Source organism: Netta rufina (assembly GCF_964035555.1).
Source record: "Netta rufina genome assembly, chromosome: Z".
NCBI classification, from domain to species: Eukaryota; Metazoa; Chordata; class Aves; order Anseriformes; family Anatidae; genus Netta; species Netta rufina.
Window position 1 is genome coordinate 29670161 of NC_140126.1, and position 72089 is coordinate 29742249.

A 72089-nucleotide genomic window follows, 5' to 3' on the forward strand; every position below is an offset into this window, starting at 1 on the left:
ATTCCCCCTCGCCCTGTCACCAGGCACGTGGGAGAACAGACCAACCCCCACCTCGCTACAGCCTCCTTTAAGGTACCTGTAGAGAGCAATAAGGTTGCCCCTGAGCCTCCTTTTCTCCAGGCTGAACAAGCCCATCTCCCTCAGCCGCTCCTCGTAGGACTTGTTCTCCAGACCCCTCACCAGCTTTGTCGCCCTTCTCTGGACCCGCTCAAGCACCTCGATGTGCTTCTGGTAGCGAGGGGCCCAAAACTGAACACAGTACTCAAGGTGCGGCCTCACCAGAGCCGAATACAGGGGGACGATCACCTCCCTAGCCCTGTTGGTCACACTGTTTCTTATGCAAGAAACATATGATGATGTCAGTTGCTCTTCCCTTGTCAGCTGATGCAGTCATTCTAGCATAGAAGGCCACCAGGTTGGTCAGGAACAATTTTCCCTTGGTGAAGCCTTGCTGTCTGTCTCACATCACCTTCTTGTCTTGCATGTGTCTTGGCATTGCTTCCAGGAGGATCTGTTCCATGATCTTGCCAAGCCCAGAGTTGAGGGTCGCCAGGCTGTAGTTCCCTTGGTTCTCCTTTCTACCCCTTTTAAATGTGGGAGTGATGTTTCCCTTTTTCCAGTCACCAGAGACTTCACTTGACTGCCAGAGTTTTTCATTAGGTGGTGTTGAACCTGCTCTTCAGGTTCTGAACTTTGCTCCCCCAACCCTTACCTAGAGGTTCGGGGATTCAAAAGATGTGGAAGCCTGATTGGCAGTGAAGACTGAGGCAAAGAAATTGTTTAGAACAGTCTTCTCCATGTCTGACATTACCAGTTCACACTTCTCATTCATCAGAGCAGGGTTCACTCTCCTTGGCCTTTCTTTTCAAAGTGCCTATAGAATCTACTGCTTGATCTACTGCAAACAAGCTGGTGAACAGGGCTTTAAACTAGGAAAGGTGGTGGAAGAGGAGAGTTACAGAGACCACCCAGGACACTAAGGAAGACTTAACTGGGGATACCTCCAGCAAGTCAAGGAAGTGCCTACAAAATATGTGTATGGGGTGTCCTCTTGCACACCAAACATGACTATGGGGTGTCTTCTTGCAACTCTCCTGTTGGAGACACCCCATATTTGGCACACCTGAATCTTTCTGAAGTGACTGTACACCAGTATATGTAACATGATGAATAAACAGGAAGAATTAGAGATCTGTGCATGGCTGCAGGGCTTTGATTTCATTGCAGTTACAGAAACACAGTGAGATAGCTCACATGACTGGAATGCTGTCATGGAAGGCTATGTGCTTTTTAGGGATGACAGGCCAGGAAGACTAAGTGGTGAAGTTGTTCTTTATGTGAGAGATCAGCTGAAATGCATCAAGCCCTGTCTTGCAGTGAGTTGAGAATTATGGATAAGAATAAAAGGGTGACAGTGTTGTGGCTGTTTAGTATGGGCCACCTGATTAGGAAAAGGAAGTAACCAAGACCTTCTACAGCCTCATAATCACAGACACTGGTTCTCATGTATTTCAACTTTCCTGACATCTGCTGGAAAGACAACACAACTAGGCACAAGCAGTCCAGGAAGCTCCTGGAAAGCATTGACAACAGCTTTTTGATGCTGGTAGTGGTGAAGTGTGCTGCTGGACCTTGTACTAACAAACAAAGAAGTACTGGTTAAAATGTAAAGGTTGGTATCAACCTAGGCTGCAGTGACCATGAGATTGTGACCATGCCGTGGTTGAGTTTGTGATCTCAGGGAGTATGGCCTGGCAAAGAGCAAAGTCTGGACCCTGAACTTCCAAAGAGCAATCTTCAAGCTATTTAAAGACCTGGTAAATGAGATCCCCAGGAACACTGTCCTTAGGGACAAAGGAGATGAGGAGAGCTGGAGACTCTTTAAGCATGTTTTCTTTAGAGCACGAGAACTCTCCATCCCCCTGCATAAAAAGTGGGTAGGGATGGCAGACAACTGGGATGGCTGAGCAAAGATCTGCTGATCAAACTGAGGCACAAGAGGGAAATGCACAGGCAGTGGAAGCAGAGACATGTGGCCTGGGAAGAGTACAAGGATGCTGTTTAGATGTGCACGGATAGCATAAGGAAAGCCAAGTCATGGATGGAACTGAGCTTGGCAAGGGGTGCAAAGAACAGGAAGGGATTCTATAGATACATTGCTTAGAAAAAAAGAAAAAAAAAAGAGTGTACTCTTTCTGATAAATGAGAAGGGAGAACTGGTAATGACAGATATGGAGAAAGCTGTTAGGTGTGAGGTACTCAACAATATCTTTGCCTCAGTCTTCACTGCTAGTCAGCCTTCTCAAGTCTTTTGTTTCCCTGAACCCATAAAGGGAGGCTGGGGGAGCAAAGTTCCTCCCACTCTAAACAAAGAGCAAATTCAAAACTACCTGATGAAACTAAACAAGCACAAGTCTCTAGGGCCTGAAGGCATACATTCCAGGGTCCAGATGGAGTTGGCTGATGTAGTTGCCAAACCTCTCTCCATCATATTTGAAAAGTTCTGGCAGTCAGGTGAAGTCCCTGGTGACTGGGAAAAGGGAAATATCATTCCTACATAGATTCTATGATTCCATGATTCTGTGATTTAAAATGCCTTTGAATTTAGTCAATATTTGAGGAGAAGATAGACAACTTCAAATAAAACAGTACAAAATGTTGACAAAAATGTCAGCATCTTCAGTGAGACCAGAACAAAAATTTCAAAACAGATACTCTGTATGCATTGGTAGCTCTTATTCTAATTCACAATTACATTATGAACCATTGTGAGAATCTGCTTCTTTTTAAAGGAGAAACATATTAAAAATAATGTCCTTTTAATTAATAATAATAATAATAATAATAATAATAATAATGTTACTTGGTAAAACATCAACAGCACTAGCAACATCCAGGCAAAGTGGGGCAAGAGCACTTATCCGGTGTCAGGCCAGTGGAAGAGTGAGGTTGCAAACCACAGTCAAGTGAATACATAACCTGTGGTATCAGGTGGAAAGGAAAGCATATGAGGCAATGGTAACATGAGAAACCTCAGGAATGAAAAAACAGGGTGAAAGGGGCCCAACCTCAAGTTGTTCACAAGTTTATGCAGCCTGGGAAACAAGCAGGAGGGAGTAGTGTTCCAGCCACCCAGCTGGTATGAAAAAATGAGACAACTAGTATAAGAGCAATGACAATGGAGAGGCACAATGGAGGACACACATCATGATCTGGGGTGACACACGGATCTTCTGTTAACAAGCAAGGGAAAATGGATTGTGGATAGCTTGACTGAAGCGAGAATGATATAGCAGAATGTTTATGAAACATGATCTAAGCCAATTTGATCTTCCAAAGAACTATGCCCGTGTTAGAAAAATATAGCGCAAAGGTATGTGCTAGTCTATGAAGGCAGATGACTTTTTACTCCAAAATTTTTCCAAATGATCACATAAAATGATACTCTAAGGTCATGGTTTCTCCTAGGAGCCACATAGTATTTAGAAGATTAAAGCAACAAAATGGATTCATCTTGGAAGAAGTATTTATTTACCTGTAACAGTCACATGAAAAGTCTGGCATCTATAAGGTACTGAAACAGCAGGTCTCCTTTCTTGATCTGCATATGTATATGTGTGTGTTACGTTTTTAATAATTGTTATCTTAATAGTGAGGATTACTCCCTTGAGATCACATTAGAAGCACATGATATGGATTTTCATTTTCTTTTAGTGCATTTAAAGTTTTATCTAAATGAAATGAACTGTGATGACTGTTAAGTATGAGATGCAAACAATCTGTCTTCTTTTGTTTGTAACAGAAATAGGACATTGGAAGAATATTTTTGAACAGACAGTAAGGAAATGCATGTAGAGGATTTTAAGGGATAAAATATACATAGTGAAAATAAAAGCATACTAAAGTATGAAGTTAATATTAATCCATGATCACTAAACAAATTATTTAGTAACCACATCAAATCTAAAGCTACTTAATAATTCTTTACACAGGTTAACAGGGTACTTGCCCATGAATAATATACTATGTATTGTAACTACTTAAGAATGGCCACATAATTACAGTGGTTTAGAAATAAGAATTATTAAAATAACAATTCAGGAGACATAAAATAGTAAAAAATTGAAAATATGATTATTATATTTTTGACTAATTAATATTTACTTATTTTTCTAACTAAGTGTGTTTCCCTCAGGTAAATAAAATAATGCTAACGCAATACCTTATTTAGAAAGGTTTAAGCCTAAAGCAAATATGAAAATCTGAGGAGCAGAATAGTAAATTTTATTACAGTTGATTAATGTGAAGTCTGTCTCAAAAACTGGAGATAAGGAAATATAAAGACAAATTGGAAGTAATACATTTATTATTCAAACTCTTTGATATGCTTAGAAGTACTCATACAATGGGAAAATGGGAGGTAATCACAAAAACATAAACATTTCAGAAACTGTTTGACAGTTTAAGTTTTTTAAATATCTAGATCTAATTATTAAATGAAAGCTATCTGTATTTATACATTATATGTTACTGTGATAATTTTGGTTGGTGTTCAGAGTATGCAGTTAAAATAAAAAATCAGAAAATTGCTATATTTTTACTTATATATAGCTCAAAAAAGGAGAGGGAGGGGAAAGTAGGTCAAGAAAAATGTTTAATAAAAATATTACATTTCTAAATCTTTATCTCAAGAAACTATAAAAAATTCACTCGTTTGAAACGTTATACTTAAAATTCATACAGCAGATTCACAAATTACAAACGTTATACTTATTTATGTAACATTTCACTGTGCAGTGATACAGCTTGTATCACTGTATCCCTATATGACATATGAGACTACTTGCAGTGAAGTCCAAAAATTGTTAAAAAATCTGAAGACCAGGAAGATTATTTTCACTTGTAAAGGCTAAATACTTTACATGTATTTACATGTTGACACCCAAACATATATTCAGAATATATACCACATATATTCAGAATAATACCACTCAGTGGTATTCTCCATGTTCATTAAGGTAGTACGTTTTTCTTCACTAGGATGTAGGAAGAGTTAGAGTAAGAAATTGATGAAAATATAAATAGTGATGTAATATAAACTATGTTATGTTCACTGATAATGCAACTAAAACTGTTTTAGCAAAATCTTACCTTTACAGTTCAACTAAATAAGTTCAGGAATGCAAAAATATTGTCTCCTTTTACAACAATTTTTACTGGAAGTAGGAAAAAAATCCATAGTATTCATAATCTCCATAAGCATACCTGTCTACTTCAATCATATTATAATTCTAAAAATCTATTTTTAAGCCTGATTTAGAAAATGTTTCCTGGGTATATTGATTTGTTTAAAAAGCAAACAAACAAACAAACAAAAACTTTTGACGATGCTGAAAATTATAAGGTTCATAGGCACACAAGTATTTTTGTTCATAGAACAAATATATGAACATACAAGAAATGTTACTTGCCTGTGCAATAATTGTTGTTTTGCATAAATGTATTGGGCTTGGTCCCTTCTAAAATCTTTTTGTTTCTGACCACTGTCAGATTGACTTTTGTCTTTGTATTTCACAGTCCCATAAGAAATTAAATGTACTTTTACTTTTGGTATTCTTGACAAGAAATCTGTTTGTTTGCTTCTATGAGAGATAATGTCCTTAGGTAGAATGAGCACAGTCCATCATTCTGTTCCCTATTGAACTCATGATCTTGAAGTATTCTTGGGCACAATGACAAATCCTCCATGGTAAGATTAGAAGAATAATATATTGATAGTAATCAAGTGCTCAGTTTTCCAGTTTTCTTGTTGAAAAATATTCAAACCCTGGCTGAAAATTAAACTTCTATGATTGTTATTTTTTGTAATTTTATTGTTTTCTATGTTGTGTTTTTTTTTTTTTTTTTCTGTGTGATTAATACATCAGAAACAAAAATTGAATTGTTTTCATTTTTCTTATTTTTTGAGGGATGAATACATTTGAAAGCCGATCATGTCATTCATACATTTGACATCTTCTAATGGTTGAAGATGTCTGATTACTGAACACAGTATAAAGTAGACCCCAACAGCATTATTTCAAATGAATCATTTTAAATAAAATCTGAGAGTTTAACTAGATGTCTACTGGGAATATTTGCATCCATTACATAGATTCTTATTTAATGTACACCTTTTTTGTCAATAATACACTGTAATATGCATTACAGTTTTATTTAAATGCTGCTTAAAAAAGACATGGGAAACCAAACTGTTAACTGAAAAAATCTTGAGTTCTGAGTGCTCAGTGTCTCTAAAAATCAGGCCCCCATTTTCTTTCATTCAAAGAAACAGAGTAGTATAACATGGACTAAAATAAAATAGCTCCTGTTAAAAAGCAACCTGTAATTATAGTTTAGCCAGGTTCAATTTTATCAATTGGAAATCAGTGCGTGTGTTCTACCCATGAGATGACCTTAGTGTTGATGATGATTACCACAGATGCCTTTTTCATGAAAATTTAAGTTCTTATCATAGGGCATAAATTTATGTTTCAAATGCCATTTCATAAAATAAAATAAAATAAAATAAAATAAAATAAAATAAAATAAAATAAAATAAAATAAAATAAAATAAAATAAAATAAAATAAAATAAAATCATAATTTTTTAATTGTAATCTTTAACTTACTTTTAAATACAAAAGTCTATTTCACATGTTTCTTGTTTGGTGTTCTGCAATAAACCTCCTCCATGAGATAAACTCATGACTAGTGTCAATGCCTGCCCATATTTTTCTTAATACCTGTAAGAATTCCAATCTCCTACTACAAGAATCACATGACCTAAAAACCCTCTAACATTTCATTTCTACAGTGAAAACATACCATTTCTGCCAGAATTCAGGAGTTTAAAATCTAGTGTGATATTTACACCCCAAAACAATGAAAATAAAAATGTAATGGGGTGATCAGAAGTTGTAATTTTAAAACTCTTTTAAACTTTTCACAATGGAAAATGAGACAGAGTTTAACACCAGTGTCCAAAGCTTTAATTGCCTTTTGCCAAAACAAATATATTGTAAAGGCTTTCAAACGAGATGTATTGTCTTCACCAACAATTTTATCTTGTGTTGGTTTCTTCTAGCATTATTCTGAATCAGAATACAAAATGTATACATATTAAAGATAAAAAAAAAAAAAAAAAAAAAAAAAAAAAAAACTTGTCTTACTTTAAATCAGTGAAAACTCTGCCCTAGTTGCAAAGCTTGTTCTGATCACACTTTGTGGAAATAGTCACCAGCTTCTTCTACGTTCTTTATTCTTACTCCTTGCAGTTTAATAGCAAGGTATTTCAATGTATATTAATTCCAGTGGTTTTTCTATATAACTTCCCCTTTTTCAGGCATCACTGCTGGGAGGTAGCTAAGAGAAAATATCATGTGCATAGTGGATGGGAAAGCTGAATGCAGAGAAGCCTGTGCTGCTGTTAGCACCTAAGCTGACACCTTTTTAACATCCAGCACAGAGCCAGCTTGGTTTTCTGCTTACACTTGGATTTGAACATAGATTCAGTTAATTGTGTGCTTACTTAGATAATGGAGAAAGGCTCCTCCTAGTTTGTTTCCAAAATTGTAAAAGAAGGTCTGCATACGTTTAATTATTATTCAGATTTGTTTTCCTACTGCACAGGCCTAGTGCAATACATTTGCTGAATGAAACAGCACAGGACATCAGGACATTACATGGGTGATTAAACAGGCATACTTATTTTTCTCTTCTTTCTTATGCCAGGACAAGCAGAGAATCTCTCAAATTAGATTTGCCTCAAGTGTCTCAGATCATGCCAGCATTAACATCCCAGTGTCGACTTTATCATTGTGTTTTTTCACACAGTACAGATTATCCCACCACACTTTATAAACTTTTTAAAATTATAAGATTTTGCTTCACTAACAGCAGTCATTTTCTTTGTTTTCAAATTTTATATCAAACGTTGTCTTTTTTTTTAAAGAATATAAATATTCAGTCTATTGTTAAATTCTATCTACTTATTCTTTCTAATCTTTCAACTATTACAAAGTGTTTTAGGTGAAAGTCACTAAATGATACATATTTCCCTTTTTAAGATGCATGGTCATAACGTCTGATGCTTAATTATTGAGAATTAAGTAAATTGTTCACAATAATAATGAATTATATTAGTAAAAGCAATCCATGTTTGATCTATGCATTACAATGTGACTGCTTTGGTCAGGGACATATGAATCTAATCTACTTCATCATGTATGAAACAGAAATAACTTTCTTACATTTTCCCAGCCGTGTAAAGTGCGAACTTGCCATATCATTGCTGCCCAGAGAAACTTAGACATGCAGAAAAGAACAGTTTGATAAATTGTTTAATGAAACAAGTCCAATGAATGACACTGTTTTTTCCTAGACATTACTTTTATATTATGAGTAGGAGACGATAAAAGTGTCGCTTGTGTCAAAAGTGTGGGAAAAAGACCAGAGCAGTTTTTTTTTTCTTTTAACTCAAACGTTCCCAATTTTTAATATGTTTCATGTGACTTGGTACAAGACTGACAAATGTTCAAAGGAATTTCTTCACAGTTTGAAGTACATATACTTTATCTTTTTTTAAGTAAAGCAGCTCTATCTTTATTAAAGTTTCTGCCATAATACATGAATTTCACTTAGAAAAATGTGTCTCTTCCTCATCAGGGAAACTTCCTGCATTGGACCAGTCCCAGAAAAAGGTCCATTCCCTTTGGAGAGACACACATGGAAGACAACAGACCTCAGTGTAGGAGCTGAAATGCTGTGACACTGATGGCACATCCTGGACACCCGACTGCTCTTTGAAAGCTCTTGTACCATTTTCTCCATTAGTGATTGCTTGTTATCCTCTAACATACAGACAGAGAGCTTTTCTGGGCCTTGCAATTCATAGTGTAGCTCCATTACAAATTATTACCAATGTCTACTACTTAGTAACACTTGTGAGAGCCAAGGAAGTTTATATTCAGTATCTGTAAAGATACTAACCTAATTTGGAGTTCATGAGTTGATACAACAGTATACCTTCTACCAATATACCTCAGTCTTTACCAGCAAGGGCTCTAGCCACATAGACCAAGTCACAGAAGGCAAAGGCAGAGACTGTAGCAGAAGATCAGATTCAAGATCATCTAAGGAACTTAAAAGTATGCAGGCCCATGGGACCTGATGAGATGCATCTGTGGGTCCTGTGGTAATTCATGGATGAAGTTTTTAAGTCCATCATCTCTCAGAACCTGTGAAAGTCCAGTGGAGTCCCCACTGACAGGAAGAGGGGATTATAACCCCCATTTTAAAAAAGGGAAAAAAGGAAGACACAGGGAACAACAGGCCTGTCAGTCTCACCTCTATGCCCTGCAAGATTATGGAGCATATGCTCCTGGAAACTGTGTTAAGGTACATGGAGAAAAAAGAAGTCATTGATAACAGTCAACGTGGTTTCAGTAAGGGCAGATCATGCCATAGTTGCCCACAAATCGGGTGGCCTTCTGCAATGGGGTTGCAGCATTAGTGGACAGGGGAAAAACAACTGACATCATTTACCTGGATTTGTGCAAAGGATTTGATACTGTTCAGTTCATGTCAGATAACCTTAGTCTTCTACATCCAATTTACCTGCATGTGCGACTCTTTGTAGGAGATAGAAGGAAATAGGTGTTGTTAGAACAAGATTCATCTGATCCATTTTATAACTTTATTTTAGAATACATTGCTTCTGAAAGAATCTTTCTTTTTGTTGATTGTGAAGTGAGCCTACAGTGACTAGTTCAACATCTGCAGATAGACATTATAAATCTAAGCCCTGGTGCCTGATCTATATTGGTCATCAAGTTGAGTCTTAGCAGGTATTTTTGTTCTCTTATGTACAGTAAATCATTCATTTTCATTCAATCCTTAAAAGCAAAAACAATCTGAAGAAATAGATACTCTCAGTGAAGCACACAAAATCAAAAGTCTTGGATGCTTTCAAATGGAAAATTGCCTTTATTTCTTTCTAACCCATAATACAGAGACTCCAAAATTCAAACAAGTTAGTAGCTCTCAATTGTTAGAGTCCTCTTTGCAGAAATTGTTGATCACAGATACACAGCTATAGTTGCCTTTTAGTATCAGCTGAGCTGATACTGAAATACAGCCATAAGAGTGCATTGCAATTTAGAGGATTTAAGGCAATGAGGCAGCAGTGCTCCAAATGAAATCGTTATCACTTCAGCAATCCTGTTTCCATGACATCTCACTGAAGAGGATTTCATGAAGTGCAGAAGAAAAGCATCCATACTTCTAAAGTTGTTTCACATTTTTTTTCTTACTCCCTAGGTTTTCAATAGCCAATTTTCAAACAGGTTTATAACAGGCCTTGTTCTCTGTCACATTGATTGAATTCTTTCTGATAACTTCTCTAAAGACCTATTCTTCCAAAAATCATATTTTCTGAAAGGTGATACATAATATGGTTATCAATCTTCTTTCTCTCTCTTGAGTAACAGTAAAAAGTACATATACATATATAACATTCAGTTTTCTGACCATGTTGCTTTATACAAGCAGATGGTATGTGAAAATGATCACATTTAGCTTTATCTTTTAGCTAACAATATAAATTCATGACAATATTATCGAATGTGAGCAGTCTAAGGACCCTTGCTGACAAAATTATTTCATTGTATTCAGAGCATCATACAGCCAAAGCCCAATACAACTTGATTCTTTGGAATTGTCTGGGTGCAAACCATGTCATTCTTATTCTGAAAAGATAGAGGTGGATTTTTTGTTTGTTTTGTTGTGTGTGATTTTGTTGTTGTTGTGTTGTAATTTTTTTTTTTTTTTTTGGGGGGGGGGAATTATATCTTCACATAACAAGTGTTAATTATAAATATATACAAAATTGTTAGAATGGAATTTTATTCTTCTCTTTTATATCTAGAAATATCTTCTTTATTTACTAAATTAAATTCTGGGTGAGGTTGCCTTACATTTCCTACATTTGACAATATTTTGTTTAGACGAACATGGTTGTTACCTCTACGTTCAACCTGATTCCTAGAAGGATAGGAAATATTCTTTATATACAGTGAAAAGTTGTTGAAAATGCAGATAGGTAGCTAAATTCATTGAAAAAGCATTTTGCTGGTGCTAAAAAACTTGCAAGACTCAACAGCAAATAAATATCAGTATTTAAAACAAGTCTGAAAATTCTGCAAGGGATCTTTTCTTCTTTTTCTTGGGGAAAAAAAAAAAAAAAAAAAAGAGAGAGAGAGAAAGAATGACTAGTGACTAGGCTGGTCAACTTCATATAAATCCAAGAAAACTATATATGGAAAACTTAAATTTTCTAGTTAAAAGAAGGTTTTAGAATTTAGAAAGAATTAATAGAAGTATCAATATAATGATATTAAGAGAAGGATTTTTTTTTCTTCCAAAATTTATTAAAAGGTTCATCTAAAAAATACAGTAACATATAAGCAACTACCTATGGCTAAATACCCTCTCATTTGTGTCTGACACAAATCTGTGTAAAGTCGAATTTATGACCTACAAATACCAAATTTGAAAATCTGAAAGTGCATTCATAGTAATTACCCTGAGGAATACATGGTTCAGCAAATATTTCAAGATTGTTTAAAGTCACATATGTCTGCCCTTATTAGACACATATTTGCCCTACACACTTTTTAATTCTCTTGAGTTCTCTTCTTAGTTACTTTCTTCAAAGTAACCTTCTGGTCAACAGATAATATTATGAAGTTTTAAAGTGTGTACCAATAATACATTCTGTATATCGTAGCCATTATTGCTTATGGCATTTAAAAGTAGTTTGTGATCCTTGACTGAAATTCACATATACACAGTTTTGACCATTAGTAGTGGAATCAGATTTCATTGTTGCAGCTTTCTGAAGATTTTCGAAGAGAACTGATGTCAGTTTCACCATTAAAAATGTTTTATCATGTTGTCTTTTATTAACTCTACACAAAATGAGTCAGCATTTCTTTCTGTTTTGCTCAGGGAGATTTTCTTTCAAAATTCAACCAAAGTAGAATGGTAAATCATCTACCCAACACTAAGAAATGGAGCAAGTGTATAGAGAAGTTAAATCTGCAATAATCCTAGCCTCTTAGATTTCAAAGCACAGAGAGTCTAGTAAGTTATAGTGGATATCATGGTTTTTTGGTTGTTTGGGTTGTGTTATTTTTCTTTGTGTGTGTGTTTGTTTGTTTGTTTGTTTTGTTTTGCTTGGGGAAAAAAAATGGGTGAAGAGGAGGGTGTGGTGTCATAAAGTTAATAATATGCAGTATGAGATAGCATGAATACTCTCCAAATACTGTTATCTCCCATGAGAGATAAAAATTTGGTTCACTTTGCACTGAAACATATGCACCCACTTAGGCCATAGAAGTTAAGTGTTTTTTTCTAGAGCTACTAAGCACACTTGTAAAGCCTGGCAGGGAGGGATGTAATATTCTTTTCCATAGAGCATATCTTTTGCAGCTGTGTATTAAGAATTTCTGTCAGTCATTGTGGACCCAGTCAGCAAAGTCAAACAAAAGACTGCTGTAAATTTCAGTGGGTTCTGTGAAAAGCATTGACCCTGGAGTCAGTAGCTATTAATTAGCTACTCCTCTATGTCCTCTACAAATAGATAAGTAGCTATCCAAGAACCGAGCTTGTTCTCCACTTTGTACATATGTCAATGAGAATTCTTTGAAGATAAATTACAAAGTAATATCACATTAGCTTACTACAATAATTCTCCACAAAGTATTTTAATCTGTGAAGCATATATTGATTGTTAATGATCAGCTGTGGTTCGCTATCAATGGAATAATACAAATCTATAATAAAAAAAAAATAATAATCTTCTGCAAATACCTTTTACATTCTCAAGGCCTGAAACAAAATGCCAAATGGTTATAAGAGGTCTTTCCAGCAGGGTTATCCAGCAGGTCTTTCACCTCCTAACATTGTAAGATTATTTTTCAGTTTCTTGAAGTACAGAGGACTAGATTCTCACTAAATATAAATCACTGAAGCTTTTTGGACATCAATGGACACATCCTGAACAAAGTAATTTGTTGGAGCTATGACAGTTTCCTCCAGACAATGATCTGGCCTCTTGTGCCTTCAATTTCATGGTACTTTATAAGTGATAAAATGTGATAGACAAACGCTACCTTTGTCCTTGAAGATGATTTGATCTGGAAGGGCAGGAAAGAGGACAATATAAATCAGTAGAATCAGCTACCTTGTTTGGGGGTTGTTTTATTTTAGGATTGTTTGGATTATGTTTTTTGCTGTTGTTTTAAATCAAAACTTCTCATTTACTTCAGTAGCTCAGGATCTTGTGAAAAAGACATCTACAATAAAAACAAAACATATAGTGCTAACACCTTTGACAAACAGCTCCTCACAGTTCAGGCAGAGAAGAAATTTGCTGAACACTGTGTTGGCAGGTGGGTGGAGGTGACACCACAAAAGGTGACAGGTACATGTCACTGATGGAGATGGACTCTTGAATTGCTTTAGGCTCAATCACTTTGTGAAGAGACACCAAGGGCCTCATTGGCAGCCATTCTGATTTCAATGACACAGAGAAAGTATGTTAGACAGTTTATGATATTAAAGTTCAGAGGTTTACTTTGCCAAGCTGCCATTGCTTTATGCCAGTCAAAAATCTATATTCGCTGCATATATTCACAACACAAAGCCAGTTTTATCGGGTTTCTCCCTGTGTCTATAACAGACCTTAATCCCTTCATTTTAGTCTGGAAAAAAAAAATAATAATAATAATAAAAAAAAAAAAAACAGTTTTCATCGACTGACACTTACAAGTAAAATTCGTGACTCCAGGCTCAATGTATGAATTGTTCTGTAAATTCAGGAGGAAAAAAAATAATATTCTACATTCTGGAAACTCAATCCAATCTTGTGGCTTTGTCAGTCAACTGTTTTTCTGAAATACTGCTTTCAAATCTTACATATATCCTCAAGAGGCAATGGTGATGTGTGTTATTTTGGAGCTATTTCAAACTCTTAGACAAGTGCTACTTATTTTCATTTTATGCCTTTCTGCTACACTCTTCCAGGTCTCACTCATTCCTCTGTAGGCACTCATTTGTCACCTCTATTGCATCATTTTGAAACTGCAGATCTCTCTCTAGGCACTAAGACTATGTTTGGTGAAAGTAATAAAAACTCCAATCACTTATATAAGTTTCCCTGCTGAAGGTGAACTTTTGAACCACAGACATAGACCAAATTTTCTGCACTTCGCTTTGCAAAAGCCACTGCAGGGCAATTCAATTTTTCAGCCACACTTAAGCTTACTGATATCATCCGAGAATAAGAAACATGAGAGAATATGGAGAACATGTTCAGAAATTATTAGCATTCTTATGACATTAAGTACATCTTAAGTACAATGACTGAAGCATGAATTTAGTGGAATCAATCAGTATTTGATACATTTTATGAAATAGATATGACTGAAATTACTCTGTTGCATACTACTTACAGCCTACTCGAGAGGTCCAGTACTTTAAGAAAAGTAATATTAATTATTCTGAAATGTTTCAACTTGGTATATTTTTTCTAAAAAATAGTTATCCAAAGTTTCAAAGAAAAACCTTGCACCTTGCCTTTTATTTTCTAGATATGAACTTATAGTTTGCCCTGTTTTCAAGAAAATTAATATAAATTCTCCAGATAAGACCTACCCTAATTTGCAAACTAAAGAGGGTGCCAGATATCTGTGGAAACCATTATTCAGTTTGCTGAATGAAGATAAGAAAATTATTGCCCACGGGAGAAATGACTGGATAATGTTATTTTAATTAGCATTAATCCAGAAACTAATCTTACAGTACACTATTTACATATGCTTCTAGAAAAATTAATAAGATTGATCAGTGTTGTGAGACATATATTAATAAGAATGGGACTTTCAAAATCTGACACAACAAAGGGAAGACACAGGAAGCAGACTGAACTACTCAGTGTGTGTGTGGAAACCTATAATTTGAACCACACAAAACTTCTTTTATTTTTGTTCTTTCTGAATGGTACTGACAATCTGTAACATCTTACCATGCAGAGTTTGGTGTTGACCATTGGTTTGCCTTTTAATTCCCTAACTAAAAGAGAGAAATATAGACTGTGACGACACAAAATAAAACTGGGAATCTCTGTTGTTCCTTTTAACAGTAAACATTACTTTTGTGGTGGTATTAATTAAGCAAATTAACCTGTTAAACGATAAACTACACAAATGAGCTGTCTTCACTGCAAATTATAATTGTAATCCTCATTGTAATTCTATCTGTTATTGAAACCAACAGATCTATGCCAATATCCATTATCTGAGACTGACAGTCTATCTTTATACCACTACAGAAAATTTGATATCAAACATACCACAGGTTTAACAGGTTTAAATGTTTGTATTTGCACTCACAAATACTAGTGGAAGTAATCTGCAAAAACCTGGAATTTATTTAGCCAGGAGAAACTAATTTTTTTATTTGCTGCTTATGATTAAATATTTTTATATTTTGGATGACAAATAACAGTAAGAATATCTTGTAATAGCTCTTCTGCATGTACTAGAAGAGGTAAAAGTTCTCCATTGATGAATTTGCCATAGGTTACACTTCCAATGGAAAACGTAAGTTTTTCTGATTTACATCAATTCACACCAGTGTTGTTTGTTTCCATATCATTTCATGATTTGTTTATGAATTCATACTGTTATGCATTTCAAATGTTTGGCTAATAAAACTCCAGGATCACTTCCTGAAATTTGGATAATTGGTGTAATCTCTGCAGCTCTCTACTAATGCTTTGAAACAATTGTTTTGACCATTCATTGCTTTACGTATACCAGAAAAATTTATTTTCAGGCAAAAATGTTATTTGATTAGTTTTGCTTTCCTTTACCTCAGCCTTGCTTTTCACTGTTAGAATACACCAACTAAAATAGGAGGAAATAGACTAAAGCTCAAAATGCGCTTTGGTCAATACAGATCTGCTTCCTGATATTGACCTTTAGTGACTCTTTAAGGTACTGTTTCACAGCAATAAAAATACATGAAGCAAAATCATTGCAATCATATGTCTTTTCATGTGTTCTAGAATGGAGTTTATGGATGAATACCCTGTTTTCATATTCTTAACAAACAGAAGTGTGTTTTGCATTATGAACTTTCGGACTACTTTGAAAATATACTGAAGAGCCTTTATCAGGAGGCTGCTGTAGAAAAGATGAGCATTTCTTCTAAGCAGTATTTTTTATTTCAGATCCAGTCTTATTTTAGAGAAAAAAAAAAAAAAACTTGGTTAACTGGCCATGTGCTGCCCTTCAAGGAACTCTTCTTGAAGTGGTTTCAGAGGCCATTACACCTAAGCATGGAGCTCAGGAAGCAACAGGAAAACATAGGAGATAACAGTATCTGGAGATTTTTTTCTTGCAGGGAATGGATTACCTTTCTGCTATCCTGGAATGTTGTCACAGGTGATATCAGCAGACTGCCAGATAATTAGAACTGGAATACTGGAGGGATACTGCCAAGGCTTTTCTGTGTCTCTGGATAATTTTCCTTGTTGGTCAACAACAAGTTAAGGAGACTTACTAAAGCACGAAATGAGGATTCATTACATAACTCTAAAGCAACTAAAACCTGCAGAGACAAGATCCAATATTTACAGAAGCCCAAATAGTGTCCATCTACATCCTACAAATTAAAAGGAAAATTTTCAGTAGGAAAAGGATAACCTGAAAATTAACATCTGGCTGAGAGGCTGTTATTATGGGCAACACTTTGGTTTTTATGGTCATGAGACCCTCTGAGGAAAAAAGACTGCTATCAGAAGAGAGAAGATGTCTGTTTGACAAAGTGGGGTATGAGCATCTTTGTCAACAAGCATGACTGCTAGTCTGGCAAGAAGGATTTTAAATGAGCTACCAGTGGGAACTGATGATAGTTGCTTGCAGCTAGCTGAAGCAACAGAGAGCAGAGGTGACATATGCATAGAGAGGGAGCAAAAAAAGATTCGGAAAGGATAAAACATGTTGAAAGAAAACTCACACTAACTGCCACTACACAAGTGAACACAAACTTGGAAACAAGCAAGAGGAGCTAGACCTCCAAAAGCAGTTATAGATTTTTCACAATTTAATTGACTACGTATTCATGGAATTCTCCAATGGTGAGATACAGGCTTTTCAGAAAAGACAGGATGGGATGACAAAGAGGAGGGGATTGTTGTTTGTGTGAAGGAAAAGTTCAAATGTATTCTTCATAATAGGATGGATTACAGGCCTATGTGGGATTTTTTGACTCATGCCCAGACCAGTTAAACTGATATCATAGTGGGAGTATGGTGTGCATATCTGAAGTGAGGAAGAGGGAGAATTTTTCTTAAAACCACTGGCTCTGAGACACAAATCCTAGTTGCCATGAGGGACTTTGGCTCTTTGACATCTAATGATAAGGCTACACAGTCAAGGAGATTTCTGGATTAGATTTCTGGATATCAAGAGTTTATCATTAATAAACGTATTCTTGACAGAGGTGCTGGTAAGGCCAACCAGGTCTGACACATAGTTGGATATGTTACTCACAAATAAAGTAGAACTGGTTGTGAATGACATAACCAATGGCCACAGTAACCATGAAATAGTGGAGCTCAAGGTCCTGAGAAGAGATGAATGAGAGCACCAGAGCAGAAAGATTGAACTTTATGACAGCAGACTCTAAATTAAAGGACTTGGTATGCTAAATGTTCATATGCTCTTTTTAGTGGTACATAGTGCTGGGAACATGGAGGAATGGGCACAAACTGGAACACAGAAGGTTCCATGTGAACGTCAGAAAACACCTCTTTGCTGTACAGGTGATGGAGCACTGGAATAGGTTGCCCAGAAAGATTGTAGAGTCTCCCTCTTTAGAGATCTTCAAAAGCCATCTGGACATGGTCCTGGGAAACCTGATCTAGGTATCCCTACTCAAGCAGGGGGGAGGTGGACCAGATGACATCCAGAGGTCCCTTCCAAATTTAACCATTCTTTTATTCTGTAAATACCATGGAAGACAGCACTGAAGGATAAAGAAAATTTGGCAGGTATTGAGGACAACATCCTTCTGTCACAAGGACTGATGGAAAAAGGTATATGAATAGCAAAAGACCAATATGGCAAAATAGGAAATTCACAATATCTCTTATAAAAAAGCAATATGTACAGGAATCGAAAACGGTAATAGATAACAAGGGAGGGATATGGAATAAGCACTGCCTGACACCCAGGGGTGGTGTTAGGAAAACCAAAGCTCAGGAAAGTTGAAACCTTGCAAGAGACATAAAGGGCAACAGGAAGACTGTTTTAATACTAACAGTAAAATGATGAATATCATATGATATGAAAATATGATTAGTGGGACTTGGACAGTGAGGAGAAATGGGTGAGTGACATAATCACAGGAAATTCAGCAAGAATGAAGCACAGCCCTGCAGGGGTGCAAGCTGAGTCTAGGGAGCAGCTCTGGGAAATGGTTCTGGGCCCTGCAGGCAGCAAGCTTAATGGATGCCAACCATGTGCCCAGGCAGAAACATGAACAATCAGCTGCTAGAGTAGTGTAGGCAGAATATGGCCCCAAGAGCCAGGGGTGGGAAGGGACTGACCCCTTTTCTCAGGGTTTATCAGATACCTCCATTAGACTAAATTTAGAGGTGGCCATCAAGACCACCTCTGGCTGGAGCCCTTCCTCTGTGAGCACAGGCTGCAGGACTACGTCTGTTTCAGCTGGTAAAACAGAGAGCTTTGAGGGCACCTAAAAACGATCTACCAATGTTGACTTCCCAAAAACATGAGAATGTTATCAGAAAGACATACCTGGGCTCCTTACAGAGGTGTAGATAACAAGACTGTGGTCATAAATTTAAACAAGAGGTTCTGACCCAGAGAAAGGAAAACTTGAGGAGAGTCATAATCTGTTAAGAACTGGAACTAGCTCAGCAAGACTGAGAGAGAGTGCCAAGGAAGAGGGGCAAGAAAGGACTAAAAGTGACATAATTTGGAAAAAAATTATTCACAGGAAAAACATTATTCAGGGCTCTTATAGGAAAATGTAGCTAGAAGCAACCCAAGGTCCCAAGATAGGTGCTTGAAAAAAAAATCTCTCTTGGAAAAAAAAAAATATATATTAAAAAAAATAATCCTCTCTGGAGCATAATGTGGAGCTGTGGAAACAGAGAAGAAAAGGTGATACACGGGAAAGAATGACAGAGAAAGAAACGATCTGGAAGAATAGTGGAAAAACAATACTTTTCCAATGAGTAGGCTAGCATTAAGTCAGAAGAAGGAAAAAGAGGGGTCTATGATTAAAAAAAAAGAAAAAAACAAAAAACAAACAAACAAAAAAAACAACGACAACAACAACAAAAAAAAAAGTCTAGGATCCAGTATCGCAACTACATGCTGGCATATTCTTCTTAATGATGTAGATATGTATGACAAGTAAGTACTTAATTTTGGTTTGGTAAACATTTAGCAATGGACACTTACCAATACCAAGCATGGGAAAACTTGGCTCTTTACTGTGAGCAGCCAGACCTCATTTTATCTTGGTTCCCACACATTAGACTTATCCTTTCAATAGTATCTAATGAAAAAGTGAAAGCTGAAAGGGGAAAAAAGAGAGAGAGAAGTTTTAAAATATTTGGTCTGTCAAGCCCAGACCTTGACATTTACTCATAAATGCATGCAAGTCATTTAAAAATGTGCTGCTAGTGCTGTTACCATTTTATCTCTGTTATCAATCTCTGTGTGCATATCAAAAACACCGCTCCTTTGAAAACTCAGATGCTAGATTGTTTATGTATATATTACTTCATTCTTCTGCAACAGTTTTGTCATTAAACATGGAATTTTTGAGACATGAGATATGGTCAAGTGGTTTCAATGTTTATAGCGTTCATTTCACATAAAATTCTAGATTTCTTTAGCTAAATGAAATAAATAACAAAACAAAAAAAAATGATTTGTTAACTTTTTGCATGATATTTCTAGTTCTGCTACTGTTAGAAATGCAAGCAAGCATAAAGTAAATAAGTAAACAAATAAATAAACAGCTACATTATATTTTTGTTTTCTTTCTTTGTGTGTGTGTGTATGTGTGTGTTTTGGTTTGGTATGTTTTTTCATCCTGAACTGATGTTATCAGAAATTGACAATGTTTCTAACACCATTATAGGTATCCAGGGTTCAGACTGTTGAGGCTTCATGAGAATAGCATTCTACTTTGCAAAAATTACTTGTCTCTGACTTTATTTTATGCTTGTTTTCTTCTGTGATCTATAAGTCTTTTTGCTTAATCACTTATTTAGCCTTGATTAAACATAAATGGAATCAGAACAGCCTTCTAGTTAAAAATTGTAAATCTATTCATCTGTTCTTTTTTTTTTTTTTTTTTCCCAAAGCTGAAATTTATGGAATTCTTTGATTTTTCAGGAAAGAAAAAAGAAAAAAAAAATGTAAAGAAACATCTTAATAAGAAACTCTAATAAAATTAATGATCCAAATGGCTGTAGCCATCCTATCTCTCTGTAAAAGAGAGATAGGCTTGCTGTAATACTAGTACCATAACCAGAACATTTAATATAAACTATGGCTGCCTTACTACATTTTCTTGCAGATAAGAACATCTGGTTGGGGAATATTAAAGTACAAATCATTAAATTCATAACTTTAGCCAATTTCGTTTGCATGAAATCATGGACTCCTCATCTCTTTCAGTTATTTAACCATGCAGTGTTACATTGTGATACTTGCGTTTGTTGACATACATAAAAAGACAAACATGGCTACTGAGGGATGCCCAGCAGAGCTCAATAGCAAGCATGGTATTGAGTCCCAATATCTCTCTGATTAGCACTGCTTCAATCATCTTAGAACACAGTGACACCCTTGCAATGACAGACACACAACTCTAGAAGAAGAAGGTGTCACAGCAGAGGAAGGGCTGGTTGCTCCTTGTGGAGAAGGGAGACAGGAGCAAGGCAAGCAGCTTAATGTCCTCTCCCAACAAAGAGCTGGGATACTGAAGCAGCAAACCAGGGTCAATACCAGGGTCAGAGACAGTGCTCAGGGCCAGCATTAGCAATGGACCAGTAAATCCATTGTGGTAAGGGATGCAAGGCACACATTGTGGCAAGGCAGATCCAAGGACAAGTTAGGATGTTACATCCAAGGTCTGGGTCAGTATCAAGGTAGTATGAACCAGTGTACAGACATGATTGTTATGCAGATGAAACAGCTCAGGAAGGGACAGCACAGACAACATCTAAACTACAGTTCCTCAGGGAAGAAGGGGTCTCTTCTCATCAGTGATGGAGCTGTTTTGTCTCACCTTGTCTCACTGAGCACCTTAGCTCATTCTCTTAATACCCCCATGAGGGGGGAAGGTACCCATACCGCTGACAGAACATGGGGTACCACTCACATTTGTCACAAACATTTCAGCGGACAGTTATTTCAGCTTTGTTTTCTAACCTGTGTAGGAGAAGCTCCACTCTTCAACTGATTTTTTTTTCTCTTTTTTTTTTTTTTCTTTTTATTTGAGGTGGGGGGTGAAGTAGTGGTTAAAATGACCTTTTTAATTTAACTTTGAATATGAAAGCCTCACTTACTCAAACAAAAAAGAAAAATGTTTTCTTATGTTTTCCAGTATATACATCACAGGTTATGACAGATATCAAGAAATGCAGACATTTTCAAACTGACATAAAAATCTTACAGTCCTATACAATCCATCAGCAAATCCTAACACTAGGACATCTGTCATCTCTGGAAATTCTTTTCCATGAAAAATGTAAGTTTACTTTTAAAATGATTGACAGAAATATCTTTTTTTTCCAGTACTTTTCTCCAAAAAAAACTTAACTGCAATGTCTACAAACCTTACTTAATTTATAAGCAAAGCAAGAGAGAACCATTTTTGTTAACAATAATACCAATCTAATTACAAAACATTGAAATTATATATCATGTTCAATAAAAGAAATGGCAACTTTATTTATAATTATCTGACACAATATTATATCCAAGATCAAATGAAAATGTGCCTTCATTTATTATTTAATGCATATTTAATTCTGGAAAATGATGTTTTCACATTCAGACCTAGATGCAGAATTAGTGTGCCCTGATAACCCTCTTTACACAAATAAAAATCCCATCTAGCATTTGGATTCATACATGAACCCAGATTTTCCATATGTTTGGCTTAAGGTGTTTAGATACAGGAAGCAAAAGTTTGGTTCTGACCCATCTCCAGTGTACCCACTTATCAAATAACTGATATTTAGCTCTACTTTTTTTTTTTTTTTTTTTTTTTTTTTTTATACAGCACAGCTTGATTTCCTTCTACTAGGAAGCAAAAAGAAATCCAGATGAAACCCAAAACAATTCAAATCTGTCCGTGTAAACTGAGCAGCTATGTAAACTGAGAAGAGGGCTCAAAGGGTTATAGTAAATTGGGTTATATCAGGCTGGTGGCCCATCACTAGTGGGGTTCCCCAGGGCTCTATGTGAAGAACAATTCTCTTCAATGTTTTCATAAATGACTTGAATGTAGGACTAAAATATGTTTTTTGTAAGTTTGCTGATGACACTAAATTGGGAGGAACTATTTATTCCACCAAGGGTGGAGAGGCCTTGCAACAAGATCTTGACAAATTAGACAGCTGAGCAATCTCCAACAATATGAAGTTTAACAAGTGCCAGATTCTACACCTGTAAGGGGCAACCTTGGCTGTATGTACAGATAGGGAATGAGAGGCCAGAGAGCAGCCCCACAGAAAGGGATCTGGAGGCTTTGGTCAACAGCAAGTTGAACATGAGTCAGCAGTGTGCCCTGGCAGCCAGGAGGGCCAGCCATACCCTGGAGTGTATCAAGCACAGCTTTGCTATTTGGTTGAGGAAAGCAATTGTCCTGTTCTGCTCTGTGCTGGTGTGGCCTCACCTTGAGTACTGTGTGCAGTTCTGGGCACCACAGTATAAAAAGGACATAAAATTATTAGTGAGTGTCCAAAGGAGGGCTACAAAAATGGTGAAGTATCTAGAGGGCAAGAAGTATGAAGAGCAGCTGAAGTTGCCTGGTTTGTTCCGCCCATAGAAGAGGAGACTGAGGGGAGGCCACAAGGTGGCCTACAAGCTTTCCCAAGAGGTTATCAGAGGGGCAGGCACTGAACTCTTCTCTCTGGTGACCAGTGGAAATGTCATGATGCTGCAGCAGGGCAGGTTATCTTGAAAAGGATATTCAAAGTGAATATCAGGAAAAGATTCTTCACCAAGAGGGTATTTGGGCACTGGAACAGGCTCCCCAGGGCAGTGGTCACAGTTCCAAGCCTGCCAGAGTTCAAGAAGTGTTTGGACAGCTCTCTCAGACATGTGCTGTGGGTGTCCTTTGCAGAACCAGGAGCTGTAGCTAATGATCCTTGTGGGTCCCTTCTGTCTCATCTTCATCACCATTCACTTACATCTAGAACTAGATTTCTGCTTTTTTTGTAACATTTTTCTGGTAGGTTAGGGAACAGGCCACAACTAAACCTCATGGAAATTCATAGACATGTTACAAGCATCAAGTAGTAATGTTTCTGTAAGAAGAATTTTGCAAACTAGATACAAATGTTTAGCATACAAACTAACACTCTTTTCGGGGATTTTAGTCCACACAGTCAATTAGTGAGCTAGATTCACATACCAGCTTTTCCTCATTACCTGATTCATGAAAACAAGCCCTCTCTTAACAGAGACACGGAAATACAGATGCAGTGCAATTGGATAATTTCCAAGGTCAAATCTTTCCAGGCACTGTGCAGGAGAAGGAGGCTATAATAGCAAGAAACCCAAAAGAAAGACTGTGACAGGGTTTGCATACCACCAAACCATGCAGCAGGAAACCCAATGGAACATTGGGGTTCAGAGAAGGAAAGTGATCTTCAGCTACACAGCTTTGGTAGTTCGCTGAACATTTTTAGGCGCTGACTGTTGGAGAAGCCTTACAGAAGGTCTACACAATTTCCACCATTATAATGGGAAGTTTTATGGTGCCAGGCAACCCCAATCAGTCCTCAGTTGGTCTCTCCATTAGTTCTTTTTACCAGGACTTTGTCTAAGGAGAAAGATTTATCCCTTCAAAGCTTATTATGATTTTGCTGTATTTGCTGAACATTCATAGCTAAAACTAGTGTGATTCCTCTTTGATCAGGGAGTTATTTGCAGAGGCTCTGCTTTACCTTATATGATAGCAGAGAATCTGTGTCACATATGTCCCAATAGACATATTCAAAGACAAAATCTTTAAGCTAGGAAGGAAGTGAGTTATAGAGCAAGCTAGGGAAAAGTAAATAAATAAATATGGTAAGCTCAAAAGGGGAATAAAATGAAAGCCAGGAAAAGTAGTTTCATTTAAGGGTTGTCAAATCGTTCTCTCAGCAAGTGAATGAAACGGCACACTGCTGGCTCATGTTCAACTTGCTGTTGACCAAAGCCTCCAGATCCCTTTCTGTGGGGCTGCTCTCCAGCCTCTCATCCCCCTTCTGTACATACAGTGGCCTAAAAGCATTGGTACTACACTGAATCAAGATATAGTGTGTTTAGTTAAAAACCAAATATAATGATAAAGTTCACTACTTACTGTGGTCCATGGCAGGTTGATGTGAATAAACAGTGCTCAGAAAAACTATTTCAATGGCCTGCTACAACCGGGTACCCATCATGTTTTGACTTTTGTAGGAATAGGTGATCCATTTTCTGCTGAATGCCAGTTACATTGTGATTGAACCTTTTCTCTGAATTTGCTAATTTATTGTCTTTGTGCCAGTTAAGATGTATCTTGACAAAACATCCATGCCTCGCTGAAATCCATCTTTATTGACAGATCAAAAAAGAGAATGTGAGCTTGAATGAAGCCTGTTTTGCTTGATGGGAATGGTCTCTGAAAACACTGTAAAAGTACTTTGTTCAGCTCAGAGACTGTTTTCCTATTTTTATTCTTGTTTTTCTACATTTTACTGCACCTGCTCAGAATTTAGTATTTCAGGATATTCCAGTATTGGCATTGTCTTTTTATTTGATTATTAAAGCAAATAGTTAAACAGTAAGCCATAAGTTTAATATTGGAGTGTTTCATTTTCCAAATAATGTATCTTTGTCACTTGTTTCAGCCTGATCTTGAAAAGCCATTTGAAGTATTCAGAAAAAAAAAAAAAAAAAAAAAAAGCTTTAGAAAACTATTTAGGAAAAGAAAAAAAAAAAAAAAAAAAGGCTTTTAAATGTGAACTTCCCCAGTGTTCTTTGTTTGTTTTCAAATGAACCTTTCTTTGCAAGTAATTAAAAAATAAGAAGAAAAAAAAAATTAAAAAAAAAAACTTCATAGTTGTTCTGTTTAGTTGTTCTGTTTTGAATTCAAGTACTTGTCTCTGACCTTTGCTAAAACTTGTAAAATCACAAGGAGATAAGCATGAAAGAAATCATGTGCTGTTCAAGTACTTAAAGTCCAGGGAAATGCACTGAAGTAGAAAGGGAGATTAATAGAAGAGGAGGGTGAGGCCAAACCATGCTGTGTTGGTAGAACACGGATTAGCAAGCAGACTGAAACAGGAAAGAAATTAGTAGTGCTGATTTGGGGTTAGACACAGCCATAGGACGCACAGAAATAGAACAGGATCTCAGCAGAGGAGAGGTACCAAAAAGAGAGAAGAGGTACAACACAGAGAGAGTTGTAGCTTTACTTTCCAGCAGAACTGCATTTAAGAACTGCACGGGGACACAGAATTGTAACACTGACTAGGAAACAAGATATGCTAGGATATGCTAGTTAAATGAAGAAGGGAAAGAACTAACTGAGGAAAGAAAGAAAAAAAATAAAGTTTTCAGTGAAATAAATTAGTGAAATAAATCTGGCTGGCAGATGTACAACATGAATAAACATTTGGGAAATACTTGGAAGTCAATGAGTAGATAAAACTGTAGGTAGTTACTGCCTTTTGTGCAGATAAGTAGAGAAGGGAAGAGCATTGTTATCCACCAACTTGTTGGCTTTTTCGGTTAGATTAAAAAAGTGCAGGGTTCAGAGGGATTTTATGAGATAGAAGGGGCAGACTGAAGGTTTGTATCACTTGTTTTCATTTCTTCTGTCTTTCTCTTGGTGTAGAGGGAGCTGGCCATCGTGTAGACAGAGAGGAGACAGCAGCGTGTGTGGACCACCAGCCCTCAGAAAGAGACGGCTCTGCTGGATCTGTCATCATGCAGCTCCCCATGCTGCTGCTCCTTTCCCTGCCACTGCTTCTTAGCATGCTCAACAAAGTTGGAGCTCAGTTCCCTCGCCAGTGTGCTACCGTTGAGTCTCTGAGGAGTGGCATGTGCTGCCCAGACTATTTGCCTGTATTTGGGCCTGGTACTGACCGGTGTGGTGTGTCTACAGGGAGGGGACGGTGTGTGCAGGTGACTGTAGACTGGCGACCCCATGGCCCACAGTACATCCATGATGGGAGGGATGACCGCGAGCAATGGCCCATACGCTTCTTCAACCAAACCTGCAGGTGCAGTGGTAACTTCTCTGGTTACAACTGTGGGTCATGTCGCCCTGGATGGAGTGGACCTACCTGTAGCCAACGAATCAATATAGGTAAGAACATCAGAAACATGACATGAAAACCATCTGTTGGCAGCACTTCGTTGCAAATGAACCTAGACTATTCGTTTTCTTTGAAATGTAAAATGTCCCTTATATTTATACAGGAAATGTACAATAGAGGTTATTAAGGCAACTACTAGATAAGTTGCCTACCTTATTGGCAAATAACTACATTTACCTCCCAGTAAAAGGAAGAAACAATGCCTGTAGTCAGAACAAATTAGGATCAACCCCATTAAAGAATAGGATGTATTAGTGTTTACATTTTTGTAATTTTGGGAATCAACTTAGAGTAAAACCATATATATAGACATCTATGTGTGTTTGTGAGTATATCTACAAATACTTATCTATGTATCATGATATCTTATAAATATGTAAGGTATGACAACAGGTATTTTGATTCAGATTCTCTTAATGCATTTCCAGCCTATGCACTTAACCTTGTAATTTTTTAGTTACCTAGTTTCTGCCAATGTTTGTAAAAGCCTTAACTCATGACTATAAGCTGTTCAGCTGAATCAGTGCATTGATGATGGATATTTCTAAGAGCTTCCCAGTTTCAGTTTAGCCCAGAATATAAGTAAACAGATGTCTAAAACAGAATTTGAAATGGTTACAAAATACTTGTGGAATGAAAAAAAATGTTGAGTATTGTAGGTAAATTGGAAAAGACAAACAGGCTTGGGAAAAAATCCTTATTCCCAAGTCAAAGTATTCTGAATGAGCAAGATTTCAGTATTTTCTAGTGAAAGTCCAAAGGTGTTATTGAGATCTTGTAAAATTCATAATCTTCAAAATGAGTGATAGATTTAGTTGGCATGAGAAACAACAGGTCTGTATCACAAATGTGTAGTGCCTCTTGAAGAAACAAAAATCATCTTGGCCATTATTTTCATCAGATGGGAAATACTCCAAGAACGTGAGCACATGCTCCAGCAAGGGTTAACAAAGTACTGCTTACCAATTCAAAATTTTAACTATTGGTTTTTTAAAACTGCCTTATCAAGGACTGCAGGAAAGACCTTATGATTTTATTCATTTTTTAAACTCCAAAAAGCAAACTAGAAAGCAGAAAGTATGCCTCATGGATTCGATATGCTAAGTCAGGTTTCACCCTCTGATTCTCTGTCCTGTTCTCATTAACAATGATGATAACTCTGAAAACTAACCAAGAAATAAATATTAGATCACACAAATTTATAATAGTAAATCTGAGGGCAAGAAAAAAAGCTGCTGTAGCTGACTTTCTACAGTATATAAAAGTAGTTTTTAGCTTTCTCACTTATAAAATCCTTTATTTTTCACTAAAATGTTAAGCAAATCACATTTATCATACATGACATGAATTTAAATAGGGGAAATTAACTTCTTACTATGTGTAATGTTTACACATGAAGGTCACCTCTACTGCCCATCCAGAAAGATGGCTCCAGCTGCTCAGACTTTAGGAATAATTATTGGATTACTGTTGGTATATCCATATAAAATAGCTGTAAAATGCAGTTTGGTGCCTTTATATCCTCTAAATTCATGCCTAACTTTAATAATAGTCCCAATTTTTTATTGTGTTTCAGACATATATTTTGCAAAATGAAAAGGTTAAGATGTCTGCATAAATCAAAACCTGATTGTTCTTTTTAGTGTACTACTTGAAATCAAAAACCAAAAAACTTCAGTGAGCAGGGCTAGTATATCAGTTAAGGTCTGGAAGACAGAAAAGCATGTGTTTCAAGATACACAGTCCTTGGATGAAATTCATGCTTCAGAAAAGCAGTTTACTATTTTTAAATATGTATAGACATTACTGAAATATCCCTCACTGAATCAACTTCACTTTATATAGTGAAATGCAATTTACTTTTATTCTTCATACCGATTCATGCTGGAGACCTGCTGTTTCTCATATCAACATAAACTCATTTGACAATTTTAGATTTTACAGTATATTTAATTGTGAAAATGAGTGCATGATGAAGAATAGCTGTGTAGACTTTTACCTGAGTCTCAGTCTAAACTTACCTTGAAATCTTATCAGTCCAGGTAAGAGAGCACTGAATACTGGTACTGAGGTGACTGATCCTTTTACTGATATACTGGTATTTCAATAAATCAGCTGCTCTCCTTTTTTGTAAATTTCCCTGTCTGTGTGCAGGTTACAATAAATTTGAATGATTTGGGGATATACTGCTAAAAAAATAGGCTTGTTAATAAAAGCAGGTAATGACATTCAAAAGGGATGATGTAATGTGTGAAACTCACATTTCATTGGTGGATCTGCCATTTTCACTTCAAAGTTTCAAATACACTATACTTCCTCACTAAATGGTTGAGTGGTAGAGTTTCTGATTAATATAAATTGCAATACTTTATTTCCCTCTTGTTAAAGTTTTATCACAGGAAACCTTAAGTATATTGGATTAAGTTCCAAGAGATTTGTGGGACAAAGAACTGTCTTCATCATTTCTCTGACAGGAAATATAATTTGCAACAATATTTCTAAAAGCACTAAATAAATAAATAAATAAATAAATAAAAGGTTTCAGGCTTTATTTTTATTCAGCTTAACTTTTCAGAAAACAATATTTTCTATTTATATTCAGTAGTCTCTTAATTGTACCAATAAAAACAGGAGGAATGTTTGAAGAAAAAGGGATTTAGAATTATTAGGAACAAAATAAATTAGTCTTGTGAGATCAGACTTCAGTTTCTAAGACTTTGATAACTTACTTCTTCTGTAACCTCACAGTCAGGAGGAATCTTTTGGATCTGAATGCAGAAGAGAGGAGGCGTTTTGTGAATGCCTTACACCAAGCCAAGGTGACAATCCACCCTGACATTGTTATTGCCACAAGGAGACGTGAAGAAATATTCGGACCAGATGGAAACACACCACAGTTTGAGAATATCTCCATTTATAACTACTTTGTGTGGGCTCATTATTATTCTGTCAGGAAGACTTTTCTTGGTACTGGGCAGCAGAGTTTTGGAGGAGTTGATTTCTCTCATGAGGGACCAGCTTTTGTTACATGGCACAGGTACCATCTGCTGCAGCTTGAAAGAGACATGCAGGTAAAGTTAGAGTTAATGTTAAGCCACATGTTCTTGAGCTTTGTGTGGAAAAAAGTCTTATCTACATATTCCAGTTGACAAAATTGAAAGCAGCTCTTTCTACATGTCAAAGTAATCTTGCTTCAGTTTCAATATTTTATTAGTGACACTAAATAGAGTGCATTTAAGTTTTAGACAGCCGTTGTTACTGAGATGTTAAAAATAATATTTCAGTCAGAATAAGAGCAAACATAAAAGTTACATAAAATTCACTTGTAAAAGTAGACACAAATTCTCAACATATATGTAGAAAATATTTTATTGGACCACCAAATGTTATTGCTGCTATTATTTTTAATATCAAGGCCATGATCCTTGGCTTAGATAGACCAATCAAAGCAGAAGAAATTCTAAACAAAAATATTACAGAGATTCTGAATCATATTTTATTTATATAATTAGTGCAACTCATTAGACAAATTATTGTTTTGTGAGACCCTGTTCCATACATCAGTGGTTTCCTTGTTTCCCTTTCTTTGTGTAGACCTATCCATAAAAGGAATATGTTTTGTACTATCATTATTTCTAAAGAAGAGAGAATTAAGTTTTCAAGGTCATGATTAAAGGGTCCTTGCAATCATTTCAAATGTTTCCAGTAGCTTCAGTGGTGCTGCTTCAGGTTCTGGCAGATTAAATTCCCTCCAAAAACAAAACTTATATTTGACATTAGTGTAATTTCATTATGTAGAAACCCTGAGGAGTTCTAGCTCTTAATGACTTAATATATGTTCTTGCTTATTTTAGTAAATTAGATCATTAATTGAACTAAATTGTCTGGCCAAAACATCCTGGTTAATAAATACTGGAAACCAGGGAATACTTCAGCATTATTAAACTCCAACCCATACTAGAACCAAGCAATGGCAAATATGAAAGAGCACTATTATTTTTCCTTCCTTTTCTACCTGCTCAGTCATTCCACAATTGGTTTAGTTAGTTATTCTGAGTGCTACAAGTACCACTGCTTTTAAAAATATTGCTGCCATTAAAAATATTTGGAAAATTGTGTTTATCAGTATTAAGTGATGTTTCTTCCTATCCACAATATGGTTTCATGGAAGGAGTACTATCTCATTAGAGGGGAATCCACAACCTAGTTCAGCATACCATCTGTTCTATTGAACAGTCAAAGGCATCAAAGTGAAAAACTACTAAAAGTTTTTCCATAGATTTCCTGAAATTTCCTCCTTTTCATGAAGCCAGATTCTGACTCTTACGAAGATGTATTTAACTGGTTTTGAAAATCTCTCAAGCAGTGCATAGTGTAGATATCTGGGACAGATGTGTACTAATGCCATATTTATGTGATTTAGAATATGTTACAGGACCCCACTTTTGGCCTTCCCTACTGGAACTTTGCAACAGGGCAAAACACCTGTGATATCTGCTTAGATGACTTGATGGGAGCTAGAAGCAATTTTGATGTCTCTCTGATCAGTCAGAATTCGATCTTTTCTCAGTGGCGTGTGCTCTGTGAAAGTATAGAAGACTATGAGACCTTGGGAACCATCTGTAACAGTAAGTATGACTGCTCACAGATATTTGGAGAGAATATCCCTTTAATAATAAATAAAACACTTTGCATTGCAATGGCTCTTCCCAGAGGAAAAAAAAAAAAAGTCTTAAAGTACCTTTTGTACATTTCTTAACTCAAGTTTCATACGTCAGTCTTTTGAGAAATAAAAAGTTATCTGTCTTGCACTGAGGCACTAAACAGCTCAATATTTGATCAGGAGCTTGAGGCAGAGAAACAGTGAAACCCTTTGACTTCCTTTCTTATGCAGTAACTATTCATCTCTGATGGCATGTATAATTATATATGGCAGCATCATGTTTTAACTGAAGCTTGAGTTTTCTTCTTACTGCTCTACATACCTCCTTCAAGGTTTTCTGTTTCTAAATGGAAAACATACCTGAGTTAGATGTTTGGAGCATGTTTTGAATATGAAAAGTAGTGAATGTTAACACAACCTACCTTGGCTACAAGATCTATGAAGTCCCACTAAGGCTCTTGTTTATTAATCACCATCAAGCCCCAAATCAGCATCTGCATGGAAATAGGGTTAAAAAAATAAAAGGGGGGGGGGGGGGAGGAGGAGGGATTAGTTACCTAACTAATCTTCTATAATCCTTTTCCAACCTACTCTATCAGGAAGTCCACAAAACTTTTATCTCAATTTAACAAATCACATTGAAAAACAACAAAAAGTTTTCCCAAGGCACTTATAGAATCACAAATTTAAGTAAGAAGCATTTTCATTTGTTTGTTTGTTTGTTTGTTTTTTAATCAAAGGACCAGTTCAGAGAACCTTATGAAGATTCAGGTTCTTTGCCCAACTGAAAGATCTGACCCTGTTGTCCAATTTTAAGGTCATTTGTGAGGCTTTTTTTTTTTTTTTTCCCTTTTTTTCCCTCACAATTCAGTCATTAAAAGAATGCCTTCTTTGGTCTATTGTTCTTCATCATTATTGGTTTCTCTCTTCTCTCACAGGCACTGAAGGTGGCCCCATCCGGAGGAATCCTGCTGGAAATGTTGCACGGCCTATGGTACAACGTCTCCCAGAGCCTGAGGATGTTGCTCAGTGTTTGGAAGTTGGTGTATTTGATACTCCTCCTTTCTACTCTAATTCAACAGACAGTTTCCGTAACACAGTAGAAGGTAAGCATGGCAAAAAAAAAAAAAAAAAAAAGGACCTGAAACAACTCCAAACAAGTCAGGGGAGCAGACCCAACGTTCTTCCTTTTGGAAGTATGAGTTTGGAGACAGTCTATGGACACTGAACACATTTTTCTTAGCATTAAGTATTAGCTTAGTATTAAGTGGAAATAAGCTCTGGATGAACTATTTTATATTGATAGTTTATGTCAGTTCTTGAAACGTGTAAAAGCCTTAAAAGTCTGTCACTGTCACTAAGAAGAAATTAGCTGAGGTCATGGCCAGAGTACAAGTCTGCTAGTAATAGGTTGTTACAGTGGAGAACAGAAAACCGTTGACTGCAGAATGGTGTAGAAGCATTTAAAGCTTAAGCATCATCCTTAAGTGAGTCAAACAAGTGCTCATAGTAGCTACTCTTGTATCATAATTAAAACAAACAAAAGAAAAAAAAAAAAGTAATTGTAAGCTTTGGTAGTACTTAATTGCATACAATTGCATTGTGGTAGTAGTAATTGAGGTCTACTAGATTAACTGCCAGTCTTGTTAGTCCTTCTCACTGTGCTATATGACTCTATTCTTCTTCCCCTAATTTCCACACTTTTCAAATGAAGTTTTCAGTCTCTGGCATCTGAACACAGAACCCAGCACAGAATCCAGCCTAAAGATTTGATCCACATTTTTCAGGCAGTATCCTGCTGACTGCTTCTGCACTTTAATAATCCAGACTTTTTAAATAGAAAAACTAGGATTCATGGGAAAAGTTTATGAAATGACACTTCAGATCACTATCAGACCTCCTGCAAATCCTTTGGCTCTTTTGAAAAAACATCATTCATATGACAGTGGACCTGCTCCATTTTCTTTCTCTTGGAGAACAAAACCAAGAATTTGCACCAATCTTTTAAGAATATATGAAAGTTTTAGATGCTTACCTCATTTTAAAAAATGTCCTAACAATATCTAGGTATCTAGACTTGGCTTTAGCCAGTTAAGTGTGTGGACCCCTGTCTGGAAAGTTGGCCAGAGACTGAAAACAGGAAAACTTCTCAGAATTCTTCAGATCCTGACCTCTGATATCAGGTTTACTAGGTGGTAGATACTGACAGTGTTTTGTAGGGAACTTTCTTTGAAAAAAAAACAGCAAGTGAAGCTTTCTGAGATGTATTGGCAGCACATAAGGAAATGATCCATAACACATAACAGCTGGCCAATTAGGATAGATGTCAACAACTTCACATTTAAGTCAGCAGTCAGAAAACACACATAGCTATTCTGTTATGCTGAGAGATATTTAGGTCCCATTATAAAAATCTATGTTCATACTATGAAGTGGTTTATTTTGGCTACCTATACACTAGATCCCACCAGCATTTCACCCCACATTCTCAACATTCTTTTTTAAAGTCTATTTTAATCTGAAAATTATGCATGAGAATTATACGTGGGGATTACACATACTAGGAACATTTCTCAAATGCCAGTTGGTAGAGAATTAGCTACTCATTTATGTTAAACAAGGCAACACAAATACATGACAGCTTTCCAGAGGGGGACAAAAAATGGTAACCATCTGGGACTATAGCTTCTAAACAAAATCTTCACTGGGATTTTTTATGTTGTTCTTTATTTCCATATTCAGGGTACAGTGATCCTTCAGGGAAATATGACCCAGCAGTTCGAAGTCTTCACAACTTGGCTCATCTATTTTTGAATGGGACAGGAGGACAAACTCACTTATCACCAAATGATCCAATTTTTGTCCTCCTCCACACATTTACAGATGCTGTTTTTGATGAGTGGCTGAGAAGGTATTCTGCTGGTAAGATGTGCTCATGGATGGAAGAGGGAGGGGTGGTTTTCAGTTTTTGTGGTCACAGGAAATCAACTGCTTCTTGTGAGTTAGCAAGGTGCCCCTAAGCTTAGGAGAGAGGACTCAAATTCTAACAGTAAAGTTAATGAAGACAGTGTAATAGCAAGCAAACCCATCTTCTCACCCCATTGACATCCACTTTTTCAAATCACTGTCTGTGGAAGGACTTGACCAGAGATGCCAGGCACAATTCAAAAAAACAAACAAACAAACAAACAAACAAACAAACAAACAAACTGTTATAATGAAAGGTTGTTGAAACACTGGCTATTCTGTTTGTTTGTTTGTTTTTGTTGTTGTTGTAGTTGTTTCTTCTTGACAAATAAAATCAGATGCCTTGCACTCCCCCATGACTGATTTTGACCACCTTTGCAATTTACTACTTGCATTCCATAATCATTTGCACATCTGTATCTATTCAAAGAATAGTTAAGTATTGCTGCCTTTCCTTCTTCAATTCTGAAACGCAAAAAGAAAGAGAATAAGAGAGGAAGTGAATGAAAAAGGGGGAAGGAAGAACAGAGGGAAGGAACTGCAAGGAAGGATGGAAGGAAAGATGGAAAAAAAAAAAAAGGAAAGAAAGAAGAAAAGAAATTAACATCAGTGAACTGGAGAGAGACTTCTGTATAACCTAAATGTCTGTGCACTGATCTGCACAAAGCAGCAACTGTATTACTCTTGGGATAATCCATTCCCCTCCTACTTCTACAGAAGACATCTGCTGTTGCACAACTGAGACTTCTTTGTGCAGCTTCCACAATCAGCAGCATGGACTTTCCCATGCCAACTCTCAGGGAACCAACTGTATCCCCTTGTGGTACTTACATGACCTGTCACAAGCTTTGTGTTATCTTACCAAAATGGATTTTTTTGTTGTTATTTCAGCTGACTTTTTTTCCTGATCTACCATAGAATTTCAAAAAACTTCCAGTAGAAATTATACCAGCTGCCTTTCTGAACCACCTAAGAGAACTTTTTATCACTGCTACAAAGTCAGATTGTAGCAAAAAGGGTTCCCATGTACTTCATATATTTGTTACTCCTTTTTCATGCAAGAAGAAATGAAAAGTCAGGCCTAAATTTGTACTAGTGTTTTCTGTTGATAGAGCAGAGGTATTATTGGATGGTCTTGCTTTTTGACAAAGCTGAGCCCTCCATGCTGGAATTTTTTATCAATCCACCAATCCTTCTAGATTAATTCAGTTTAAAAACAAAACAACAACAACAACAACAACAACAAAAAACTGGGTCGTCACTATTTCAAAAATATTTCAGATTATTTTAATTTTATTTACAGAAGTGTGATTTAACTTTCTGATTTAGATATCTCAACATATCCATTGGAGAATGCCCCTATCGGACACAACCGGCAATACAACATGGTGCCTTTTTGGCCTCCAGTAACCAATAACGAGATGTTTGTTACTGCACCAGAAAACCTGGGATACAGCTATGAGGTTGAGTGGCCAGGTAAACTGTTGAACCTAGATGTTCTTTTTCCTTCATCATGTCTTCCTCCGTGAAAACTTACGTATCATACAACAAAGTTGGTTCAAATTTCACTAACGATATCCGATGTATTTGTATAGGCCTATTTCTTATTTATCTTGCTTTCCAAATCAATTGTGTTTGGGATTTAGTACAGGCATATAGCTAATCATTACAAACAGCTCCCACAAACTACTTCAGTTTCTGGGGAAGTTCTCATTTAGATTTAACCCTTGCATCACATGCTTATTCCTATAACATATGTCTTCATTAAATCATGAGAGAGAGTGCAAACCCTTCACAAACCAGGTAACAGAAGAAAAGTCCAGGTCTATTTTCAGAGTGTAACAAGAGAGACTGCATTTTTCTCACATTTTGGAACAAATATTATCAACCAAAATTTCAAATATTTGTAAAACACAACTCATCAAATAATGACAGATATTGACTTTTGGCCTGTCTCTTTAATTACGTTTAATAACTTTTTCTTGTGCTTTCCTTCCTCTAGGTCGGGCTCTCCATGTAACAGAGATGATAACTATTGCAATAGTGACTGCATTGGTTCTTGTTGCAATTATCTTTGCTGCTGCTGCATGTATTGTACGTGTCAAGAAAAATAAGGATGAGTTGCATCAGCCTCTTCTCACTGATCAGTATCAACACTATTCAGATGATTATGATGGCATAGCAACACCAAGCCAGTCTGTTGTATGAAGAGATGGCACTTTTTGCATGTGACTGTAACTGTTTATTTTGCTGTATTTTGTAAATGGTGGTCATCCATCTGCTTTAAAATAAAGAGCATAAACTGTCAGCTGTCTTTATATATTTGCTTCAGCTTTCACCTTCTCTACTGTCACACCTAGGTTTCAATAAATCACATTTTGAAATGTTATTTCTGTGTTTAATTTAATAGAACTTCACTAATTTTTCAGGGCTCATCCGCAGGTCTTTTTCTTGCTTATTTCTGACAAATATAGTAAAACTTAGTAACTTGATGACAGATTATGTCATCAACCTTTACTTAGCCTTTTTGCCTAGAATTCTTTTACAGGGCACATCTGTGAAAACATAAAGTCTAGAATGGGACAGAGCAGTTGCAGATCTGAGTAGCAAAGGCAGCTTGATTCAGAAGTAGAATCCAAAATAGAAGTCAGACATCTGCTTGAGATGTCTGACTTCTATTTAACATGTAAATGTGTTTTGAAATAGCCAATATGCCAGTCAGGGAGCTACAAGTAATGCAAGGAAAACAGCACATATAAAATCCATCTTTCATCCCAAGTAGTAGTTGTTTTTCATTGCTTTTAGGTGTCTCTCTGAAAAGAGATCAACACTGAGAACCTACTCAAGCATTTGGACACTTCAGCTGTGCATTCAAACACAGCTGCTTAAAGAGTGTAACCCCTTTAAAAGGACAGCTGACAACAGTCTTCTTTATATATATATATATATATATATTTTATTAGTTTCTTTTTTAATTTTTCATTCACCCACTTCCTTTCTCTTTCCCATTATCTCCATTGCAGATTATATTCTGCCCAGCAGTGAGAGAACTTGATTCAATTTTCTCCTTCTGGGGGAATTTAAACGTACACCTCTTAAGAGAAGTACCTAGGCATCATGCTGTAGGATAGACATGTAAAAATAGATATATGCAACTGCTGTTGAATTTATTGCTCCAAAATCTCAGGATTTATAAGCCAGCAAAAGAGCAGCAATCTGACACCTGTCTTTACGTCCTGAAGTAGAGCCTGAGGATGCCTGGTTTCAGCCTCACCTCCTCTCTCTTTCATCATGCTGAATACCAATAAACCAACTGATCACCTTCCTATGATGGCTTATGGAATCTAAATTAGCATTCATTAGTTAATATGCAGAGAAATTCATGAGGTCAGATTAATGAATCCCACACCATGTTGTCTGTCCTTTAGTTGTCAAATTATAAATCTAAGATCTGTCTTGTCTCTCTTTCCAGCTGACCCTAGCTTCAAAAGAAATGGCAAGTAATTTGGATTTAACTCCTATAGTCTCCTTCCAGCTACATCTTCTAAGTACTGTCCTAACATGTAAGGTTTCAGAGAGTATTAGGTGTGCTGAAACACACTAATTCAGTTGCATAGAGATGCATATTTTATGCATGAAGGATTATGTGAATAGGAAAACAAGTAGCCAACATTCAATTTACCAAACAGGAGGTGTGGACAACAGCAAAATTTTATACACATAACTTGTATTTAGGCAGAATTTTTCATCTCTGATGAAAAGATTGAAGGCACAAAAGTAAATTAGACAAAAGTCTTTTCAGTTGCACTCTTGGATTTAGCTATCAATTAGTACAGCAGGCACACAAGCAGCAGCTTGTATTTCTACTTAAATACCTGTTCTTCCATTCTTGCCTGCACAGAGTAGTAACTTAACAAGTCATCCACTTTAGTGATTTCAATGGATTAAAGCAGGGTGATCCAATGTACTTTGGATTGGGGTCAAGAGACCTGGATTTTATTATTAGCTCTTTTAGTGACCTGCTGAAAGTCCTTAGCTAAATATATTTTTAACCTCTGTGACTCATTTTACTCATTTATAAAATGGAGATAATAGAGTTTCCTTTATAAGGTACTTTTACTTCTGTGGATGAAAAGAAATGTACAGAAGTTTGATACCAGAAGGAAAACATCATGGCAAAATCAGATCTTACAAGGAGGAATTTAGACTTTAAATCTATTCAATCCTTCAAGCAAAAATATACTCTCATGTTTTGAGCATACCATGAGTCTTGTAGGTCAGGGATTGAGAAGACCTGCCTACTAGTTAGAGCTACTGCACATAAATGAACAAGGCAAGGTAGATTTTTACAAAAGATTTTTTTTTTTCTTAAAAAAAAAAAATAAATAAAATAATAATAGTAAGCATGAGAATTAAAGGGGGAAGAAAAGTGGAGAACTGTGTGTGTGACCCATTCTTGATAAGAATCTCACAAGTCCTTTCTTCAGTCACTTTTTGCAGTACTCTGAATTATATCTGGATATGAAGAAAAAAGTTCCTGCTATTCATTGAAGTTGCTTGGTGTTTTCTCCTGAGGTAATCTGATGGGAAAACTGATTTAGGTTTGAAATTTGAAACTACTAGCAAAAAAAAATAATTATAATAATAAAAATAAAAAAAAATACACAACAAAATATATAACTACAGTCTCACTTATGTAAAGGGAAGGACAGGAAGCAAAACACACAAGGAGAAGACAGGAAGAGAAGAGCTGTAAAATACACTGAGAAGTCCTATATGTAGTAATCATGACGTGTGGGAAATCAAAAAGAAGGTTCATTTTTATAAGGGCTGTAATACAGGCAGCTGTAAAGGATATCTGGAAATAATGAGACAATACAGCTAAGTTCATGTTGAACTGAAGACCATGCCAGGATAATTGTAACATAAGAAGCAAAGGATTGGCTCTATTAGAGGAAAAACTGAAGGGAAGCTCGATTTGGTTATGACCAGAGGTCTCTGAAATATTGTCAGACAGAGTCTTACAAATAAATTAGAACTATGTAATTGATATAACATTTGGAGACTGGAAAAAAAAAATGCTGATAATGATTCTAAGGGAAATGAAACCCTTATATGTAAACGGTGATTGAACTTTTTTCCACATATAGTTACTGGCTGAATAACATTCCATATTGTTATTGTTTTTAATTAGTTGGCAGTGACAGTATCATAAATACATGTATAAATATGTGTGTGTGTTAGGTGTCTGCTGTACCTAAGCTTGTTAATGAGTTTTTGAGTTTATTTGCCTTCTTAGTTCTCTGCCAGGATCTAAGTTTTGCCTTTTGAAATTTATTTTTTCTTATTGAAATGTAAGAAAAGTGTAAAGAAATGTATACAGTAAATGGTGAATTAAAATAATGAAAAGGCAATCCAGACTCTATCCACACAGTATTAAATAGATAAAGGTTTTGAGAATCTGCAAAAGGAACTAAGGTCAGGAAGCATAGAAATAAAGGGAGAGTTGACAAAGTCTCTTGAGCATTTGGCCTTGGAAAGGAAATATTATAAATGTTTTTTGACCACATAAATGAAAATTCAGTAAATGCAGAGTCAAGATTAGCCCAATCCAAATACATCTTTCTAAGTCAAAGACTTCCATTTCAACCTCCATACTGAAAATCAACCTCCATTTTCAGTATGATGAACTATGCTGATCTTGGACAGAAAGAGATTGTGGAATGTGAGTACAGAAATTGTCTTGCAAGATAGAAACTAAAATTAACATTTCTGCAACAAGACAGCAGGTGATTTCTGTCCAAGGACACTTAAAATTGCATGCAAAGCTATAAGTCCATCTCTAAGGTGCTTGGATAACTTTATCAAGTCAGCAAAAGTATTGTGTAGTTGAGAACAGCACTATTTTATGGGGAAGTGAAGGAAAAGTAAAAATGTTCTATGAAACTACAAAGTTCTATGAAACTACAAATTTAGAATCAATAGCATGACAGGCTCCATAACCACCCATAAAAATTCAACTGAAATCAAATCCAGAACAGATTTATCAGTCATACCATGCTAGCTAGCTAAATACCTCTCTTTGATACAATAGTTCAAATATTTTATTTAGGAATTTTGTTGATGCTGAAATCTTTGATAAAGTGTTGTGTGCTTACATCCAAAAATCTGGGAATCCGAAGGGGATCTGAGATCTGCATAGGGATCTAGCCAGAAGAGAGATAACAATATAGTATTGAAAGAAATACCAGTGCTACAAGGACTAGCCCTGCAGCCCTTTAGCATAAATGCATTATATATCCTAGAGTCAGGGCTACATTTGTTAAAAAAAAAAAAAAAAGTCTACAGAAATGATACTCAAAGGCAGATTAAAGAATCTAGAAGATGTTGGTGGAAGATTACTGGAGGGTCATGAAATCATAGCTTGCATGAACATCTGCTTTGGACACAGAACTGAACAATTTTGTAACTTAGTGAAATATTTCCAATCTTGAAAAGTTTACCTCTTCTATATATGGAATAACGTATAAGCAATATTGGTCAATAATGGTATTACTGACATATAATATAGAATTGTCATGGAATCAGAATGCATTCCAAAACAATATGCGTTGCTCAAGTATACTCAGTTTGTCATCCCAACATTTTTTCTCCAAAAAAAGTACCTCCCAAGTAAAGATTTCACTAACAAAAGAATAATCTGGCAAGGAAGCCTGATGAAAACTGAAATGTTTATTTTCAGAATATTAATTTGTAGCAAAATGTGTAGATCCCCTCTCCCAAAATTGAATTTTAACTTCAAATCTCATTCAATCTCCAATTTAGAATGAAAACCCTGGCCTTGGCAGATGCTTTATTCATGTGCTGTTTTATGAAGATGGTAAAGGGAAACAGCATTCACAACAACTGTTTCTTGGTGTTCATTAATGGGAATTAAAACATCAGAATTCCGACTAAAATAAACCTTGCTTTTATTTCTGTGGGTATTTTCAAACATAGAACATGGCATGCAACATTTTATGTGATCCTGTAAATCCCATCCTTGATGTCCAGAGGTAAACCACTGAAAATGTGTGTCTCTTTTTCCCTGTTATCCCTCAAATACTGCAGACAATGGAGGGGATCTAAATAGTAATTTACTGCAGTAAGCTATGGTTGTATGCATGTACAAACTGACTTTAAGACCCTTGGCTTAGTTTGGATTTTACAACTAGGAAGATCAGTCACATCAAGGAATAAGGCCTATATCTTGCTGAAATCAGTGCTCCTGTTCAAGAACAGGGAACCAAGGTAGTTTGGAAGAACAAGGAAGCTACACAGGTAAGGCAAAAGCAATGCTGCAAAATTAAACACATTTAATTTGAGGCTGAACTGGTGATAGGATGATAGCCTAATAATATTTTAATCTGTCCATACAACCTTCCTGCTTACTACTGGTGTTAAGCTTTATTTTGCTTCATTTCAGAAAGTTTGACAGTAAACTACTGATATTACTGATATTGATAAAAAGCCTTGTGCTGAAGAAATTTTTTCCCAAAGAAAGAAAACTCAAGGGAGAGGAAGGCAGGAGAAGAAAATGTTTGTTTAGGAGGTGAAAGTTGTGAGTTGTGTTGTAACTGAAATGGTCTCAGGCTATTAAGCTTGAAGTTTGCAGGGAAAGAAAAAAAAAATAAAAATCCTCTCTAGACTGCCAGATAATAATATACCTGAAACAAGTAGCTCCAAACAACATCATGGCACCTAAGGCCTTCAAGTGGAATTTAGCCTGTCTGTAACACCTTCTACAAAACAATAAATGGGAATGAATCTCTGTATGAGCAGCATAGTTAAACGCAAATAATAAAATAGAAGGAAATAGTACTCAGTGATTGAAAGATTACATCATGCAGGAATCAAAAGTGAAGATGCTGATTTCAACTGCACTTTGGATGACAGGGAACGTTTTATTTTATTTTTATTACTTTTTTATGGAAAAAAAATGTCATCCACTGCTATGCAATTGCACTTAATATGATCTTTAAACAAAAGTCTCATGTTTGTAATGTGGTCAAATTTCCATTTTATGTATCTTTAGGAACCACATTTTTACACCACACCTCCAAGACCACTTGTGGTGTGTCCAAGCGGGGAGAACACAGCGGTCTTCTGCTATAAACAGGGTTTGCTACCCACCACAAGGTGGCATTTCAACAAAAAAAAAGTTCAAGTTGTTTTCAAACTTGAGATAGAAAACTTTCCTAGTTGTTAACTAAAAAAGTCATTTTAAATCCTAGGAGAAAGTTATTTTAGCTTGTATCCCTCAGCTTCCTACTTTCAACTTCCTACTAAGAGAAGTTTACCTTCTTTTTTTGGGGGGACATTATTTAAATTGTTCCAGGCTCACTGTTTTAAAATCAAATACTTACAAGAAATAATACATGCCCAGCTATCTCATACCTCTAATTAATTTGTCATGAGAGCAAGTAAAACTGACCTACTGCGGAAAGTTAAATTGACGATTTTTTTTTTTTTTCAGAAGCATAAAAGTGACTGTAATATTATTATTACTTTTTTTATTCTTACATATACAACCAAAAAGAAAATGTAGGCCTACCAAATATCAATATTATTTTATATTGCCAATTTATTATTTGAGTTTGTCCCTTTAACACTGCTAATGTTTTTCTTCTGTCAGTTTTGGAAGATAAACCAACTGCTGCATCAGCAGAGCAAGCAAAAGAAAAGTACCTCTTCTTCAAGTAGGAATTTAGAAAAGTGATGTAGGAATTCAGAAAAGTGATGCTGATGACAACCAAGCTGGCATAAAGGTGGCCAAATACTTTTTTTTTTTTTTTCCATCTGAACACCACCATTTAATTATTGCCCATCACTTAAATTTTCACCTTAGCATGGAGGCCCCTCAAGACCATGCTGTTCTTGCTACCACTGTGTCTTTTCCCCTCTGAAATGGTGAGTGAAAATGATTGCAGTCTCACAGAACAGGAGATCTGTTAGTCCATACATCCCAACAGACAGCATGAAAAACTGTATGGTAATTATTAATCAAAATTAATTTGGAAACAGGCTAAAATTAGGCCATGAACTACAGAACAGAGAATGAAATTGTATTTCACTGATGGAGTTTCCTTTCTGAATAAGTTTTCCACATGTTTTGACATCAATCTGAGGATTGTTACAATTGCTTTTAATAGGCTCTTTAAAATGTCTTTTCTAGGAATGGAGATTTAGGGTCAGAGAATAAAGTACTTCACATTTTAGCTTTATCACAGACAGCAAGTGCTGTCTCTGCACAAAAATGACCTTAGAAAATCTTTCTGAACTAGAGGCAAATGGCCATAAATGTCAATTATGGTTCTTGCCCTTTAGATATTAACAAAGTGGCAGGGAATATAGAGTCTGTCCTCTTAGCTACAAAAGACGAGATGTAGTAAAACGAGGAACAGTGAAGGATACTGGCATGGAAAGTAAAGTTCAAATATTGTTCTTCATAATCAACAAATAGTAGCTATCTGTCATGAACACTGTGAGGTTTGGCATCTCAGGGTTATGCCCTGTATCATCTTCAGGAGTTGCATTTTACACCTCATGGAGCAGGGGCCGCATTTTGCATCCCCTCAAGCACAGACCTCAGTTCTAAAATTTTCTTGTCATGTTAGGACACAGCTGCTTCCTAAACTGACTGTTCACTGTGGTTCATCCTCCTTTGCTCTGAAAAGCTCCCTTCCTTTTTTGCCTCTCCTCTCAGCCCTATTCATTTACAGTCCAGTAATGCTGAGGCTAACATGGCAGACCACAGATAAGAGCAGAGTTTGCTTTTCAAATATGTTGTCAGTCTTTGTGATGGAAACATGAGAACAGATAGTGGTAATGACTGTATTGGAGAGCTGGACTGTTCAGGAGACCTCAATAAGCAGGGGCAAAGGAAGAAAGTAACCATTGCCGGTTCATTCAAGGAGAAACTCATCTTAATGCATAAACGTCCATTCACTATCTGTTTTCAAAGGACTTATGTTAGTTGGGGTCACATATTGCTGAAAGCTGGCCCTTTGCACATGAATGAACTTCACTTATTTGAGGGAAAACTTTCCATTCTGCAAAAAATGTTTTCATGCAAAGTTTGGCCTTAAAAATTCTATCCAAAGGAAGGTAACGTTGTTTAGCTGACAAATGAAAAAGGGGGGTGGAGGGGGGAGGGGAAGAAGAGGAAACAGAGAGAGAGAACTGAGAAGGCAGTAAAGAGAACTAACTTTTAAATTACTTTTATTTTAAACAAGTTCTGGTAAAATGTTTAAAAAAAAAAAGTAATGACTATTCCATAGTGGAAATAGTCGTCTATATTTAAGCAGCTGTAGTTTCCCTTCTGTATGGCTCTTCCTTTTCAAGTAACTTTTCCTCTATAGCTCTAAAACAGCCTTCTTTTTAGGATAACAAAGAAACACATTTATTATTTGACATGTGTGAGTTTTGTGCAAAGCAATGTGTTGTGCCTCCTGATAACTTTTTCAAAATCTCCAGATCCAAGCTGAAGCAGCCTCTTCTAATCATCCCCTTCTCCAGGCAACAGCCTCTTGTAAAATCTCGGAAGAAAAACAACACAGCACTGGATTTTCGCAGGTCTTCCCGAAGAGCTGGACTTACCAGCCAGAACCTTTTTTTTTTTTTTTTTCTTTTCTCTCAGGGCTGCCTTTTAGGATCCTGCCCTCGGGAGCAGGATCGGTGCCTTGTCCCCGGCCTTCCACGAGATGGCAATATTTCAGAGCAGTGCCCTCCCAGGCCGCACGCCGCAGCATCACAGGCAGGGCTGTGCTCTGGGAGTGAGGTGCTCAGCTTTGGCAGCAGCAATACCACAGCCTTCCTTCCCCACACCAGCCACCCCAGCCCTTTCCCGAGCGTGTTTGCTTCCTACTTTTAAAGAGCAGTTCAACTTCAGCCCCTGTACTCAGGCAATTCTAGGCACACCTGGTTTCTCAATCGACTTACACCGTGTTTCCACCACAGAGAAGCAAATGGACTCAAATAAAATCGTGTTGCTGTCCCAGGTATGCAGTCTAGGAGAGGTATGTTGCCTATAACCAGATGCTGATGGTGTTAAATTTTCACTTAAACCTATCTAGCAGATACACTGAGAGAAGAGTACATTCTTTCATTTATTAGCAGAGATCCTACTTCTGGATGTCTCTTCATAAAGCACAGAGGCTAAATTCTATTCAACACAGAAAGAGAATTTAAATTCCTAAATCTACTCTAGTATTAGAATTTCATCTGTTACATTCCTCAGCCGTGGTTAGGTATAACGTTCTTCCATTTAAAACGTGCTTTTAGACATTGCCTTGCTAGATTTAGATTACCAAACATAAAAGCTTGAGAGAGAACAGACCAGTTAGGGGAAAGTTCAGAAGCAGGAGATAGGAGATTCCCAACAACTGCAATTAGGGTCCACAGAGATAGAAAATGTAAGCTTGAGAATTGCTTTGACAGATAACTGAGATGTCTGACCATATTTAAGACTTGACAGACCCACCCAGAGCTACCTGACAAAATTTAGATCTGTTGTGGTAACAATCAGGTGGCTGCAATTAACCTTAGCCTGAAATCAAACTTACACCTGAACTTTGGACTTAGTCACCTGGTCAGGCTGCAATCTGACTCTTCTCCTGAGGCAAGCACACCTTAATTAGGATCAGGAAACTCCAGAAGAGGTGATCTGGGCTACAGTTTGTGCTAGGCGACTCCTGGTATTAGGGACAACTAATCTTTATATGTGCCTGAGACAGATTTTGAATTAACTGATCCAAGCCATCAGGAGGTGATCAACTGGAGTTACATTTAGGCTTTGTAGAAGCTGCCCTGATAAATTTAATACTCACAGAGGGGGTTCTGTTAGCTATATAATTCCACATCTAGGGCATGCAGGCACCATCAGCTAAGACTAAGTGGTAGAGGTAATATCACAGTGCATGTATGTGCAATTCCAGATTACTGCTGATAGGTTAAATCTAACACGGTCAGGGACCTGTTCAGGGTTTCAGGTGGACACTGATAAGGGATTTCAGGAAATTAAGATTACTTACCTAAACCATACACCGATAGCTACAGCTGTAATTGGAAACTTGGACTTAAGTAAAGGTGTAAGGTATTATAACTGGTTTGGAAGGGTTTTGTCTCAGTCTCACCTAAACTTGCAGGCAGCTGAAGGGCTAACAATGATAGTATGGGAATTAACATTCATTCTGGCAGGGGAGATGAGCAGGAAGGATTAATTTTTTTAAAGAGAAGTTTTCAAGACTAGGCCTGTGGGCCTAGTGAAGGTAATAGTGAAGGTTATGTGACCAAGGCCATCAAGAGAAATTTAAGTATAGGTCATTGTGGTCCTGGCTGAAGTTGGTGAGTATGTGAATGCCTCTAAGAGATGCTTTGCAGGAAAGTGCATACTATAATGTCTGAAACAGGTTTCCCAGTCTGGATTAGGGTTGTCTGTCTATAATATTAGATCAGATCTATATTAAAGAAAAATAAACCAAATAATAAAATCCATAGGTATTGTCAGGAGTCACAGGTTAATCATGGCATTAGGGCTCAGACCAGCCAGAACTCAGCTGTTTTGGTAACCAGAATTTGGATAAATTGGATTAGTAGAATTTGTTTTAGTAGCTGGAGGGGGAAGGAAAAAAAAAAAAAAAGTGCTAGATCTACATCACAGGTGTGTCTGGGGTTCAGAGCAAATGAGACAGTTAGGCCTCCTTACAAAACGGCAAGTGATGTGGGTATGGCTCATTTAAGACTGACAGTCAGAGCTAAGGTTCAGTCAAGGACTCGGTTTCAGACCAACAGGCAAAATTATGTTGATAAAGCTATTGTGACAGATCTACATATCATCCTGCATTGTGACAAATCTACAGAATCACAAAATCACAAAATCACAGAATTTCTAGGTTGGAAGAGACCTCAAGATCATCGAGTCCAACCTCTGATCTAACGCTAACAGTCCCCACTAAACCATATCACTAAGCTCTACATCTAAACGTCTGTTAAAGACCTCCAGGGATGGTGACTCCACCACTTCCCTGGGCAGCCTGTTCCAATGTCTAACAATCCTTTCGGTAAAGAAGTTCTTCCTAACATCCAACCTAAAACTCCCCTGGCGCAACTTAAGCCAATTTCCCCTCATCCTGTCACCAGGCACGTGGGAGAACAGACCAACCCCCACCTCACTACAGCCTCCTTTAAGGTACCTGTAGAGAGCAATAAGGTTGCCCCTGAGCCTCCTTTTCTCCAGGCTGAACAAGCCCAGCTCCCTCAGCCGCTCCTCGTAGGACTTGTTCTCCAGGCCCCTCACCAGCTTCATCGCCCTTCTCTGGACTCGCTCAAGCACCTCGATATCCTTCTTGTAGCGAGGGGCACAAAACTGAACACGGTACTCGAGGTGCAGCCTCACCAGAGCCGAGTACAGGGGGACGATCACTTCTGTAGCCCTGCTGGCCACACTGCTTCTTATACAAGCCAGGATGCTGTTGGCCTTCTTGACTACCTGAGCACACTGCTGGCTCATATTCAGCCGACTATCAACCAATACTCCCAGGTCCTTCTCCGTCTGGCAGCTTTCCAACCATTCCTCTCCCAGCCTGTAGCTCTGCTTGGGGTTGTTGCGCCCCAGCTGCAGGACCCAGCACTTGGCCTTACTGAACTTCATGCAGTTGACCTCAGCCCATTGGTGCAGCCTATCCAGATCCTCCTGCAGAGCCTTCCTACCCTCGAGCAGATTGACACACGCACGTAACTTGGTGTCATCTGTGAACTTACTGAGGGTGCACTCAATGCCCTCGTCCAGATCATCAATGAAGATATTAAAGAGGACCGGCCCCAGCACCGAGCCCTGGGGAACCCCACTAGTGACCGGCCTCCAACTGGATTTGACTCCATTCACCACGACTCTTTGGGCCCGGCTATCCAGCCAGTTTCTAACCCAACATATCATCCTGGTTGAATTTGCTTTTTCAATACAGGGCCACTCTGCTGAGGCTGAAATGAGGTTGGAGGAGTGCTTCAAGTGCTTACTACATCTGGAACTGATCTTCTTTTCAAAGCAGAGTATTCCATTGATAAAGATATTTTGGTTAACCCAAGAGGACACTGGTATATGGTGGTGGTTTGTTTATATTTAACAAATGCATAACCTGAAAGCCATTAACTGAAAATTGTGTGTAAACAAGTCAGGAAAGTGTTACAGTTTGGATACGCTTTACCTATCTAGGCAGAAAACAAGTCAGACTAGACATTATTTTTCCCCTTGATTACTGCCCATAAAATATTAGTGAAGTTACTGTTCAAAGCTGACAACAGGAAGACTATTGATCCCATTGTGTTTGTTGCATGTTTAATATGTTCCCTGTAGAAATGGGAGGGATAGAAAGCAATTCAAGCCACTTAAAATAATGAGCTATTTCCTCTCCTTCCAGTACTTAAAATAATTGTCTTGTGGGAGGGTGAGGAGTTATTCCTGGAAATAATTGAATGGGTTCTCTTTATTTCATTCCTTTCAAAGATACCCAAGCTGTCTGTTATAAATGAGTCTCCTACAGCTGGCAGATTTGATAACACTGTTCATTTCCCATAATAAATAGGACCAGCCTTCAGCACCATTTTCATTGACATCTATCTTGTGATACTATGTTTTCTGTCACTGCAAGGCTAAACACAGAGCTTACTGTGTTTGTGCAAGATCTCGAGCCTGTCTGCATAGCTGCTACTGCAGTGAATAAACATCTGTTTCCTTTATCCAATAAGTAAAGACTAGCTGACATCAAGTGGTATGCAAAGGAAAAAGGGGGAGTTTGTATAAAGACTATCTTTAATAAAATGTCAAAAGTGAATCTTTCAACAGCAAGATAAAGTAGGACTGTGCATTCATGACTTCTTTTGCATGCATTTCCTAACCTCCCATGCTCTTCCACTGTCTGCCTGGGGAGGATGAGAAGCATTATAATTTGAATAATGAATGTGATACCTTCGCTAGGAGGGCCCAGAAGGTTTGAGACAGGTCTGCGTTTGGATTGTTATCTTCTACCTTGGAGACTCTATTTCTTTAGGAATCTCAGAGCTGGTAGCAGAGTGAGTAATGTGCTTGCAGCAAGAGTACTGCTTTCCTAGCTCAGAAGACAATACTTCTATCATCTTGAAATTCCTGAGGAATGAAAGTTGTTCTTAGCAGCAAACCACTATGATTAATACGCATTATAAAATCCCCCAAATCATAGAGACTATTTTAGCTTACTGACCAACATGAATATATGTAATTCCTGAAGTGAACTTGTTTAATATCAGAACACATAAAATTTAATAAAAATAAAAATAAAAATCCAATCAAAAATTAAACAACTTCATTCACTTAGACTTCTGATATAAGGGGGAAAAATCCTCAGTTTCTTGCTGATATCCAAGAACATATTAACACTCTTTTTAAATGAAATTAAACATGGATCATAACAAATCCTCAAACTTTTCAGGTATCACCTAGGAGCCAGAGCAAAAAGCAGTACAAGGTTCTGAGGACATAAAATTGACAAAGGCCTGAGTGACAGACGGAAGTTGTTTTGCAAATGATGAGCAGTTTCCTGGGGGAGGGAGTGAAGCAATGAGAATCAGGGTAACAATACCTAAATGATGACTTTGCACAGATATTTGGATGATTGGAAACAATGGCAGATGTATTTAGACAAGGTGTCTCAATGGGTCTCTCAGTGACAAGTTGCATTCTAATGGTTTCTCTTCACTAGAAGTTTTACTGCTTAGATACCAATAGTATGTTCATATAAAAAGAACTGATGAGTTCCCTCCCTTGAGACTGAATTAGTGGAAGCTGAGAATAATATGCCTTAGCTTCTCCTGAGACCGCATAACTTCTGGTGATGAAGTTTTGTCCTTTATTACTGTGATTCTTTTTCTGGGAGTCATTTTTCCTTTGAATACCTGACCAGCTCCTACTGTAGGGAATAGGACTATCCTGAATCTTTTTATTTTGAAGTCTAGAAATGAGCATAATGCTGGTGATAAATATATCATTATGGAGCAAGAATAACCCTGTCTTCCACTTATTAACATGACTAATGTGTGGAATGCCTTTCACTTATACTGTTGGAACAACAAATATAGGAATGAGCAGTTTGTTTCCTTTGTTTTCACTGAAACTGCAAATATGCACCACCAAATTACTCAGTTTCATATCATACAAAAGTTTCAGGATGCTGAAATTCTTCATGGTGCCGCAGAGTAGTAAAATATCACAACTGGCTAATAAAGCCACAAAGTTTTCTCTGTCCAGCCAAGCTGAACCAAAAGTAATTTGAATGTCTTTGCAAGTCATGTGTTCTTTATGAATCAGTCTACTAAAGGAAATCTTACATACTCTCCATTTATTGGTTGGATTGGCGTGACTGTATGTGCTATTATTGTAGCTGTTCTTTAAATTAATGATCTCATTTCCCATGCTTTCTCTTTTCACCTCTTACTCCAGGCAGTATTTAACTATTTTGCTGCCATTTTCCAAATGAAGAGACTTAATTTCAATGTAGTATGAAAAGATGCTTCCATCCAGGTCTTTCAGGTGGAAAACTGAATTTCTATTCATTACCCAATGAGCTGGACCTAACTGGCCCCTGCTTGAACCTATCTCTAGTTTGCTTCTTTGCTTTTTCTCAAAAGTATAAGAATGACTGTCCTCCCAGGAATAGTCTAGTGAGCATATGAGGTCCTTTTAGCAGTTCTGGAAGCCCTAAGTAGCTTCATGTTATCTGCAATCTTGTTCTATGCTTTGCAGCAGTTATAACTATTTCTTAAAATACAAATTTTCTTCTCTAACTCCATCTATCTCAACAAACACCTACAAATAAATAAATAAATAAATATGTATATATGATCTATTCCAGGATTAAACCATGAATTCTAAAGTTATAACATGACTTTAGTGTGGAAAATGTGTTGTAATTTGGTGAAGAGGCAGGAGTTGGAGTGTCTAAATTGTCTACTCTTGTTGTGATGATATTATGTTGATTTTGGTGTTGGGAATTCCTTTTGTTGATGTAAATGAAGTTTGTGAAGATTGTGTGATGAATGCATATTTTAATGATAATTCAGATAAACAGCATTTTTTTAGTTTCTATAAATGTACTAGGAACTCTAACAGTTTCACAGTACTAAAACAATGAGTTCACCAGATGTCTGACAAATTTCTAATAAAAATGCTAAGACCTGGCATATCTGTAAGAGGAAGCAACCTGCAAGGGGTGATAGGAAGGGTCTTACAGGCTTGCTAGGGCACGTTGGTCACAGCACTGACATACCCTCTTGGCTTGCTGAGCATGCTCCACCTGCAGCAGCCTCAGGCAATTTTGTAGTTGCTTGACATCTAGTAAAAGGGTAGATTTTCATGGCAACTATTGAAATAAGATAAGGGAAGTTGTGTTTTGTTTCCTTCTAGTTTGACAGGGTAGAAATAGAATAGAAGTTAAAACTCAATCAAGAGTTATAAGAAACAGTCCAACAGTTTTCACCAGGAAAAATAAATTGGGGGCTAGAATAGGGGGAGAGGAAAAGACAAGCACTTTTTTTAATGTTTAATTTTTCCCCTTGGAAACTGTTGCTTCTCTCCTAGCACATCTTTGCTGTCTAGTCAAGATATTTATAATATACCTCCAAATCTTGTAAACCTGGCAGCAGTAACTCACCTGTGCTCTCTGGATTTCTTTACTCTCAACTCACAAAACTCTCAGTGATTTATGCTTCCTCAAGGAACATACTCCTTCAGGAAGCAGGGTGGGGGACTTGTTCTGTTCTCATACAACCATGGTCAATGAGAAAGCATATGCAATATTACGTTGGCCACTGACTGTCAGTACAGACCATGATGTTTATTTTCAGCAAGTCCAAAGGATAACTCAGGTGCCAGATGTGAAAGCAGGAAACTAATATAAATCTCCCCTCTTTTATTTAAAACCATTACTCCTTGTCCTATCAGTACACTCCCTGATAAAGACTCCCTCTCCAGCTTTCTTGTAGGTCCCCTTTAGGTACTGACAGGCTCCTATAAGACCTCCCTTTCGTCTCTCCAGGCTGAACAACCCCAAGTTTCTCAGCCTGTCTTCATATGAGAGGTGTTCCAGCCCTCTGATCATCCTCAAGGCCTGGAATCACTGTAAAAGGCCCACATCTTTCCTGTGCTGGGCATCCCAGGATTTAACACAGTACTCTTGGTGAGGTCTCATGCAAGAGGAGAAGAGGGGGAGAATCACTTCTCTGGGCCTGCTGGCCACACTGTTTTTGATGCTGCCCAGGATACAGCTGGCTTTTTGGACTGAAGGCTCACATTGTTGGCTCATCTTGAGCTTCTCATCAACCAGCACCCCCAAGTCCTTCTTCACAGAGCTGCTTGCAATCCATTCTCCACCCAGCCTGCATTTGCATTTAGGATTGCCACAGCACAGATGCAGGACCTTGCACTTGGCCTTGTTGAACTTCATGAGGTTCATACAGGCCCATCTCTCAAGCCTGTCTAGGTCCCTCTGGATGACAGCCCTTCCCTTTGGCGTGTTGATTGTTTGTCCATGTGGTTGACAAAGATGTTAAACTGTGACAGTCCCCATAATGACCCCCGAGGAACACCACTCATCACTGATCTCCACTTGGACATTGAGCCATTGACCACAATGATACTTTGAGTGTGACCATCCAGCCAATTCTTTATCCACTGAATAGTCCATCCATCAAATCCATGTCTCTCTAATTTAGAGACAAGGATATCATCTAGGACAGTGTCAAATGGTTTGCACAAGGTGGATGATGTCAGCTGCTCTTCACCAATGCTGTAACTCCATTTTCCCGTAGTAAAACCATACTGGTTGTCACCAATCACTTGCTTGTTCCACATGTGCCTTAGCAGAATTGCTGTATTGGAGCAGGATGATCTGCTCCGTATTCTTACTGGGCAGAGAGGTGAGACTGACTGGCCTGTAGTTCCCTAGGTCTTCTTTTTTTCTCTTTTTAAAAATGGAGTTTACATTTCCACTCTTCCAGTCAGTTGGACTGTCACTAGACTGTCACGACTTCTCAAAGTATGATGGACGGTGGCTTAAAAACTTCATCCACCAGTTCCTTTAGGACCCTCAGATGCATCTCATCAGGTCTCATGGATTTGAGCACCTCCTTACATGGTCTTGAACCTGATCTTCTACAGTGTGTGGTTCTTCATTTTCTCAGCCTCTGCCTTTGCCTTCTGCATCTTGGTAGTGTGGCTAGAGCACTTGACAGTAAAGACTGCCTTCTCCACATCCCAAGTAACTAGGTGTCCCATTTCCTTCTGGAGAAAGCCCACACTTTCCCTGCTCTTCCTTTTATCTATATATCTATATCTATATACCTATAGAAACCATTCTTGTTGCCCTTGATGTCCCTGGTCAGAAGAAGAGAACGACTGAGATGAGAAACCTGAGAAGAGGGGAGGAACTGAGTCAGGTGAGAGAAATGAAGTTGAGTCAAGAAGTTAATTGAATTGAATGGGAAGAGGTGAGATGTGGGTGAAGATAAATCCTGTAATCATATAATTAAATATAATGAAGAGTGTATACATAAAGATATTTTGAACTGACCTGCACAGTTATATGTGTTCTTGCAACGTTTCCTAACTTCCAAGGTGCTTGATTTTTGAAACCACTATAGGAATGGATATATCTTGTAGGCAGGAAGAGGTTCTTTGTTAGCAAATAAAGAGGTAGCAGGGCTAAATCACAAGTTAAAACTCATGTTATATAGTGACTAGCCTTTAATTGCAGTTGTCCTAGAAGATGTGTATTTTCTCTAAAGACTTGAAGAAAGATGCAAAGTCACTGAGTTCAGTTATACAGTACAGTTGGTTTGAATGTTTACAATCAAAAACATGGAAGCATTACATACATTCATTACATACATACATCACAATGGTCTACTATTTTGCCATATATACTAATCTTGGAGATGGTGAGCAAGACAAGCTTGAAGGATTCATTTGTAAATGTATGTTTATCTCATTACACCACTTTCCCAAGTCTTTTTACAGAGAAATGTTTTTATATACATGTACATAATAGAAACAAATGCAATTGCACTGTCTGATGTGGTAATGTAGAAAGCTGATAATGTAGAGAGAGAAGTGAAAGCAAAGCATGCATGTTCTTCATAGCATGTGAAAGCACAGGACTACGTGTAGTCAAGACTCAAATGTGTAAGGCAGCATACAGGCATGTAAAGTTGCCAGCACTTCATTGACAAGAAGAAAACTGAGATGTGGAAGGGTAGCATATTCTTAAGTGCTCAGTAAAAGTTCTTCCAAAACATTTTCTGGTTTGTTCATTTTGATTTTTAGAGTAAGCAATAAGCAAAATTGTGTACAGTTTCTGAAAGTGATCTACTGAGTTGCATGTCAACTCAACTGTTCCTCTTCTTTTGTATGCTGATAAGAAAACTTCTCAGAAACCTGCTGAATTTTATTGTTTCACTATAACTTGCTAGAAGGACTGGAAGTTGTACTCCTGTTACAAAAACTGAACAAAAACTGTTGCTGTTTGCTGTTTTCCAGGGGAGTTTTAGGTTAGATGTTAGGAAGAACTTCTTCACTGAAAGGGTTGTGAGGCATTGGAACAGGCTGCCCAGGGAAGTGGTGGAGTCACCATCCCTGGAAGTCTTCAAAAGACGTTTAGATGTAGAGCTTAGGGATATGGTTTAGTGGGGACTGCTAGCATTAGGTCAGAGGTTGGACTCGATGACCTTGAGGTCTCTTCCAACCTAGAAATTCTGTGATTCTGTGATTCTGTATTTTTGGCACTTGTGTGAGATACACTGGATGCTTTCATGAGAATATATGAGGATTGTTTGAGGAAAGACTGTGGACTTCTGGACCTCACAAAGCATGGAAACTCTTTCCCTTTGTGGACAGAGATAGATAAAATCATAAAAACTATCATAATTAGAATAAAGCTTCTTTGAAACTCTGCTTTTTCATGGAAGCTGTATTTATATCCTTAGAGTTTACTTCCCTTCCCTTCCCTTCCCTTCCCTTCCCTTCCCTTCCCTTCCCTTCCCTTCCCTTCCCTTCCCTTCCCTTCCCTTCCCTTCCCTTCCCTTCCCTTCCCTTCCCTTCCCTTCCCTTCCCTTCCCTTCCCTTCCCTTCCCTTCCCTTCCCTTCCCTTCCCTTCCCTTCCCTTCCCTTCCCTTCCCTTTTTTTTTCTTTCTATTTTCTTTGCTTTTATTTTATTTTTTTCTTTTCTTTTCTTTTTCTTTTTCTGTTTTGAGACCCTATTTATTTCACTCTACATATAGGGGTGTGTTATAAACAGATCTGAAAGCGATTCTCTTAGTGTTCAGAAGGCCTGTGCACTAAAACTAGAAGTCTTCTTTTACTGAATGCCAATTCGGTGCTTTTAGATTGTCTGTGATATGTTGATGCATCTCACAGTTTCTCTTGATTTTTTTCCTGTCCAGCACAAAAGAGGTAATGTTTCTATGTCGGTATGACAGAAACTAAAATTTGTCCCCACAGATCTTCCCTAACTAGTTTTTTAGGTATTTTTCACTGTAGACACTGAATGTTGTTTTCTCAGCTCAATGCACAGGCAGGGATTTTTAATATAATACAAGAATAAAACAAGTGGTACTTCTGTTCATGTCAACTTATTCACCAGTAAAAATGAAAATGGCTACAATGTGACGTTGTCTGGAAATGGCTTTAGAATAAAACACTAACAGGCAATTTCACAGCAAAAGCAATCCTCATACTCAAGTTTTGCATTATGATGCATCTGTGATATTAGGGAAGACAGTCAAAAATTTAGAAATTCCCCCAGGCAATTCTCACATTTCTTCCTGGAACATGACAAAACAGCAAAGGATAAGCATGATTCATAGGATGCTGTTATTCTGCTTCTTTCTTATGTGTCAGATCCTTCTGCTCCCAGAAGTTTAGTTTGCTCTATGCTGTAGACATAATGTAACCCAACACTTGGGTCTGATACAAGAGTTTTGGCCCAGCTGTAGGGGAAACAGGATGACAGAATGTTTATTTTGTTTTAATTCTTACTAATTATTTTCCGGGGGGGGGGGGGGGAACAAACAACAACAAAAAAAAAACAACAGAGAGACCATCTTCAGTATGGACTGTCACATTGCCTAGAGTTCTCTTGTTCATTTTATTTGTAAAACTCACCCAAATTATGGATTGCACAGCAGCTAAAGGACTCTCCTATTGGTGCATTAGAAAGCTCCCCAGCTCACTGGGAATACTGCTCATTGGAGTTGATTTTCAGTCAGTGGCTTACAAACATTGAGGGATCTATGAACTGTCAGTAAGTTTAAAAACTATTGTACCATGACCTATATTTCTGCAAGAAAATATTATGATTTTTGCAATTGGGAAAAATAAATAAATAAATAAATAAATAAATAAAGTTAAACCGCTGTACTTGGAGGTTACTCTAATAGGCACATGCTACTCTACAGTCTTCAGTGTTACTTAGAACTTTATATATATCAATGCATGGTAACTATGGTAATTCTGAGATAGATGTTTGCCATAAAACCTACCCCTTCATATTGAGCATGAACCATAGATTAAGTTCATTTTCAATCTGTTTTTGGAGCAAAGACTGGGTTATATAACTCATTTCATTATCTTTGCCTGGTGGCTGTAATGGCTAATGAAACCATGTATGTACATGGGCAAAGTAGCAGAGAAAGAATAACAATGCATCAGATATGCTTCTGTGTTTACATGCTGTGATTAATGCCTCTGAAATCAGCAGGATGCATTAGTACAAGTTGCTGTGAACAAATGGAAAAACTGGGCCTTCTCTGTATGCCTTCAGTTCTGATTCATCTGGGTTCTTGTAAAAGGCTGTGAAACAGCAAGGGCAGCAGTCCCACCTCCTCCCTTCAAACAAAGCCAACAAAGTATTGAACTGTGTTCCTAAATATTTTTTTTTTTTTTTTACTCGATTTTTCTAGCCCATGGCAAGGAGCTTAGGAAAGTAATCACTTTTAGAAAGCATCACTGAGACAATTCACAGAAATAAAATGCCCTGCTCTCTCCTCTACTCCAGTGACGATGTTGCTCTGTTCAGAGGGCTTTGGGCACAGAACAATGCATTGCAGCAGTACTCCTGCTGCTGCTAAAACATTTGTCAGTGCAAGATGCCTTTTAGCTATTTCAGACATTCAAAATTCTTTTCCTTAGAACTTGGTATGGTCATAAATCTGGGGAAACCCTGTTTTGGGGTGAACTAACCACATACTTCCTCCCACATTTCCCTAGGTAAAAGTAAGGATATTGTTATGCCACAAACTTCTCCTGCTCTGTAAGCAAGCACCAGGTTTTATTTTGTTAGTGGGTCAAGCAACACAGTCACCTTGGTGGTTGTTAGGCTTCTCTTAGTCCATCTGGCCTTACTCATCTGCCGTATTTCTTAAGTTCTAGAGTATCTTCATTCCTCCTAAAGGAACCTACTTGGGAAGTTCAGCATTATCCTGCTTGAATAAGAGTCACACAATGTGACACCACAGCACAACCAATGAACATCCAGCTTATACCGCCTCACCTATCTTTGGGTGTTGGCTTGAATAAACAAGTAATGATTGTTTCCTAGAAGCTTCTGACAAAGAATATCAGGCATTAGTGAGGCAACTACTTAAAAGCAGGTAAGGCAGGACTCCTGACTACCACACCCTGCATTCTCATCTATCTGGAACTCTTAATGCTCTTGCAACCTTTCAAGAGAAGACAAAGGCCCCACTTCTGTAGCCTTTACTTCCAACTGAAGGTCCTACAGCAATTATTTATGTAAGGCTTATTTACTTCAGTAAAACTGTGGGATTAATTCAGGACCTAGATTACTAAAAACTCATCTATTATGGTTATTCATCAGAGTACCCAGCTCTTTGGCATAAACTCTAAAGACCATTTTTTCCTCATTATGCATGGTATTGTCTTTTTCTAATGCTTATAAGAAAGTGTACTTTATTACTGAGTTTTTTTGTTTGTTTGTTTGTTTGTTTGTTTGTTTTAACATCACAAAAAATAACCCTTACAAAAAACTGGTTGTTTGCCTGCCAGAAATCTTACTATTATTGTTTTTTTTTAATCCTTATTCATCCACAGTCTGATATGACGTAACTTCAGGTTAAATGTCAACCAAACTTCATGCTGTATTATAGAAATCTATCTGATGCTATCAACAAATTAAGGAAGTAGAAAATCCATCTGGACCTAGGTACCTGCTGACTATTGTCAAGACATCCTGCCAGTATAGTTCTTATAGAGAGGAACCAATAATGACAAATCTGAACATTCAGCTGAGTATAGCTAAGCTTTATGTGGCCCAAGGTCCAGATCCAACTGATTGCTTGCACTGTTCAACGGAAGCCTTGAGCAAACTCTGGATTGAGCTAATACTTATAACTTTGTTAAATCAAATTCATCTTGGACAGCACGAGGGACTATACATGCCTGACTATACATGCCCCTTTTGGAACTGGCTTCAACAAAATTCCTGCATTGCAGGATCATATTCCAACTACCTTTGACCTCAGAGACATCTTAAATAGCTTATTTACTATAGAATTAAAAGAAATATATTACAAATATATATTATTATTAAAAATGATGATATAAATAACTTTAGCTTCTGTCTCATCCCTTAAGTATAACTTGCCCTTAAACCAATTTGCTTTTGTTTTGCTGTTCCTTCCCACTTTGTATTCTAGCACTCCTTGATAAGCAGTATCTCTCCTGGAAGGCAAGCATAAACTGAAAATTCTTCCTCCTCAATGTGTCCTTTTTTTGTTCTGTTTAGTGACCTTTGTCCATGCAACTCCTGTGTGATTAGCCCCAGCAATCATTCAGGAGCTAAATCTACAAAGAAATACTGTTAAAATAAGGATCTTACCTTACAGGATGAAAAGAAGTAACCAGGTTAACCATGTGACTGAAGTTCATAAAGCCAAGCTGACAATGTGACCTTTGGAAAATGTAGGTGTGTTGCGGGATGGCACTAGGTTTTTCTTTAAAATATTTTCACCCTTCAGGACAAACACAGTATCACATTTCAGATCTCATAGATTTAAGTGTCAATGAAAACTAAACAGTGCGATCTTTTAGGATCACCAGTTTACATTCAAAGTGCTTATTTCTCCAACTTCTTATTTTAGGAAATGTAAAATTGTGGTTTGACCTAAGGGAAGCCTAGGCCAGTGCTCAGTACAGTCATGTGATGAAACTTACACCTTGGCTCTTACATCTGGTAGAAGACGCAGAAGAAATAGCATGAAAACTGACTGTGTACCTATCAAGGGGTCAGATAGCCTCATTTGCTGGGCTACTCAAGCATTGACACTTTCAGGGAGTGAACTACCAAGAAGAAGTGATTAGTAGAAGGATATAACAAGGAGCTAAAACACTGAAAATGCTAGCAAAGATCGCTCTATATGGCCATATTCAAACAACAAAGGATTCAAAACAACTCTGAATCTCACCTAAAGATTGGACAGCACAGGGCAGAAGAGAACAATATTATTAAAATAAAGATAGAGGATTTTCATCTTACAGAATGAAAATACAGCTTAAAAACTGCTTTTGTTTACTAAAAGAGAAAACTATTTCTTTTAAACACAGGTCAGTCTATCAAATCTTGTAATGCTGAAGATCTGAGAGGGTGGGTTTAACATAGATACATCTTTTTACCCTTGTAATTCAAGAGTAAACCCATTGACTGGCATGCTGGTATACTAATGCAAAGAGATGAGAATCACACCATAAGTAAAGCATAAAATCCTGAATTCATAAGGTACATCATATAATTCTGAATGTTGCTCATCTGGAGCAATGAGAAAAAGTGTTTTCATTATTTTCAGATTGTTTACAGTAGGGCTTGTGGAAATTTTTATGAATTGGACCACTTTTTTAAACAAAACAAAACAAAACAAAACAAAACATGAAACGTTGGTTGTTTCTTCTCATATTTTCATTTGAAAAACAAAGTTCAAATATATTTTAATCATACTTTATATATACTAATATATAAAGTGTATATGTATATACATAAAGTATATATATATGTATATAAATATATAACCTGCTCCTTGTACAACAAAGCCTCCTTTTATAGTTCAGTAGTGTAGCAACAGTAATATAAACTTAAACTTTCACTTAACAAGATGTTCATAGTTCACACAGGAAGAACTTCAGCACAATCCTTGCTAATTTACAAAACAGCAAAAATCAGTATTGATTTAATGATATACAGAAACTGTACTCCAATTATACAGAAATTAAAACAGAACTTTATAACACATACTGGGGGTGGAGGGAACCCATAAGGACGATTCTGATTTTGTGTGTGTGGTTGTTTCTGCCTTTCTTTTCTGATAAGAATCTTTTTTTCTTTCTTTTTTTTTTTTTTTTTTTCCTTTTTTTTTCAGAAATAAATAGACCCATCAAATACAAGAGATAAAAGGCTCTGTGTATGTCTCTGGCAGAGGATTTCCAGATAATTTGAGTATATTGACAGGATAAGTGTCTTGGTCTTAAATCAATCCACCTATGAAATTCTCAGTCGTGCTAGCAGGACTTTTGTTTGGCTGTATTAAACCCTTTCAAAGCTCTCTGATTAACAACTCGTAAAGTACTGATGAAATTATTGGACAGGGCACATCCAGCTTGTTGTAACAATATTTTGTTTTCCTAGGCTTACTTTTTGTGATTTGAGTTGCTGGAAATGTGATGTGATTAGAGTGGCTGGCCAAAATGTCTCTCCCCCCCCCCCCCCCCCCCCCAACGTGTCAGCTGTAGCTCTACAGATGGGACTAGTCAAACTGCAAGTTTCACCACTGAACGGTCTTTTTCAGTGCTATGACGGGTACATGGAGCAACACACCAGGCCAAGGATTACCAGGGCACTTCTGCCACTGCAATCAGCATGCCCAGCGCATACTTTGTTATCACAGTTACAGTGACCCATGAAGCTAACAAACATTTTTTTTTTTCAAAGGGAGGATGAGGGTACAAAACTAATAATGGGGTGACAGAGGAAGGGGGAAAATCAGCCTGTCTGCAATGAAACCTGTTTGACAACTGGAAATAACATTCACCCTGTAGATACATCTAGCCCTGTTAGAAAGTGATCTAAGGTCACAGCGCTCTAGGGGTTGTTTTTCTTTTTTGTTTCCTCTTTCCCATTTTCCTTTCCTTTCCTTCCCTTTCCCTTTTTTTTCTTCTTTCCTATTTTCCTTTTTATTTTTTTCTCTTCTGTTCTTTTCTTCCCTTTTTTACTTTCTCTCCCTTTTCCTCTCTTTATCTTTTCTTTTTTCTTCTTTTTCTTTCCCCTTTTCCTCTACTTTTCCCGTTTCTGTCCTCTCTTTTCCTTTTTCTTTTTCTTCTTTCTTTTTTTCCTTATATTTTTTTTTTCCTTTCCACTTTTCCCCTCCCCTTCCCCGAAGCCTCACGCCGCTCCTCAGCCCTGCCCGGCAGCTGCGGCCCGGGGTGCGCGCTGTTGGTCGCGGGGCTGCGCCTCTAGTCCCGACATTACGGTAGGAGGGCCGGGGCGCGCCTCTTCCACCTGCCAGCGGCCTTTAAAGTTGCAGCGGGCCGGGGCGCGCGATGACTCGGGTCGCGGTGCCCGGGTCGGCCGTCGACAGCGCGCATCCCGGTCCCGGTCCCGGTCCCGGTCCCGCAGCGGGGTCGGGGCGCTCCCGCCGCCTGACCCCGGGGGAGCTGCCCCCCCCTCGCTAGTTTTTGTGTCCCCCCACCCGGTGTCAGGGCACGGCAGGGCGGGGGGCGGCGTGCCGGGAACCCCCATGTCCGCCGCGGGCCACCCGGGCGCCGGCCGCGGCGCTGCCGCGGGTCCCCGCTCCTCTGCGCCCCTGCAGCGGCCGGGCGGCCGCGGGTAGCGCCGGTGCCGCCCCGCCCGGCGCCGCGGGCCCCTCTGAGGCTGGCAGCCATGGAGCCCGGCGGCCCCCCCGACCTCCGCGACGTGGAGCAGAAGCTGGGCCGCAAAGTGCCCGAGAGCCTGGCGCGGCCGCTGCGCGGGGAGGAGCACCCGGGCCGCGCCACCGCCGCCACCGAGCCCGCCCGCGGCCCCGCTGCGGCCCCCGGCCCCCGCCGCCGCCGCGCCGCCGCCCTCGCACGGCTGGAGACGAAACTTCACCTCCTGAGGCAGGAGATGGTGAGTGCCCGGGGGCGCTCCCCGCGGGGCCGTCCGGAGGGGACAGGGTCGCCCCTCGGAGCCGCAGCCCGGCGGGGCGCGGGCGCAGCGATGGGCACGGTGCGGAGCCGCCGCCTCCCCGCGCCGCACCTGCTGCCTGTCGGCGGCGTGTGGCTGGAGACAGGCGGCGGGTGTCTGCCCTGGAAGCTCGGCCTGGTGTCCTGGGACCTGGGTCTGCAGGGGGTTACCTAGCTGCGGGCGGACACCGCGTAACTGCGCGGTGGTTCTTCGCCAGGCTCCTCTTTATAACGTGGCTGAGAGGATTTCTGTGACTCGACTTAACTTCGGGACTTCTGACTTGCTTACTGTTGTAAAGCAGGTGCTTGCCCGGCGTTGTGTGCTGCTGTCGTCGAGAAATTTTGTTTCTCAGTGGTGCCATAAAATTGTCACCTTCAAGGCAAAACTAAAAGAACCATGGCGCTCTTTGCAAGCAAATGAGCAACCAACCAAAAATATTGAACGCTTGGTATGTTCGATTCTGACAATGCCTATTTGGCCTCAGTTTTTATTAGACTGTAATTGTGCGCAATTACAGAAGAACTTTTTTTTTTTTTTTTTTGGCAGCGGCTCTTTCCACAGTTCTTGTGCATAACTTGCTTGGTCAAACTCCATACTATTTTCTTGTTGGGATGAGGATTTTGCTGGCAGCTTGTGGAGGTGGCTTTATGCAACTGCCTTGGAACTCTGCCATTCAGAGAGAACAAAGCAATCTCATCCTATGTAAACAAGTACAATGCTATACCATTGTGCCTGTCCCGGTGCAACCTCACATATATATAAGCAAAAGGTCAGTGGGTGGGTGGGAGAGTTCTGAAAGAATAAACAGGCTAGGAGGAAAGGGAAATCAGGAATAGGCATCCCAGCAGTTTATAGCCAAGATTATGACCTTAATCTTGAAAAGTCACTTTTTTATCACAATTCTTGCCTTATGGCTTTGTATGCTATAAGAGATGCTCGCTAACCTAAACTACCATGCATTTTAATGTAATGATCACTGAGAATTTTAGTTTTTAACATTGTTCCCCATTGTTAGCATCCTTTGTATTAGTTTTCAAAGTTCTAAACTTGTACAAGGGTTGTAGGGTGACCTGTGCATAGATTATAATATAGAACTCTTAGGGGCGTTGAACTGCAAAGGTAGCAAATAAGGTAGATGGAGTTTTTGGCATGACTGTGTAGACATGTCATGACAGTTATGCCTATTAAGGGATAAAAATCAAGTGACTTGCCCTCATCATGTTTTCCTTGCTAGTTGGTCTCTTCATCTACTTTACATGTGAAGTTTCACATCACAGTCTTCAGTTTGTCTATATTCTTTTTTTCTGCTTCCTAATTTCCCTCTCTCTCCCCCGTCCCCCTCCTCAGCTCTTGGAAAGAACAAGTTTGAGTCTCAGCTTCCTTGAGCCCTCCTTTCTCACTTTAATGTCTTAATGACTTAGTTTTTCACATCTAAACTCATCGCTTATGTTAAGCCAGGGGAGTTCTATTGCACACCTCCTTGTTTGACTTTTATTCTGTGCCTGCCCGTTCAGCTACTTTTATAATGAGTGTTTGTTGTACAAGAGGAAATATAGTTACTCTGTCTACTTTCTTCTTCTCGTGTCATCTGTTTTCTATCTTCCAGAGGTTGGAAGTTAGCTATCTTCTTGTGGTTGTCGACAGTAACATAAGAATTCTCCTCTGTCCGTAAGGTTTCTTCAGGTTCTTAATCTGTCCCTTTCACTTCTGCAGTTTTCTTGTGACAGTGTACAGATCTGTACAATTTAAGAACAACAGTAGATAAGGAGAGTTTCTATGTCTCTTCTTCTTCTGAACGTCATTCCTAAAACAGAACCAAAACACAATCTGTTATCTCACTATTTCACATCTATTTGTAGCATATTATTCTTTGGTTCTGATGAATATCTAAGAGGCCTCGACTGGGGAGAAAAGTAGTTAGTATCTGCTATAATAGTAAACAGATGTAAAAAATTTAAAAAATAAGAAGTTTAGAAAACCAAGCAACATCTATCATGCTATGTTTTCATAGTTGCCCTCTGATACCAGCTTCTGCAGCCTGCTCACAGAAGTTCAGATGTACACCTGTGTTTTTTTTTTTTAGTTTACTTGCTTCAGGCTTGAGACAACCTTTTCGTACGTATTGGCAAAGCAAGGTTATTCAGGCTCAGCTAGTCACACATGAAAAACTTGAGACTGACTGGTGTGCAGACATCTTAATCTTTAATATTGACCAGTACCTTCTCACTATCTCAGTATGTTATCTTATTGGTTTTGTTAATGATGACATTTTGAGCAGACGTGGCTTTTTTTTTTTTAATTATTTTTAAACTTCATACAAATTGTGTGTTTATGCAGCTCAACTTCTGTCCTTTCCCACAGGTATTGTTTGTTACAATGGCTATGCCTGTGTTGACAAATTTCAACTAAATCTGAGAAACAAAGCTATATTATGGATAATATGAGTACATTTTGACCTTTCATTGCGCTGAAATCGTGGTGATTCCAAAGCTTTTGACTGTGCTAAGGATGTATTTTACTGTTAACTAAGTTACGAGCCATTATGAGAGGGGGAACCTCTGTGTTCCACTGACAGCCTGTTTGGCCCCTGACAGTAAAGAACAAGGAAAGCATACCTGAACCCAGTTGTAATGCTTGGGAACGTACATTAAGCCGTATCTCAGGTAGTATGTAATCCTTCCAGTGCCCGAAGTAAATTCCATTGTGCAGGAATGGAGGTAGGTATAATTTTTCCTCATTTTAAAATGGAGGACCATCTTCTCTTCTTTCAGTGCTCACTTTTTCCTCCAGACACCAATGAAATTTATATTTCTGCTCTTTCAACCACCCTATATGTTTATCATGCTTCAGAGTGAAGTACTGATATCTGTTGATTTGGATGTTTCTGAGAAAGAGAGAGGTGGTGGAAGCTCTGAGACGTCTGTCATCACATTGCCATGTCCTTGGGCCTGGAAGAGCATGAATAAAATGGGTGGACACGATTACCTCCCATATGTCATCTCCTACAGGAGAATGTTAAAGACATGAGCGTATAATCATGTCCGTATTTGATTTAGGAGTGGTGTTTTTGACCATGAGTTTAAGCTCCTGACAGATAGGCAGGTGTGTGGGAGTAAACTGTACATCCGCTGATGGAGGCCTTGAGGCTTGCGTCCCCTGATCTGTTTGCTGTCTTGAGTGGATTGTTCTTTTTCTCCGGAGCCCAATTTTGTTGGTAGTCACTGGAATCATGTGCAGAACACCATGGAGGTTTTTGTTTTGTTTTGTTTTGTTTTGTTTTTAACTACGAACCTGCTGAGCCAGGGCACCGTCCCCTTTTTTACCTTCACTTTTCCCAGCCAAGTCTGTGATTGAGACTGCCCTGGTAGTGCTGAAAACCTTTGAGGCATAAGGCCATTGCATAACAAGAGAAGCAAGGTGTAATTGCTAACTTGGGTCAAAATTCTGTTCTCTGGTCAACCTAGAATTTGATGAATACTCTATACCCCTCACAGCTGCGACCCTGTTCTGGTGTGTGATGCTTGTGAGGTCACCACTCAGTACAGCTGCACGCTGCTTTGAGTAATCAACATGGCTTGTAACTGCTGAACCTGAGGGCTGAACACTAACTGCTGATGCTGCTAGTTCAGAAGCCTCATTTCTGCTTCACAAGCTCTGTGTTTACTCAAAGGGAGATTTTTATTAATACCTGAAAAAAAAATATGTTGAGTTTTTTTCTTTCAGTTCATATTTTTCTTAAATCAACTTTTTATTGCATTTCTCTGTCTGCACTACACAGAATAAAATAATAACATGCTTTGCATAAGAGTACTTGGGTCCAAAAAAAGGTAAACAGTGTCTTGGAATTAAGAGGGAAATGGTAGAGCTGGAACTTTTAGATGAACTTCCTTCCAGTGAACACTGCTGGGGATCAAACATCATTAATGAGCCTGAAGGCCAAACCGGGTATTCTGGGTGCAGCAGGTTTTTTTGTTGTTGTTGTTGTTTTTTTGGGGGGGGGAATAAATAAGTGGAAACAATCCCATTGCTAAGAAATTGAGTATGACAGATTTAGGCTAAAGCTAGTTGAGAAAGAGGAATGTGCCTGTGCAGTCTCACTAATTGATTTTTTTTTTTTCTCCTGTTGCTCTAATAGTTCTGTTTTATTATGACTATTTTACGGGTAATGAACATGAAGCCCTGACAAAATGAAGAAGAAGTAATGGTACTTGTACTGATTGGAACTGAGGCAAATATGATCATTATGATACTAGTCCTTCCTCTTCCTCCTTCTCCTTTTTTTTTTTTTTTTAACATTTTTTTGCATATACTTAGCATGCAAATGAAGATGCAGATTGAAGGGTAGACTTTCTGTAACTCTCTCTTACCAGTTCTTAAGATCTTGAGCAACTTCAGATTTGCTTAGATTTGTTAGAACAATAACTAGGGGGGGTCTGCCTTTATTAGCTTCTTTGAACGGCATTTTTAAAAAGTCAACAAATGTACCTTGAAACATCTCATTCAACACTTGCTGTAGACGTCTACATTTACTGTTTCCAATGATAACATCAATTGACTTAGTTGAAGCCAAGATATGATTCAGTGTGTCTAGTCAGCAGTGCAAAGCTCTGTATCAGATGCTGGTTTTCTGTTAGATTAATTGGAATTTTTGCTTAAAAACTTGATTGAAGATAAAATCTTAAATATAAAATTACTAGTGGCTAAGCCTCAAGCCTGTGTAGGAGGGTTTGATTAACCTTGGTTTCTTAGTGAGCAGTTGCTCAATGAAACCCTGAAGTGAGGCTCTTCTTAGAACTAAAAAATAACGAATACAGAAATAGAGATTAACTTATTTCCACAGGTCTTCCAGAAGTTCAGTGAAGAAGCTCATAATGTTGGATCTTGCTAACAAGTTCTCTCTTTTATACCCTCCAATTGTCATGATGTCGTTGAAGGAGTTTGTAATTTTTATGTGGCATTTAGATTGTACAGTGATATTAGGATGCTTGGATTAAAAGGAATTTGTAGATTAATCCTTTGGAATAACGACCAAATCTATCAAGAAAAAATTAAAATCTAATTATGTTACCATAACTTCACCAAGTTTTCTGACTTTTAAAGACCGTCTTCAACAGGACAAGGTAAACAACTTTATTTAACTTTGTGCATATTTAAGTATCTTTTGGCTGGCAAATCTCATGCAGTACCTGCATGATTTGAATTCTGGAACATCACTGTGTTGCACCCAGTCAGTGCTTATGGCCATTCCTGTTCAGCTGTGCTACCTAATGAAAGGTTTAAGTCCTCAGAAAGTACATGTATACTTACATAATTAATTACTGCTTGACCAGGAGTCTGTGAAACACTGTAGATACCTGACCTAGCATCATCAGTGTGAAACACATGCAAAAACACATGCAATACAAGAGATTGTCACAGCAGTTCTCATGGATGCTTGATTGCACTCAAGATAGAGTTAGTGTGCCAAATTACAGATAAGACTTTTGACAGTCCTGATTTGAAACAATGCACATTAGCATTTCATGCTGTTTCTTTCCTGATTATTTTGTTTCAAGGATGGAGGAAGAATTTTGGCTTTGAAGTTGTTTTTTAAAAGCTGATTGATGACAGTTCATAATGAAAAGATGTGGTGTTTTGCTGAAAATTAAACCCCTTCTGTACAGAGCTCTACAGTTTAAGTGATTTACAATAGCTTACAGCAAACAGATTGCAAACTTTCTAACGAAATCAGCAGAACAGCATGAGTTTGTGTGGATACTTAGGGCTAACCATAGTTAAAAAGAACCTTTTGTGTGTAAACTCAAAAAACTTGAAATGCATAATAGTAAATACATACATTGACCACAGAAGACGGGCCAACAATTGCTGAAAAGTAATTGGAACTTTGCGAAATCAAGGGCAATTTCTGTCTTGGATTTGTACCTGCATTTGTAACCATGACACTTGGGAGTCTTACATACAAGCAGCTTTAAAAGATGGTTTGTGGATTATTATTTGTGAAGATAAAGACTTGAACTGTAGAAGATCTTGTAATAAAAGGGAAAATTTTTTGTTACAAAAGCAGAGTTGTAGTATATTCTTTCCAGTCCTCACACTTGTAAGTGGGGCTGCTAGCTATAAGCATTTACCACTGGTGGATTACTTTTTGCCATCACATCAGTTGTTCTTTCTGTTGAATTTTGGCTTTGATCACCCAGTTATCCTCAGTGATGTAAAGCTGGGGCCAGTATTTAGTAGGGCAGCTGGAGCCTTAGAAGGCATCAGTGCATCACTAAGTTTCTTGCTGCAAGATTTCTCCTACTACTTGCATAGCAATGCCCAGGTCATTTCAGGTCAGAGGATCTGTGTTCTACACAGTCTGTAATTTTATGTGTTCATATTTTAAAATTCTAATTGAAACAAAGGTAACAGGCAATAAATGAAATTTTAGCATGATTTTTGTGAATACAGACCTTCTGTCCTGGAGATATATAGGAAATGGGTGACTTTTCAAGCTCTGATGACTCGAGTAGTTTGACTAAGCCCTGCTCTAAAAGAACTGCAGCAAAAATGGCTACTTGCAGGCTTGTCAGAAAGCTATTAAACATATCTACAATGCTGAAGAAACTGTTAATTACAACTGTAAAAAACAACTGAAGAAGGAGGGAGGAGAATCTTGAATTTGGACTGAAGTGTGATGGCATCCATCAACAGAGAAATTGTGAGGAACAGGATTACCCAGTTTGGGCCGATAAGTTTACTGGGTGCATAAGGAAAAATAACTTCTGTAAGACTTCCCTTGTGTTTGGCTTTCTTGCTAGGGAGTTCCTGGGTGTATTTCGTTAGTTTAAGCTGTTCAGTCTTGCTGTCCTGTGGCCTGTTGTTTTTCAAGCACAGTTTGGAAATATCATCCTTGTCATTGGATAACCTCAGTTAATGCCAGAAGGGAATCCTAGTACTAAGAATTTTAAACCTGTGAATCTTTACCTTTTCAGTCACTTAATAATAATTAACTTTTCAGTGGTAGACAGGGTAAGTTATTCAAGGACTAGAGAAGGACTGGAGAGAGAACTATGTGGGAGTGACTGCTGTGGAATTTCAGGAAGATGTTGAAATATTTGTTCTGAAATATACGTCTGCAATGAGAGCCAAGGAGATTAACAGTTAAAATAATTGTTTCTTTAATGTAGAAGATAAAACATTCTTGCACATCTGTACTTTGCAGTATAAGAGTATGAGTGTGAGGGGCTCTTCTGTTACCAGCTGAACGGCTACAAACCAGATCCAGCAGGAAAAACTTGCACCTGCACTCGCCATATTGCAGATTATCAAGTAGTAAGCCTTGCTCTGAGGATAGGTAGGCTTCTGGGCTTGATCATTCTCTGCACCACAGTGCACAGAGCCATATGGTTATATAAATGGCACTGGCATCCCTTGAGCCACTTACACTCTTATTTTGTGACTATAACAATCTGCTAGAGCCTCCTATCTCAGAGACAGTATTTTTTGTATGTTGTCATTTAAATAGGTGCACCATAATCTACATTGCATTGTTTTTTTTTCTGTTTTCTTTTTGTAGTCCAAAGGTGTGTGACTAGAATACTTAATTCAGTAGGTGTTGAATTCACAGCTATGTTTCTATCAAATTAAGACATCACTGCTCCTCCAACATGTCTGGACTCACTTTCATAAGGTAACCATTACTGGAAGATGTGATTTGGAGAAGATTTTAACTTAACTTGTTGAAACAATCTTACTACTTTTTCATAGTTCTTAACATGTTCTGTCTTTGGCAGCTGCTGTGTGAAGCTCAGGCATCAGTGGTTGTCTCTCCATGTCTGTCTCTAGTGAGAACTGGGTTATGTCCAAAGTGAGCAGTGGGCCTTTTAGGCACATCCTGTGATGTCTTTATGTTCTGAAAAACTTCAGTCAAGTACCTGAGTAGTTCGCAAACTCCACAGAACCTTTGGTTGTAGAGGTGAAGTGTTCATTATAGCTGGCTGGAATGAACTCTGGTATGTCTATAGACCTTCTCATTTGTAGAGCTTTGAAAGGTGTAAAACTCACACCCAGGTTTTATCAAATGTAGAAGCAGATACAGATGGTCCATTACTTCAGAAATACCCTGTATACTATTCCAGCAGTGAGTCCCACTGGCTTCCAGCCTGGGGCTGATGAGTGTGTGGAATAAAACACAGCTGAGGGTTCCCCCAATGTTGCTCCAAAGGAGATTTTTCTCCTTCTGTAAGCAAAGGACACTAGAGAGTTTAAGCAACATATGCATGTCAGATGTTAGTGTTAGCTACTCTGTTTTGTCAGGCTATGGACCCTCTTCCCAGAGCTTCCATAAATATGGAGAAGAGAAATACATACACAGCTATGCAACCCTTTTCTCATCAGTCTAATCCTTCTCCCCCATTCACACCAACCGGACAATTCTTAATGCTTTGTAAAACAAATGATATGACACGTTTGTTAGGTAACAGGAAGCACAAACACTGAGCTTCCAGGGGAAGTTATCTGCATGTTTCATTTGCTGTGCTGTAAACCAAACTCCCTGCAATATTGTACAGCCCTGCTGGGTGCAATGCCAGGTGAAGTGAAAACATTTAGTGCCTGTAAGACAATGTTGAATTGCTGTTTTGCTGAACTACTGGGAATTGCAGATTTTATAAATGTTTTACTGGCTTAATTTTGTTCAATGTATTTGGATACCAGCTGCATTTATGGCTAAAATGCTTCCAGAAGAAGAGTTATTCTGCTGCATTGCTGTTTTGGCCTCACTGTAGATGCAGAAGGAGGTGCACATCCAAGAGTTATAATTTAATAAATAGGTTGAGTATTTCCAGACTTCTTGTTTTTACCACAAGATAAACAAATAAAACCCTGCTTTACATTTTTCTGTCTGTATCTTTTTTTTTTCTTTCTCCTGTTCTCCTACCAAATTTCTGCTGGTTTAAATTAATGTTCAATTTGAAATGATTGAACTAGATTTTGTGACTAGGGTGCATGCTTATAAGGCATAGCAAACACTGGGCACTGTTCTCTCAATAGTGTTTGCAGAAAATAATATTTTTTTATTTATAAAGCTTCAGATTCTGACCTTGATTCTTACCATAATTATAAATGACAGTCCTGATAGCAAGGAGAAAACTGTGAAGCATTTCTATATAAGCAGAATTAGGATCTGCATCAGTTTGCTACCTTTTCAAAAACTAGTGAAGTAAATGGTATCTGGGAAGAGACTAACACTTACGCTTGAAATGGTGCCTAGAGGAGGGTGGCTGCTCCTGGCCCACCATGAGCAAGAATTTGTTCTCTACATTTGGCTGCTAATATAGACTGTTTACTCTGGTGGTCAAAGCCAGACAACGTGTGTTTAGAATAAAGCACATGTGAAATGAAATAGTGGTAGCACTTTTTTTTTTTTTTTTTTTTTTTGTAGTTTGATACTG

At 37.9% G+C, this 72089-nt stretch overlaps 2 protein-coding genes across 2 annotated transcripts in view; both read left to right on the plus strand.

Annotated features, from left to right (window-relative positions):
* Positions 1-26344: 26344 nt before the first annotated feature.
* On the plus strand, positions 26345-36574 carry TYRP1 (tyrosinase related protein 1; the record flags this gene model as incomplete). The annotated part of the gene is made up of 7 exons (XM_084304779.1): positions 26345-26726; positions 29485-29807; positions 31160-31364; positions 32338-32505; positions 34142-34321; positions 35696-35842; positions 36369-36574. The coding sequence occupies 7 exons, from the start codon at positions 26345-26347 to the stop codon at positions 36572-36574; spliced, it is 1611 nt and encodes a 536-aa protein (XP_084160905.1).
* Positions 36575-62019: 25445 nt separating this feature from the next.
* LURAP1L (leucine rich adaptor protein 1 like) overlaps positions 62020-72089 on the plus strand; it is a 22806-nt gene continuing 12736 nt past the window's right edge. Inside the window, exon 1 of the mRNA XM_084305227.1 lies at positions 62020-62598. Coding sequence (XP_084161353.1) covers positions 62374-62598 — 225 coding nt within the window. The 5' untranslated portion in view covers positions 62020-62373. The remainder of the gene's footprint in view (positions 62599-72089) is intronic.